The sequence below is a fragment of the Castanea sativa genome, chromosome 6 (assembly GCF_040712315.1).
Source record: "Castanea sativa cultivar Marrone di Chiusa Pesio chromosome 6, ASM4071231v1".
In the NCBI taxonomy this organism is placed as follows: domain Eukaryota; kingdom Viridiplantae; phylum Streptophyta; class Magnoliopsida; order Fagales; family Fagaceae; genus Castanea; species Castanea sativa.
The window spans coordinates 8,814,572-8,886,660 of NC_134018.1; the positions used below are offsets into that span (position 1 = coordinate 8,814,572).

General features: G+C 36.5%; 3 protein-coding genes, 1 long non-coding RNA gene and 2 pseudogenes across 4 annotated transcripts; 4 read left to right on the forward strand and 2 right to left on the reverse strand.

Moving 5' to 3' along the window:
- The first annotated feature begins 7,604 nt into the window (after window positions 1–7,604).
- Window positions 7,605–28,671, forward strand: LOC142637840 (G-type lectin S-receptor-like serine/threonine-protein kinase LECRK1; annotated as a pseudogene).
- On the forward strand, window positions 16,780–21,872 carry LOC142637842 (uncharacterized). Its single transcript, XR_012844911.1, has 3 exons — window positions 16,780–16,843; window positions 17,104–17,170; window positions 21,706–21,872. It is a non-coding gene; the product is annotated as an uncharacterized LOC142637842 (long non-coding RNA).
- LOC142637841 (uncharacterized) lies at window positions 22,498–23,951 on the forward strand. The gene is made up of 4 exons (XM_075811796.1): window positions 22,498–22,635; window positions 23,091–23,183; window positions 23,282–23,383; window positions 23,611–23,951. Exons 1-4 carry the CDS (start codon window positions 22,510–22,512, stop codon window positions 23,653–23,655), a joined length of 366 nt encoding a protein of 121 aa, XP_075667911.1. The 5' UTR covers window positions 22,498–22,509; the 3' UTR covers window positions 23,656–23,951.
- Window positions 28,672–29,300: 629 nt separating the features above from the next.
- Window positions 29,301–32,866, forward strand: LOC142639389 (G-type lectin S-receptor-like serine/threonine-protein kinase LECRK2; annotated as a pseudogene).
- Window positions 32,867–39,433: 6,567 nt separating this feature from the next.
- On the reverse strand, window positions 39,434–41,978 carry LOC142641770 (G-type lectin S-receptor-like serine/threonine-protein kinase LECRK3). Its single transcript, XM_075816250.1, has one exon. The coding sequence runs from the start codon at window positions 41,976–41,978 to the stop codon at window positions 39,588–39,590; it is 2,391 nt and encodes a 796-aa protein (XP_075672365.1). The 3' UTR covers window positions 39,434–39,587.
- Window positions 41,979–45,291: 3,313 nt separating this feature from the next.
- On the reverse strand, window positions 45,292–47,881 carry LOC142641307 (G-type lectin S-receptor-like serine/threonine-protein kinase LECRK1). Its single transcript, XM_075815712.1, has one exon. The coding sequence runs from the start codon at window positions 47,770–47,772 to the stop codon at window positions 45,397–45,399; it is 2,376 nt and encodes a 791-aa protein (XP_075671827.1). The 5' UTR covers window positions 47,773–47,881; the 3' UTR covers window positions 45,292–45,396.
- Between the last annotated feature and the right edge of the window lie 24,208 nt (window positions 47,882–72,089).

Sequence of the window (72,089 nt, forward strand, 5' to 3'; positions counted from 1 at the left end):
CTGTGGAGAATTTCAACTTTGTTCCCATCATGTGCCAAAGGGTCTTCCACAAATAGCTCATGAATTTAACATCCCTATCTGACATAATTGTTTTAGGTAACCCATACAACTTAACAATCTCATCAAAGAAAATCTTGGCTACCTTGGATGCATCAAATGTCTTAGAGCATGGAAGAAAGTGAGCCATCTTAGAAAACCGGTCTACCACTACAAGAATGGAATCAAACTTCCTAAGGGTACAGGGGAGACCTAGTATAAAGTCCATGCTAATATCCTCCCAAGGACGGTGTGGAACTGGTAGAGGAGTGTAAAGGCCAGTATTTTACTTGCAATGCTTAGCTAGTTGACACTGACAACATTGACCAATTATCTTGGCAACATCCCTCTTAAGACTTGGCCAATAGAATTGTTTCTCTACCTCTTTGATTGTCTTATCACGTCCAAAATGTCCTGAAAGTCCTCCCGCGTGCACTTCCCAAACCAAAAAGTCTCTAACTAATGTACAGGGAATACAAAGCTTATTAGCTTTAAACAAGTAGCCATCTCGAAGGATAAAATCATCAACAAACTGAAGATGCTCAGTCCTAAGTGTAGTGTACACTTCTCCAAAATCTGGGCAAGATTCATACTCCTCTTGCAACTTCTCAAACCCTATGACTTTTGTGCTCATCACAGAAACTAAGGTGACTCGACGACTCAAAGCGTTAGCTACCTTATTCTCAACACCATATTTATGTCTCAAAACAAAAGAGAATCTTTGCAAATACTCAACCCAAGGGACATGTTGAGCATTTAATTTCTTTTGGGAATTGATGTGGCGGAGAGCATCATGATCAGAATAAATGACAAACTCATGGGGTGTCAAATAATGGCTCCAATATCTTAAAGCTTGTACCACAACATAGAGTTCTTTGTCATATGTTGAATACTTCTTCTTAGCCTCATTTAATTTCTCACTAAAGTAAGCTATAGGGTGACAATCTTGCCTAAGAACTCCTCCTATGCCTACACCAGATGCATCACATTCCACTTCAAAGACCTTATCAAAGTCTGGTAGGCGCATCACCTGTGCTTCTATCATCTTCTTCTTGATTTCTTAAAATGCTTTACCAGCATCATTTGACCATTGGAAGTCGCCTTGCTACATACAATCAATGATTGGTGCTATGATTTTACTAAATCCACGTATGAAGCGGCGATAGAATGTTGCAAGCCCATGAAAACTACGAACCTCATGAATGCTCTTGGGCTTGGGCCAATTCACTATCGCCTTGACTTTTTGTGGGTCAGCAGAACCTCCTTTAGATGAGACCACAAAACCTAAGAAAATGACACTATCAGTGAAGAAAGAGCATTTCTTGAGGTTGGCATACAAGTTTTCTTTCCTCAAAGTGGAACACACTTGTTTAAGATGATCCAAATGTTGCTCCTTTGATTTACTATAAATGAGGACGTCATCAAAGTACACTACCACAAATTTTCCCATGAAAGGCCTTAGTACTTGTGTCATCATTCTCATAAAAGTACTAGGAGCATTTGATAAACCAAAGGGCATTAAAAGCCACTCATATAGACCATCGTTTGTCTTAAAAGCAGACTTCCATTCATCACCTGGGCGAATCCTAATTTGGTGGTATCCACTTTTCAAATCAATCTTCAAAAAGATTGTGGCTTCTAACATTATATCAAACATATCATCTAACCTAGGGATAGGAAAACAATACTTCACAGTAATCTTATTGATTGCGCGACTATCCATGCACATTCTCCAGGATCCATCTTTCTTTGGTATCAAAAGTGCAGGGACTACACATAGGCTTAAGCTTTCACACACAAATCCTTTGTGCAAGAGCTCATCCACTTGTCTAGCCATTTCATCATATTGAGGAAGGCTCATTCTATAGTGGGGTAAATTTGGAAGTGCTGCTCCTGGGACAAGATCTATGGCGTGTTGAATATCACACATAAGAGGCAACTAATTTGGGAGCTCCTTAGGGAAAACATCTTGGAACTCTTGAAGCACTGACTGTACTTCTTTTCTTGGTTCTTCAAAGCTATCTAGTGCAGTGTCCTTAACAACCAAAGCAAAGATGATGGGGTCTTGATTGACAGCTCTTTCAAGTTTCTTTGGACTGATGAGGTTCATACTTTGCTTTTTGGGCTCTTCTTTAGCCTTACGTGCACTAACAAACTTAGTTTTGACTGAGTTAAGCTCAATCCTTTGTCCATTGTGCATGAAGGAACAAGAGTTCGATCACCCATAAAGAGTGACATCTAAATCATAGAGCCATGGTCGTCCCAAAATTATGTGTCCTACATCCATTGGAATCACATCATATGAAATCTGAGCCTTGTAGGAGAGGATATGAATAAGAACAAGACACCTTTCCTTGATGGTGATAGATGAATCATCTAGTCAAGAAACCTTTATAGGGTTTAGGATGGGCAAATAACATCAAACCTAAGAAAGAGACAAGTTTAGAATAAACTGCATTAATGCAACTTCCACTGTCAATGATAGGCTTGCAATTTGTTGTCCCACACCTAACAAAGGTTTGGAAGAAAGAATTTATTTTCCAATCATCACTATCTTTGGACTATGCTAGAGTACACCTAATAACACTCATTATAGGAGTATCAAGACTACCCTTACTGAGATGATCAAAAGATGGTAGGGCTCTAATGCAAGCTAATTGGGTGGAATCATCTTCTCCTATTTCTACGATGTCTTCAATGTTAGGCTCATAAACTACTTTTTCTACCTCTTCCTCTCCATCCAATTCTTCAATCAACAAAGTCTTATTAGGATGTTGGGTAGCCATATGACGAAAGCCTTGACACTTAAAACACTGGATTCTAGAATTGGGCCTAAATGTCTCTCTAACCACACTCATCCCTTTGTCTTCTAGGCGCAAAGGTCTATTGATGGGATTGGGTCTATTCTGAGGACCTTGTTGGTATTTACCTTGAGGATTGTCTTCTATGTGCAAGGGCCTATTGTTGGGATAAGGCCTATTTCTACCTTGGGGACCTTCAAAATTGTTGTGAGGCAACATGCGATTGTCAAATCTCCTTCCACCTTGGGGCCTAGGGATCAGCTCTAAATCTTGCACCAAGTTATAAGCATCATCAAGAGTTGAGATCTATCGGGCCACCAATTCTCTTTGAAGATCATAATTGAGACCTTTCCTAAATCTACTCAAGGTAATTGGCTCATCTTTAGTTGCATTGCTACGTATCCTGTACTCTTCAAATTGTTCTACATACTTGGTAGCAGACCTATTGTCTTGTCTCAAATCATGCCAATGATCCAACAAGTTGCCTAGATGAGAGACTGGGAAGTACTTTTCATTATGCTTTGCCTTCATTTCTTCCCAAAGAGTTATGGGTGGTTGGCGGGTCTTACAGAGGTGGTTGACAACACTATCCCAATGGAGTTTTGCTCTTCCTACAAGTTTCATTTTGGCAAACCTAACCTTTTTGTCCTCAAATAATTCATACCATTCAAAAAAATGCTCCATCTCTCTCACCCAATCATTGTAGACCTGAGGGTTCCTAACACCATTGAAGGTAGGGGCATCTACTTTGATATGTTTTGCTGAGTTTTCTTCATTGTCCCTATGGTCTTGCCTAGGATGAGGGCCATGTCTATTATTATTTCTTCCATTATGAGCATTATCCTCGTCATACCTAGCCTCTAGGTGGCTTAGACAGGCAGTAAGCTCTGCAATGGCTTGTCTTAAGTCATCTTAGGGAGGAGGATCCATGTTCAGACAGGATTGGGGACTAGAGTGAGATTTAGAACTAGACTCTGATTTGGAATTAGGCTATTCTTTAGAATTAGTTACTAGACGACCACTACGCAAATGCATGCAAGGAGATCAACAAACTAATTCTAGCAAGTGAATAGTAAGGATAATACTCAAGTTAAAATAAATGTGAAGAGAAGTCATGAATTCTACAAGGTGTTGCAGTCAAGTAGTACTAACTTTAACAAGAATTAAATTAAAAGGACCTAATTGTGACAATGTGATTATGCTGGTTCAACTACTAATTCTAAGAATTAATTACTTTAAAGGTTTTTTTTGTGTTTTAATTTTTTTTTTTTTGGCTAAAATAAAAAGCTGAAAGAAAATAAACCAGCAGCTAAAATAACAAAGTCATGTGAAAGTTTAAGCAAAACAAGGGGTAAAGGCAGTAGCATGTTATGAAGGTAAAGTTGAGGCACATAGTAGACATATTGATATTAAATTTGAATTTGCATTTCAATCCATTAAGATAGGAAAGTCCACACCGGGCTGACTTAACAACCTGGCCTCACTGGACAATGGGTCAACTACTAACAATGGGAAGTTGGGCTTGTGGTTCCTCACGTGGCATTAGGACCTTCATGAGTCTTCTGCTTTGACCTGACTTTTTTTTTTTTTTGAAATACAAGAAAGAAAGACTACACTATAAAACTAAAAACTACTAGTGTCAAACAGTAACACATAACATTGAAACTAAAGAAAACTAGAAACGGGGGAAAACGAAAAGAGAAGAAATGGCGGAGCAAGCCAGAGACATCGGAGAAGAGGCACTCGCAAGAATCATCGACGAAAAGGTGGTGTCGCTCATCGGTGTTCACTGTCGGTGGTGCGCGATGGTGGAGATTGGAGGTGGTGAGTCAGATTGTGGGAGCGATGGTGACGGCGTGTCGACGGCGGCTGTTGGTGATGATTTTGACGGCAGGTTGTGCGATGGCATCATTCTGTTGGTGGGATCGGCGGTTGGCTTTCAACTTTCTTCTGTCTCTGTCGCTGATCTGGTGGATTGAAGTTGTGAATCTGAATTTTTTTTTTTTTTTGGGTGGAATTTATGCTCTTTGTTTCTGATTTGGTGGTAGTCCTTAAAGTCGGGCACGGATTGGGGTCACAAGTTTTAGGGGAGTAGTGGGCTTTTCTGTTGGTTTTGGGATGAAGAATTCATGTGGCCAAAGTGGGTATATGGTTCAGGCTGGTTCTGGCTCTGGTTTGCAGATCTCATGAGGTAAGAAATTTGGTTGCGTTGGTTTGCAAATATCGGGGGGTAAGTATTTGAGTAATGACATATCTGGCAGTTGAGTTGTTTTCTGATGGTGGTGAGTGTGGCTATGGGTTGTTAGTCGTGATTTTGGGTTGTTGAAAGAGGTGATCGGTCAGGCTCTGATACCAAGTTGATGCCAGACAACCTAGGCTTCTCACCTAGATTAGTCCAACTGTAGAATCTTAGGCTTCCCACCTAAGGTGTTTGGAATCACCACCAAACAAATCAATGCAATCTCTACAAATAATCTCAATAATAATAATAATAGTTTGTAAAATAGAAAATGAGCCATCTGGAGCTTTATATACAGCTTGCAGGAATCATAATGATAAAGATAAACTCCTAAACAATCTCAAATACTAATACGATAATCCTAACAATCTCAAATACTAATCCAGTACTAAAGATAAACCCAAATAAAAATAACATAATTGATAAAGATAATCTCCACAGATGTACTATCATGTGGTGTCCGTACCACACTTGCTAGCTTGGGTTGGATCCAAAGAACAATCATGAGCCACTGTGAAGAGGCTGGAGGTGCAAGGACAGGTGCACAATAATAGCCAGACTTTTTTTAATATATATTTTGATTATTATGTTGAAATCCGGTGATTTAAGTTTGAGGATTGGGTTTTCTGGTGGTTTTTTTTTTTGGCTTTTAATTATATTATAAATTCGGTTTTTCTTTTTGGCTTTTTTTTTTTTAATTTTTTCATAGGTGGTGTAGTTACCTAGGGTTAGTTGGGTTGAGTTTACTTAAATAATCATGTGTAATGCACATGCCATTTTTTACACATATCAGTTTATTAGAGCAATTTGTATTTTGTAGCCTTAGGCTTTTGTAGCTAAATTTTATCAGTTTTTAAACTACTCATGACTAGGCCCAATTTACATTTTGGCCCATGATATACCCTATAAATTACTTTATGCACCAATCTATATATCTATATATATAATAAAAGGTGAAGCTGAAAAAAATTCAAATTAAAATTTCAAATTAGAGTTCTAATTTTGCACCATGTGTCCTAAATTATTTATTCTTAAAGAGTTTTATTTCTTAATTTTAGAATCTAATGTGAGACTACATCATAAATATTCATCAAAATAAGTTATCAAGTATAAAAACTACAGAGTCTAGAATAAATGAATCGTTAAAAAAAAAGTGTTTCACAATAATAAATAATAATAAAAATATGGACAATTTACATTTTATACCAATAATATATATCCTTGCAAATTTTTTTAAATAGTTAGCAACTATATATATTATGCATCTTATCGTATATCTTTAAGTGTATTCATGCATATGCATGGGGTTATAAGCTAGTGTATACTAAAGCACAATCAAATTGTACAATCAAGTTCTAGAATGTATCCAATTCAATTTTAGTCCATATCCAAAAACCATAATTCGAAAAATTATTTCAATAAAATATCTAGTTAATTTGGAGAAAAGAAACCTTTCAAAATAATCAAATGAATTAACAATATTTTAATATCGAAGAAATTCCATTTCTTCTCTTTAAATCAACATAGCTAAAATAGTTAAATAAAACTTGTGAGGAAAGACAAAGAAATATACAAAAAATAAATGATGCCCACTCAAAAACTCTTGCAATTCCTCAAGAACACTCCAATATAATTAATCAATTACTAAGATATCAAAACAAAAAAAAAAAACAAACAAATTTCTAAGATGTTTACCTCAAGAATATCAAGAATCTTCAAACTTCCTCTCACTTGGGGGTTTGAGACAGAAGCAACTAATGAGTCTATGGGTGACTAGAATTTCTAACATAGTGTATAACCTTATTTAGCACCCCCTTCCTTCTTCTCTTGTTTTTGGAATTGTGTTTCACAAGTTGTTACCCTTATTTATGTTGGGCTTTGTGGATCCTAGTTATGTTTGATCCAGATTATGACCTGATTTGAAATAATATTGTGCGCTGGATAGAAAAACTATAGTTTTGCAAATTAGGTTTTTATGTTGTTTTTTAGAGTGAAAATTGTACTGCTGCATCTTATATTTTTCCTTGAGAATAATGAAATTTTTACAACTCCATGCACGTAGGTAAATTGTTGAACCATGTAAATATTGTCTTGTACGATTGTTTTTCTTTGTTGCATATTTTTCTTTATGTTTCAATTTCACATATCTGAGAATTTCGTAAATATTCCCTTTCAATTTGGTAATCAAATTAATAAGAACTTTTGTATGTGAGAAATGACCAAAGATAACTTTAGAAAATTGTTGTATTTTAATGCTTGGACCCATATAATTCAATTGATGATTTGTTGTTATGGCCGTCATTAGTAGCAAAAGTAGCCGGTAGTTGCTTCTTTTTTTCTTTTTTGAGCAAAGTAGCAAGTAGGTACTCATAGAATAAGAGTTGTATTGCACAACTATATAAACAAGTCATTTAATATACAAATATATGATGGAGGATTGTGAAAATTTTCATTTTTGTATTAGGTAATAAGTCACTTGTATTTGGACAGTATTCCATATTTCTCTCTCTCTACCCTCCTACTGCCTCATGGCTTCCATACCAGTTCTGCTCTTACTGCTTGTTTTCCTACTTCCCCTTCATGCAAGCCCTCAATCAAACCAATCCAACTCCAATATGATACTTATAGGTTCCTCCCTTAGCCCCAATGAAAACCATACTTCATGGGGCTCACCTTCTGGCTTTTTTACATTTGGTTTCTACCCTTAAGAAAATGACTTTGCAATTAGAATATGGCTGGTTAATCAAACTGAGAAGACCATCATCTGGACTGCAAATCGAGGTGACCCACCTATTTCTTCTGAAAACTCACTTAGTGTAAAAAACACTTGTGAATGTTTAGACCCCCAAATACAAATTTTCCAAAGCAAGCTTATATTCAAACAATATATGTGCAGAATATGAAATATAAGCAATACACAAATTATCAAACTACTCTAAACCATGAATTAATCACAACGAGCAAAGATTAAAAGCTAAGAGTAAGGAAAAGAGAGATGCAAACACAATATAACACCGGTACGTGTTATCGAAGAGAAAACCGAAGAACTCGGCGAAAAACCTCTCCGCCGCCCTCCAAGCGGTATATGATCCACTAGAAAATCAGTTGGGATACACGAATAGCAATAGACCTTCCAAGCCTAATCTACCCAATGCATCTAAGCCCTCCAAGCTTCTTGCTCCAACAAGTTTACGTCGAACCGTGTCTTCTCTAGCTTTCCAAATCCCACAATTAGCCCATTGCATCAACCAATATGAAATGGTTCTCTCTTGAACTGCTTCCCAAACACCAAGAACCTTCTCACTATTCTGAATTTGGTGAGGTAAGGATTTGGTTTATAATCCTCTCATGGATATGAAAATGGAGAGGGTGAGAGTAGAGGAATTTGGAGAATCAAATGTATAAGATTATGGTAAATTAATCTTGTTTTTCTCTAGGGTTTTTTTTTCTCAAAATTCTCTCTGGAAGCTCTCTACATTTCGTGGGTATAAAGGTATCTATAGTAGGGTATGAGATGGAATGTGAAAAGTCACTTTTCAACAAAACATGGTGTACTGGCGAGTCTCTCGCGACTAGAATGAGTCACGAGTTCCAGTCGCCAGTTACCAGACTAGGCCAAACTGTACTTTTTATCCTATAGTCACTACAAGAAAACTGGCCTATTGCGGCGGGTACTAAAAACGCCGCTATAAGTCGCCTATTGCGGCACGTTTTTGGCCCGCCACAATATACCAGAACTATTGCGAACTATTGCGGCGGGCCATATATTGCGGCGAACTACAGCGGTGGGCCAATGACCCGCCGTAATAGGGGACCTATAGTGGCCTTCAACTTAGATATAGCGGCGGGCCAATGACCCGCCGCAATAGGCCTTAAATTGCCCCAACCTAGCCCTAAATTTTCCCTCGGGTTTTTTTTCCCTTTTCATTTTTAACGCCTTATGGTTTTTACCCACACACACACACACACTCTCTCTCTCTCTCTCTCTCTGAAGAAATCTCTTCACTCTCATCTCTACCACTACCCACAGCCACAACCGCCGCCACCACAGCCACCACCACCCAACCCCCAAACACCAAATCACAAGCAAAAACAAACCATTGTAAACCCACAGTCACCACTAGCCAACCCAACCCACAATCACCACTAGCCACCATCACCCACCCACCTTCCACCACCGTAAACCCCAACCCAAAATCAACCCACCACTAGCCACCACCACTACAAAACAAGGACCAAATCACAAAACCCAACCATCACAAATCACCAATTAAAAAACAAAAACCCAGCCACCAAATCCCCAAATCACAAAACAACCACCACCAAATTCAGCCACCACAAAATTTCACCCACCACCAAATTCGATCCACCACCAAACTGTGACCCACGACTCAAACCCATCATGACCAAGTGACCCACAGTGACCGCCGAAGCACTGTGACTCGCACCCATGGGAAATCGGTGAGATAGAGAGAGGGACGAGCAAGAGAAGGCATGTCTCGATCTGACGGTTCGCCGCTTCGAGCGAATCGGCGATGTCAACCATCGTGAACTTAGCGGAGGAGGCGAAGCTTGCGAGAGAAGGCGTCGTGAAGGCTCGCAGCCAAGCTGTTCTCAGTATTTACAAGTCTCTCGTTGCTGGTTTATATATGCCCATGGATTTATTAAATCGATTTGATGCTTGATCACACTGTTTTGTTTTTATTATTGAAATGTTGCGAAATTTTCTTGTATATATATATGAAGAATACATTGATGAAATTTGAATGGGATGCGATGGTGATATGAGTGTAGGTGGCTCGGCAGCTAATTCTGGCGGGGCATGATGTGCACATGGTGATTGGTGCTCCTTATTTTGTTTTCACCTCTGAGATTCAGTCCCCTCGCCTCTTCATTCGCAAGGTCACTTAACCACTTTCTGTTTGTTTCCCTAGAAAATTCTCTATATATATGAAGTTTCTGTTCTAGATTTCTTACTAGGCATTAAACTGTGTAATGCTGGTGAAGTTTTAACGAAAAATGATTTTCTCTATTTTTTATTTTTGTGGTTTGATTATGAAATTTGATAATATGGAATTGCCTCTTATATCATTTAAGGAAAAAAATTTTTGATTTAAAACCTGTTATAAATATATATCAGAACAATTACGTGTAAAAATTGTGAAGATTCAAATGCTTATGTGGTAGATTTTTTTGAGATTGACTAAAAGTCAAATGTCTTTGGTTTTATATTTATTGATTATAGATTATATATGAGAGGAGTGGCCACACTTTATAATAGTTACATGTTGGTGTTTGGAAATTCAGTTGGTGTTTGGAAATTCAGGTGATGTTAGATTGTGGAGCAGTTCAAGCAAATGCTTAGCTTTGAGGATTGTCAGTTCCATCTTCTTCTTCTTCTTCTTCTTCAATTATATGAATTTTCTTTTTACTTTTAACCGAAGCGGAAACGAAAAATTGCTGTTTGGTTGCTGAGAAAAAGAAAATTTAACATTGAATATATATATATATATATATATATATATATATATATATATATATATATATATTCTCCTAAAGTGGATATATAAGATTTTGATTGGTTATTGATTGAGAATGATGGAATAAGAAAGAAATGAAAAAAAAAAGTAATTTTATTTGGATATTGTATTCTGTAATTTATATAAACAACTATAAGTAATGGACTCATTGCTTCAAGACTTGAAATTTATATGTGTTTGTGATATTTTCTGGTGTTTCTAATGGAGATTGTTCACATGATGTTTTAGAAAATGTGTATTGGGCACTGGAATTTGAATAATGTGATCTATAGGTTTGATGTTTTTAGAATATGATTCTTTTACGCAGAAAACTTTGTCCATAGTTTAACTCTGCCAAGGACCTTAAATTTCCATAACAGATGACGGCCAGAAAAACTCTGTTTCCTCCATAACTCTGGTATCGCTAATTTTGGCCAATGAGCTCTAGCTCAACTAACCCCTCCTCCCCCATGCAAGTGTTAGGTAGAGGGAGAGGTAGTTGGTTCAAGGCCCATTGTGTGTGTGTGTAACTTTTCTCTCTATTTATATATTAAAAAAAAAATCACTAACTTTGAACTTATAGTGGAAATATTTCAGATTTTTCCTATTAGCATAGCTGATTGATGCCTGCAAGGCCATGCTGTGAATTTCTTTCTCATTTGCGTTTAATGGTACTACCATTTTCATTTTATATTGATTGAAAAGTTTCATGTCAATGCAGGTCACGCACAGCTGTTGCTCCATTGGAAAGGTTGAAGATATTGCTACAGGTTGGTTTGTATTCAATTAATATTTTTCCCTTCTCTCAATCACAATTGAATACTTCATACTTGTTAATATATGCAGAGACACCCCAACTAGTATATCAAAATTCATGACATGTTAATTACAGGTCCATTCGGGAGAGTATAAAAGCAAAACAAAACCAAAAAGAAAACAAAGAAACAGAGACCGAACGAAAGAGGCCAAGAGGATGAATAAAAAGGTTTTTGTCTTCCTCCTTAACCATTATTCTTGACTTCTTGAACAGCAAGTGTTAAAAGGTTTTTCTGTTTGAATAAAAATATTGTTTAATTTTTTTTATTTAAATTTTTTTTGGCTGTTCGATAATATCACCAGAGTCTGGAATCTTGTAGGTGTAATGTGTCTATTGTGGTTATTGTATTAAAAAGCTTGTTCATCATGCAGTATCCTTGGGCAATGTGCAATTATCATGTTTGATGTTACTGCTTGGCTGACATACAAGAATGTTCCAACATGGCACAGGGATCTTTGCAGGTATGTTTAAAAATACCAACTTTTCACCTGTTAGTTGTAAGTTTGGAATTTTATGAGTTTTAATTAAATTTCAGTTTTTATATTGCCTGCATTTTTTGTCTATTGTATCAAAAATGCTTAAATCCTTGTAATTTGTATTCAAAGGGCTATTATTATTTTGTGTTGGTGATTGTACCTCTTTTTTCTTCATTCTTGTTTTGGCCTTTTTTGGGGGTTTACAATTTATATCTCTGAAAATGTGTAGCTCAATGTTTGTCCTTTACAGCCCTAATGGCTGCGAACTTCATTTGTTTTTTGCTTTTCTTGTTGGGTTATTTACTTTTTCTCTAGTGGTTGTCAATGTGACTATTAGATTATGTAGTATAAGTGTCGCTGTGGCTTATGCTCTTATTTAACAAAAGTTAGTTGTAGTGCCATTAGATTCCCATGACTAGGACAATATGCTTCCTTTTTTAAAACAGATATGCCATTATTTCTGTAAGTTGTTAATGGTTTCACTTGGAGAATCTAAGCACAGTTTTTTGTTATTTTTAATTTTGGATTAAATTTATTATTATTTGTGTTAGTTTTGAGTAAAGATCTTCAAAGTTCAAAGTGATTGAAATTTATTGTTTTTGTTCAGGTCCATGAACTAGATGAATTATCCATTTGTTAGTGTTATTGAGAAAAACAATACCAAAAAATCATCCACTTCGTCTTCTCCTGCTGCTGTTATCTCCTCTTCACATCATCACTTCGGCAGAGAGGTGAGTTTCTTTTTCTCTATCTTTCTTTTTTTTATAAATCATGGTTTAGGATCAACATGGTAGGTTTGATTCTTATGGGTATGCAGGAAAAGTACTGTAGGGTTTTTTTTTTTTTTTTTGATGAATAGGTTATTGCAGGAAGCCTTTTGATTAAAGAACATCATTTCCTATATTAATACCTTTTTTGTTGCACCGCCTTTATTTCCAACTATTCCTCAACACACAGAGATACAAATATAAATATTTGGCGTGTACTACTTTGCCATCAATTTAAGTAACAAAACCCCCATTATTTTAAGTAAACAAATCCCTCAATTTCTTTCTCTTTCTCTCTCAGTTTCAGAGCTCAATCTCTTTCTTTCACCTTCTGATTCTTCTCTCTCTCTCTCTCTCACATTTTGATGCTTCTTGGTTTTCGCTTATGGAATAAGTGGAAAAACTGAATGAGATTTGGTGCAAAAAAATGTTGTTACAGAGGCCACTAGATATGCAACCAGTAAACTAGCATGGCATCAGAGTTGGGCTTGGAAAAAAAAAATTAAAATTTTATATGCATGTTTTCTCTTGCCCCCTTCCCCATTTTAAAAAAAAAAAAGTCCTATTTTCTGTATAGCAATAATTATTTTAAATTTTATAAATTCATAACTCAAGTTTTATAAATTTTATAAATTCAAGTTTCCTAGTTTTTCTCTTTTCTATTTTTTTGGTTCTCTATTTTGAATGATTGGCTATGACTATATATTTGATGATATCTCACTTTAGTGAGTTGGTTTTACTCTTAGCCTGTTTTACATTCTTGCAGGTTCGTCATCTTGACACATCTGAAAAGAGTGAGCTTCACAAGTTACAACAATTGAAAGATGAACAAGGTTAGGCTTATTCTCATTAGTAACTTGTCGGTTAGCATTTACATGCAATAGGCTGTTAGGCCCATCAATTGTTTAGTATTTATTTAGATAATTTTTTGTTATGCACGTATTTGTGCCTTTTGCTGCTAATTGAGCTAGATGAATCTAAAAGATTGCAAAACTTATATGTGTCTTTCTCCTAATGTGTATAGGAGAATTGTCTAGCAATGATGAGAAAAAATATAAAGCACTGAAGCGGGCAACTGAAAGGGACATTTCTCAAAGTTGAGGTCATCATCTGTTGCACATGTGTTGGTGCTAGAGATCCTCGATTGGCAAATCTTAGGTTCCATCAAGTTGAAATGCATCTAACATGTGGAAGTTTGTCCAGGATTCACTAGTTTAAAAGCTTACTCTTTTAACTTTTTGTTTTTTGTTTTGCTGCTATTGGTATACTGCATTTGGATCATTCCTAGTGGTTTTATTTTTTTCGATTTTTCTATTCACTGATTTTTTTGGAATGTTTTTCTAAAAAGTTATCTTCTTTTTATATGATCTGTCTACAATGTTGAACTTTTAACTTGCTATTCCACTGAGAAATTACCAACAGTTTTGACAATCAAATGAAATTGATAAAATTATATGCATGTTTGGCATTACTTTAGGAAGAGAGTTCTAATTATAGAGTTTTAGTAGTTTGTAATATAGAATTTTAACTGAGAAGCTCTTTAGCTTTTTTGGCTTTTGAGTGTTTGACAAATTGCATTAAACAATGCTTTAAGGTGGTAGATTTGTAAAGCTTGATTAGTGAATTATAGAGTTTTTTCCCTAAAAGCTTCAAATTTTAGCTTCCTAATCACGAAGGTTGATGTAGTTGAGCTTTAAACTAGTTTTCTATTAGAGAGAGTTTGGGAATTGGGATAAGCGTAGGTCTTAGTTTTTTTTCTGAAATACATTGAAAATGCTACTGCTATTAGTTGTATGCATAATTTATAGGCTTTTAATATATTTCATTCTTCTTTATTTAGGTTTTTTTTTTTTTTTTTAAAATGCTGAATAAGCTTGAATTCTTAATTATTTTATTCTTTACTAATAATTTGAGTTTGAAATTTATGGAGTGGAGTGTATATGAAGCTAACCAAACCATGATATGACTTACAGTTAAAGAGCTTAAAAATCCCTTCATGAACAGGATGTTCAAACCCAAAATTCTTTTTTTCTTTTTTATAGTATGTTGGAACTCCGAGAAATGTCAATGGCGCCCTCTCAGGTGTTTTTGTTGTAGTCTAACTAGGCCTTCTTCGACGACCGAAAAAGATAAAAACCCAAAGTCTGGGGCTGCACCTAAAACAAATAGAAGTTTTCTCTTCTCTTGAATTGCTGCACAGCCTCCTCCACATAGCCCCTATCAAGTAATTTGCTCACTCTCACATTTTGCTACTCTACACCTCACATAACAAAGCTGCTTCTAATATATATACTAGATTAAGAGGAAACCAAAGTTAGCAATATTGAGAAATTGTTCACACCATGTAGAGAAAATAGGTGTGTTATTAGAGCATTAGCATCCAGGTTTGTAAAACTCCGGAAATTCTATTTTACCCAAACAACAAAAAACATGCTATATCCGGGTTGCTACACCTAAAACAATTTATAATCTTGCTAAACTCTTACTTGTAGAGTTTATTGTAGCAACTTCTACTTCTTTTTTTATTGGTCTCTCTCTCTGCATTGGCTTGGAGATCGGTATTTGTGGTGTAAATTTTCTTAGTTCATGCAAAATTTTGGCTTGTCAACCTTAAAAATCACCTAGATCTGTCTGTGTAAAGTTATGTATATATGCTCCATTTTCTATTTTAACTAAAGTAACTGTGTAAATTACACGGTTGCATTGTATTTGCATTTTTTATTCATTCTTTGCATTTCTTGAGAAGGAAGGAAAAGAATGGAGGATGGCTGTAAAGTATGAAGAGAGAAACATAATTAAAATATATATATATATATATTTTAAGAATAAAAAATTTGATACGGTTTTATTGAAAAATAATATATATATATATATATATAAATAAAGTAGGTTCTTAGGTTAAATTACACACAAATATTTGAGGATGAGCTAAAGTCAGGCTTTCTTGGCAATGTTTAATGTTAAGGACATGCATATTTAATGCTAGCGTGAATAACAATTCAACTTGTCAAACATTAAATACTTGCCATGCTTTACTCATTCATATGAGTACTATTCTATTTGCCTATAGTACCTTTTCAAGTAGAATTCCATAATAAAAAATAAAAAAGACAAAAAAATCTACAATCCAAGTTGACTGAGAGTTTCCTAGCCATATAAGACAAATTCATCTTTTAATAAGTTGGGTTAATATTCCTATATGATGCCAAATCAATGTGCAATTGATGCACTCTATTCAAGCCCATTTTCTAAAAAGTTTTTAAGCATGTATGACTGCAATGGCAAAGGAAGAAAAAGGAACCCATATAGCCGTATCAATTGAGCTGATTTTTAGGTGGGTGTATTTCAGATTGGGCTGGTGGAAGTGAAGGTCCGAATCTGATTTTTAGGTGGCTGGTTAGTAAATTTATATTGGGCCTCACTTGGGTTGCTTATGTGATTGAGGGTTTTGATTCAGATTGGGCTTAGGCTACAAAATCTAATGGCTTTTGAGAAATTTTTGGGGTGTGAAGAGTGTTTGGACTAGGATTTAAATGAGGGCTAGTGCCTAGTGTAATGGATTAAGCCTAAGGGATTTTGAGTTGGACCTCAAGGTCTAAAGAACCGGGTTTCCTCATTGGGTCGAGCAAACTCGACCCATACTCCTATTTCTTTAACCAATCTCACCCATGCACCCACCCTATTCTAAAACATCTCCCCCTCTCTATTTGAAAAATTAAAACTCTCTCTCTAAGCCAAGCCCAAATGGTGTTCTCTCCCCTCTTTTCGATGTGGGAGTGTGTATTTGGCAGATGGGTATGTATTTTTTGTGCCATCTGCAAACAAAACTTCATCAAAATGATTGTTTGACGTAAAATAACTAATTTTAAATGTTAAAATGAGATTGACTTATCTTGTTAATTTTTTGTAAACAAAATTCTCAAGAATAAACCAAACTTTTATGTTTTAATATTGCTAAGGATCTTGTGAAATTCCTAATATGCATTTTATTATATATTATCTTTTGGATGCTATTAATGAGATTATAAGTAATTTCATTCAATGAGATTATGCTGTAATTTCATACCAAGTTCTTTTTTTTATTTTTTTATTTATCATTTTGGTGCAAATATACTAGCTGCTACGGGTGCTAGGGCTGCCACTTCCATCACAACAAATCCAGTGTGGGCTATTAAGACTAGACTCCAGGTAAGTTAGGTGTGGTTCTGTTTGTAATTTTTTGTCTTCTTTCAATAAAATTATATATATATATATATATATATATATTATTCTATTTGCACTCAAGAGTTTGTAGTTGAAGCTGTTTTATATTTCATCTTGCACAACACGAACTTGTGTGTTGTTTCTAGATATGCTTCCTTTGTGACTCACTCTTAACTGAATTGCTTTGAAGTGAGTCTTGTTTGAAAATTAACTTAGGTTTATATATATTCTTTTCTTGTTGGCAGATTGCAAAAAGAAGAGGCACTATAAGTTCGTGTGATCAAAGCAAGTGAAGTTGGTGAAAGACTTAAGGTATTCTCTCTCTCTCTCTCTCTCTCTCTCTCTCTCTCTCTCTCTCTGTTTGTGGTGGGTTGTTGAATTGGGGCAAGCAGGTGGCTTGCATGGAGTAATAAGGTGGTTTTAGTTGATATTGGGAGTCTTGTTGTTTTGTGTAATATTGGATGATTGTTGTTGAGTTGTTCTTATTTGATTAATTCATTTTAAGGGCTTCTCTCTATCTTTTTCACACATGTGGAACACTAAAATGGAATTGCATATTTAAAGAGATGTCCATTCCTAAAGAATATTGCTAGTAATGATGTTATAGTTACCAAATGTATTGATAACTTCTCTATGCATTTAAATTCATTGTTTGATTAGAAACATAGCTAAAAGTGAATGATTAAAGATGATTTGTTTCTCAAATTAAGGTGAAATTGTGTAAATGGAATGTGTGTTAACTCTTGGTTTGTGTTTTCATGAAATCACATTATAGGTATTTCTTGTAAACCACGTTATAGCAATGGATAAGAGTTGGATGAAACTTACCAATAGAAGGTCGCGAGAATATTTAGATGGAGTCCAACAGTTTCTGAATTTTGCATCTAACCATGCAAACCCAGATGGAACGATTTCATGTCCGTGTAAAAAATGCGTGCATACAAATTCGTTGCCTATAGATGTTGTACACATTCACTTAGTGTCAAATGGGATTTGTAGGGGTTATATCCCTTGGATTTTTAATGGGGAATCATCGTCTGCAAAGGCTTCTACTGAAACTCCTAATAGTCATGTCCAAGAAAACCCGATAGGGTATGCCGATCTTCATGACATGTTGCATAACATGTTCCCCATACAAGATATGGCATCTGCGCCAACGGAAGAAGTCCCTAGTGTGCACCAACCCACAGAAGGTCCTGCAGAAGGTCCTAATGAAGATGCACTTCAGTTTATGAAATTGCTTGAAGATGCTAATCAACCTTGTTATAAAGGTTGTAAGCATTTTAGCAAATTGTCAGTCATTGTGCATTTGTACCACTTGAAGTGTCTTAATGATTGGACCAACAAATCATTTACCATGTTGCTGCAATTTTTGCTTGACTTTCTTCCTTCAAATGCTAAGTTGCCAAAAGATTGTTATGAGGCTAAGAAGATTATTAAGGATCTGGGCTTGAGCTATTAGAAGATTCATGCTTGTCCTAAAGATTGTATTTTATATTGGAAGGACAATGCGAATCTTAAAGCTTGTCCAAACTGTAACCTTTCAAGATGGGAAAGTAATGAGTCTAAAGGTCAACAAAGTACTAATGCTTCCTCCAAAAGAAGAAAAAAGAAAGCTGCAAAGATCCTACGGTGGTTCCCCTTAAAACCGAGATTGAAGCGACTATTTGTCTCCTGAAACAACCAATCATATGAAGTGGCATGCCAATGGTCATGTGAATGACAGGTTAATGAGGCATCCTGCTGATTCTGAAACTTGGAAATCATTTGACTCTAAGTACATAGAGTTCTCATCCGAGCCTCGTAATGTAAGGCTTGGATTAGCAGCTGATGGATTCAATCCGTATGAAAATATGAGTACTACTCATAGTACATGGCCTGTCATTTTGATCCCATACAATCTCCATCCATGGATATGCATGAAAAGGTCTTTTTTCATGCTATCCTTATTGATTCCCGGTCCAACCTCACCCGGGAACGATATAGATGTGTACTTACAACCCCTAGTAGAAGAACTGAAGGAGTTATGGGATGTTGGAGTAGAAAAGTTTGATGTGTCTTCCAAAAAATCATTCCAAATGCATGCTGCATTATTGTGAACCATAAATGATTTTCCTGCATATGGTGATATCTCGGGTTGGAGTACCAAAGGGAGACTTGCATGTCCCTCTTGTAACTATGATAATCAGTCTCGTTGGTTAAGATATGGAAGGAAATTTAGTTACATTGGACACAGGCGATTCTTGGATAGAGATCATAAATTTCGTAAGCAAAAAAAATCATTTGATGGACATGATGATATGAGACCAGCTCCTATTACAGTACTCGGAGGGGAAATCATGTTACAAATGGATGTTGTAGCCGAACATGTGTTTGGGAAGAAAAAAGTTAATTTGACCAATAAAAGAAAAAGAGGGGAGGAGGCCTTAACTGTGTGGAAGAAGAGAAGTATATTTTTCACCTTGCCTTATTAGGAGGACCATGTGTTGCGTCACAATCTTGACGTGATGTATATTGAAAAGAATGTAGTGGATAATATAATTGGCACATTGTTGAATTTGGATGGCAGGACAAAGGATAACTTGAAGGCACGCCAAGACTTAAAGGATATGGGTATAAGAAGTGGACTTCACTTGGAAAAGGTTGGGAATGATCAGACACGTATGCCACATGCTTGCTACCATATGAATGCTACTGAAAAGGATGGGTTTTTGCAAGTTTTGAAAGATGTAAGAGTGCCAGATGGATATTCTTCAAACATCTCACGTTGCGTTAAACTGAAAGAACGCAAGATTAGTGGGATGAAGAGCCATGATAATCACATCTTAATGCAGCAGCTTTTTCCGATAGCAATACGTGGATCTTTGCCCCCTGAAGTGAGTAGGAGTTTAATTGACTTATCTTGTTTCTTTAGGGAGATATGTTCCAAAGTACTAAATGTGGAGGAACTTGAGACTTTTGAGAAGAGAATTGCAGTGACATTGTGTGAGTTGGAAAGGATATTCCCTCCCTCTTTCTTTATAGTGATGGTACATCTAGTCATGCATTTGGCTAGCGAAGCCAAAGTTGCTGGCCCAGTTCATTACCGTTGGATGTATCCCATAAAGAGGTAACACATATATTAACTTGATCTATTTGGTTTTGTTTAACTTACCAATTTCCCACTGTTGATCTTGGGTTTTCCAATAGGTACTTGTCAAGACTTAAGTCTTATGTGCATAATAAAACTTATCCAGAAGGCTCCATTGCAAAAGGGTATATAGCAGAGGAATGCTTAACATTCTGCTCACGCTATTTTAAATCTGTTGAAACTGCATTCAATCGGCCTGTAAGGAATGTTGAGGAATCCATGGGTGCAGTGGTGAGCATTACACTAGATTCAAATTCATGGATCCAGGCACATCGTTATGTGCTATTCAATTGTGAAGAAATCACTCTATTTCACGAGCAAGTGATATGTCCTTACGTGGTTATTAACGGCATTCCAATACAATACTCTAGATTAACACTAACATGTTTGTCTACACAGTGTACAGATAGCGGAGATCAAGGCCGGTTTTCCTTTTCATGTGACTAATGATGTTATTCAAAAGCAGCACATAGAGGAATTCTGACCTTGGTTTAGGGAATATGTAAGTAAAGCATATATATATATATATATATATATATATATATATATATTGTTGTATTTTTGGTTGTAACACTTTAGATATCATACTTATAATAAAAGTCTTCCTCTATAATAGGTGATGTCAATGGATGCCTCTAAGTCTCTGATAAAGTTAGATGGTTTGCTCGATATCCAAATAATGAAGCAAAACGGTTCAAACGTTATGTCATAAATGGTTTGAAGTTTCGCACTAAAGATTTTGAGACAACTAGGAAAACTCAAAATAATGGAGTTTGTGTTGTTACGGAAGGTGGTGCTACTTATTATGGTGTACTAATCGATATTATTGAGTTGAACTACTCTGACAAGTATCGATATGTATTATTTAAATGTCAATGGGCTGACGTTATTAGTGGGAGAGGATTCAAAAAAGATGACTTTGGCTTTCCTCTTGTCAATTTTTCAAGATTGATACACAAGGGCGATCGATTGATTGATGAACCTTATGTATTAGCATCTCAAACTTTGCAAGTGTTTTACGTGGAGGATGTGAGACATAAAGACTGGATGGTGGTGGTCCAAACAAAACCTAGGGAGGTGTTTGATGTTGGTATTAAAGCTATAGATGATGAGGAAGAAGTGGATACATATATGGAGAATGTCCCTTATAATGTAACTACTGATGATGCATGTGATGATGCAAATGACAACCATGCTTGGGCTCGAGTTGATGAAGAAGGAACCATTTATGATACACCGTTGATTAGTGAGGATAAATTGCTTGAAGAAGACTTTATTGATGATGAAGAGCTTAGTGATGATATTTATGAGTCCAATGATGATGGGTCTAGTGATGATGAGTCTAGTCGTGATGACTCTAGTTAATACTATTGGGTATGAGTCTATGAAACCTTATCTTATTTTGGATATTTTAATGGTGTAATTGTTTGCTTTAGTTTCCCTTCTATGTTCTCTAATGTGATTGTTAGAAGCTGAAATTTGTGGTCTTGTGTTAGCAATTTGAAAGGTTCAAGATATTATGGTCAATTGGATGCCTATTAATGTCTTCTAACATGTATACTATACTATATGCTGCTGAAATAATAGTGATATTTGGGGCTTTCATTGAAAATATTGTATTTGTGTTGTTTAAGGGTAGTCTTATATAGATTTGCTCTATGAGAAGTTTTACTTGTACTATTACTTGTCATTGTGCTTATATACTTGTTTATTTCAGACTTTGACACTTGAAATGGGAAGGCGAAAGACAAATCTACGCATGCGTTCTAAGAGTTTAACATTGGAAAGAGCTGCTTCACAAGATGTGGATGAAGTGGGGGACCAAGAAACGCATGAAGCTTCTATACAAGGTATGAGCTTTTTACTCAATAGTTTACCATTCATACACAAGGTATGGGCATGTAAGTTGTGAACCCTTATATTAAATTTTATGAAACAAATGGGCTTTTGCATGGTTCAATTTTTTAATTGAACCAAAGTTTTTAATTGGTCATAAGCAAAGTAATGACCACTTGTTTAATTGAATACTTAGACTCATCCTATTAGATGGTTTTCATGCTTTGTTGTTTGACATTGGTTGATATTGTCTCCTTCAAAATTTAGATGTGCAACCAGCTGTACGTGTCACTCGCGGGCCAAGCAAGTACTTGGATGTTTGGGATCTTCCTGCTGACGAAGAAATTGAGTTGTCACTAAATAGTTTGCATCAGCTGATTGATGATGGGGCGAGGACTTTCACTGGTTTCTTGGGTACAATTGCACGGAAACCACACATGTGCCCGATTAGATATCTTAATTGGCGTGTTGTAGAGGTATTAAAGAAGTTATAATACTTGTAATTATGATATTTTGTACTAAGTTTTGCATAAGTAATTTAGCATGAACACATTTGTAATTTGATAACTCAACTATTTGATTATAGCGTAAATACAGTGTCCTTGTTAATCCTATTGCATATGCGGCTTTGAAGACATTTACCTTGCAAAAAATTGAGAAGGCTTGGAGGGATCATAAGTCTAGGATGAAGAAACAACATTATATACCTCATTCAAGAAACAAAACACGGGTAAAGAACAACCCACCCAAGGGATGCATACCACAAGATTGGGATATACTTGTCGATTATTGGTATACTGATGATGCAGTGGTATGTTTGTTTTCTCTCTCTTTTCCATCATGGATCATACCAAAAGGAGAATGATTATTGAGAAATTAAGAGAATACATATTGGATTGCTTTCAGATAGTATTTGTTAGTTTTATGTGGGTTTTTTGTGAAACTGGTATATATGAGAAGTTGTGTTTCATATTTCATATTTGTTTAATTTGGTAGAAGTCTTGGAAATGGTAAATGCTAGTTTGTCTTAAGGTTCAAAAACAAAGGCAAGTGTGTGGTGTTTAATGTTTTGATGTCCATTATATTGATGCAAGTGAAGCTTTTATTATCAAATTGTTACTCTTTATCATCATGTAGTTTCTCTCATTCTTTTACTTTTGTTTCCAATAGATACCAAATGATATTTCATAGGTTTGGCTTTAGCTAAAGGTGGCTTTAGATCCTTAAAGCATACTGTATATAAACATGTAATTTTGTTGAATGTAGATAGAGTCAGAGAAGAATAAGGACCGTCGTTCTAAACAGGATGAGTTACATACTGCTGGCTCTTGTAGCTATGCTGTGCATGCTGCAAAAAAGGTAATAAGTATTATAACGCTTTTTAAATGATTTTGACTTCTCCTAAAGTTTGTGGAACTTTGTTTCATCATTACATAAATATGTTGTTCATAATGTAGGCAAAAATGGATGGACAACTTGTAGAGCGTGCAGTATTATATCAAATACTACATACTCGTAAAGATGGAACTGTAGTTAATCCTGTAGTGAAAGCAAAAATGGTGAGTAATTTCTCCATTGTAGATGGGGGTAACGAAATAGGAATTCAAGAAACAATATTGTATATAGAAACAATACTACCACTTGTGTAACTTTTTTGAAATCCCATGTCCCATCCTATATATATATATATGTGTGTGTGTGTGTGTGTGTGTGTGTGTATGTTGTGGGGTCATTTTAACAATATGATTTCTAACTTTTTTTTGTTTTGTTCAAACCCACATATCAGGACAAAATGAAGGAATTGTTGGAGATGTCTTCGAATCAATTGTAGTCATCTGACACGAGTGGTAGTATTGCATGGTCACCAGATGATGTCTTTGCCAAAGTGATGGGTAAGGAGCGTAAAGGTCGTATTCGTGGGGTGGGATTTGGTCCAAGCCCAAGTGGTCGAAGTAGCAAGAGTGCTCTCACGGACATTGAAATACACTCAAGTCAAGCAAGGGACAATGAAGTTGCACAACTGAAGGCTTCCTTGGCTACTATGGAGGAGAAACTAGTGGGTTTTGATGAAATAAAGCAAAGACTTAGTCAATTCGAAGAAATGGGGCAAAGAATGGAGCAAAGAATGGCTCGAATGCTTCAACAAATACAACAAATTTCTCCTCAATGCAATCAGGTATATTAACAAAGACTTAGTCAATGTTTTGAAGACATTTTTATTTTAGAAAGAATAAAAATGCATTTTTTTAGAAAGAGTACAAAATTGAACTTGAAAGTTTAGTTGTAAGATAAATATTAAAAAAAAAAATTTAAGCAACACCTGTTGAAAATGCAATATTGACTAGCAGGATAACATTTTCTTGTCATTTTATTCCATTTATACGCATTTATTGAGTAACCATACTTTGTATGAAGAATACAAATATTTGCTCTTGAGAAAACAACTATGGTTGGAAGGCAATTTGGAGGGCAAAATTTCCTACAATGATAATCATCATAGTTTTAATTTGGTCCCAAAAATAAATTCTAGACTCCATCATTGTCTGTGTATTCATTCATCTCATGTACTGTGTAACCATTATATTAAAACTTTGAACTTAGCTTAATGTAGGTCCAAACACATTATTTTATCCAGATTAGACATCAAATATATGCAAAGGCCATCATGCCTTATGGCAGAGGTCACTAGTTTAAATCTACCCTTTACCCTCCCCTGAGCCTAAATATATAAAAGTAATTTCTAAAACTTTTACATGGGCAATTCAGTGAGAGCCCAAACATTTGCTCGGAACCTTTTTGTGAGTTGGTTGCAGGTAGAAACGTATTATGGATCCACAAAGTCACAACATTTTTTTTTTCTCAATGCCATATCATATATATACACAAGTTTAGGATGTAATAGAGAGATGTAATAGACATTTTTTGCCTTGGTAATATTTTCTTGTCATTCTATTCTATTTATACGCACTAATTGAGTAACCATACTTTGTATGTAGGATGTTCCTTCGGCCGAACATTCTCCAACTCTGCCAAAATCGTCAGCCGCATCCTATCAACCAACCAGCTTATAAGTTTTATCTTGGTGTTCGAGAACTTTTTGTGAACAAAGAACTATGGAAGAACAACCGCATTCTTTGCAAGTGTTGGAAGATATTTTTTAAACACTTTGGAACTTTGATTATAGTATTAGCTTAATTTGAACGGTTGTTTTACTCAAAAGACCACATCTTTTTTTGTTAATTTTATGATGGTGGTTATAGACAATGTTATGTATTTGATAATATATTTCTATGCTAATATTACGTTAGTTTGGAGATATTTGTGGTGTTGTTAATTAATTACATTTGTGGTATTGTGTTAGTAGAGCTAAAACTACTATAGGTTCTTTGTAACAGGTCTGAACAATATATTTGATGCAAAACAGGTTCTTTGTAACAGGTTGAACAACAATATATTTGATGTAAACAATGGTTTTGAAGCCCACTGGAAAAAAAAAAAAAAGAACCTATAGCAGCGGTCAAAAAGCGTCGCAATAGGTTCACATTTTATGTATTAAATGAAACCCTATAGCGGCGCTTATAGCCCGCCGCTATAGGTTAAACATATAGCGGCGGTCTCACCTGTCGCTAAAAGTCCCATACTCCGTTTTACTTGCCAGCTTATAGCGGCGCTTTGTGCTCGCCGCTAAAGGTGAACACAATAGCGGCGGGCACGACCCGCCGCTAAAAGTCATATGACATGAATTGGAACATTGTATAGCGGCGGTTTTATGCCCGCCGCAATAGACTAAAACCGCCGCTAAAAAGCGTATCTACAGCAGCGGGTTTTTGTACCGTCGCAATAGAGATACAGCGTCGCGACAAGGCTGGCGGGTAGAACCGCCGCAATAGCCCCCACCGCAATAGGTGAAATGTATCTATAGCAGTGGTTTTGGCCAGCCGCAATAGGCCAATTTTCTTGTAGTGAGTGATCCAGCTGTCCAACTCTTCATCTTTCTACATGCTTCACACTTGTGCTCCATTTTGGTGAGTCACCACTCACGAGTCAGTCGTGAGTCAATCATGAGTCACCTTCTTGTTGCACACTCTTAATCAAATCTTCACACTCTCTCACACACAATCCTTACATTATTTCCACCTAAATACATGGTTTCTAAATACTGAATTACAAGCAAATTTGGCATAGAATAAAGCCAACACATAGTTGAAAAATTCAACTTTTCATCTTCCAATGCTACACTAGACTTAACTATAGTTGGTAAGCTGCTGCTTCAAACTGGGAAAGGCAGAGAAAAATTCATTGCTAATGTGTCTGAACCTGCAACTACAGCTGCTATGCATGATTCTGGCAATTTTGTGCTCTACGGAAATGATTCCCATACTATCTGAGAAAGCTTTGATTTTTCAATTGACAACATACTAGGAGGTCAGAGTCTCTTTGATGGCGATGAATTGGTTTCAAGTGTGTCTATATCAGACCACTCGAGTGGACATTATTTACTTTCTATGCAGATGGATGAAAACCTTGTTGCGTACCCTATAAATAGCTTGGATGACAGGAATGATGCATATTGGGCCTCTGGTACTTATAATGAAGGTCCTGGTGTACAACTCAAACTCACTCGTTTAGGTGTTCTATTCCTTCACTATGGTTTATTGGAAAAGAAACTCATTTTGGCAAAAAGCTCATATCCGAACAAGAATGGAACTACTACTATCCACCGTTTAACACTTGATGAAGATGGGATCTTCAGATTGTATTTACACCAATTTAAGAGTGACAATAGCTCAGTGTGAAGTCAGAGGTTTCTGTGGATTCAACAGTTACTGCTCAAGCAGGGACAGCAAAGCTGAATGTAAATGTTATCCTGGATTCAATTTCATCAACGATAGCAATAAGTTCCTGGGCTGCCACAAGAAATTCAATGAAGATGATTGCATACGCGCTGCGCAGTAAAGATCCAGCTGTACTATACAATGTCACTTCTTTACAGAATTTGTGGTGGAGTGATTTCCCTTATTCAGTTATGCCAATGGATAAGGAAGATTGTGGCACATCTTGCCTGGAAGACTGTAATTGTGGAGCAGTATTGTATACGGGTGATTATTGCAGCAAATATAAGCTTCCGCTTAGATATGGTAGAATAGATGCAAGCAAATCAACTACAGCTTTCTTCAAGGTGATTAGTAAAAGTACAAATATTTCAGACCATCCCCATCAAGCTGGGGAGTCATTATTGGAAGCAAGAGAAGTCCGATTTTGATTCTTTCTATAATTTTGGGCTCAGTTTCATGCTTGTGTCTTGTTTTGGCAACCTCTAGCTTCTTTGTGTACAGGCACAAACTTCACAGGTACACAAACTGTTAGAAAACAGGAACTTGGGATTAGCTAAAGAGTTTACTCTTCAGTCTTTTTCTTACAACGAGCTTGAGAGTGCTATGGATGGCTTCAAGGAAGAGTTAGGTAGGGGCTCATTTGGAACAGTTTATGTAAAAATCTGAGAGAAATCTAAATAGAATTGAGAGGATTTCATTAATTGAAAGAGAAATTACAGGAATGGAATGAATAAATCAAATACATAGACTACCTTGTTTATATACACAGTAAACGTATAACTAACTTCTAAAAAGGCGCCAAAAGCAGTTATTTGAAAACTCTAGAAAATGTACATGTGTCAATCTTGAGCAGCAAACTCCTAGATTCACGGAACTAACTTCTTCAATGCTCTTGGATGAAGAACTCATGATGTGGCATTGCTTCAATCAATTCCAGAACTTCTGTGCCAATCAAGGCGTGCTCTAATGCAAGCTTCGTGGCCTGATCAATGCACTTCTCATCAGTAAGTGCTGCACTGCCTGCTACCCTCGTGGCTTGGTTAGTGCTTCTTGCAGCAGCAACTGCTGCACTGCCTACTACTCTTGTGGCTTGGTTAGTGCATCTCCTATCAGCAGCTGCTGCATCACCTGCTACCTCTGTGGCTTGGTTTATGCAGCTCTGCTCTGGAATGTTGCTTGCAGTTTTAACAGTTTATAAAGGGGATATATCTAAGGGTGGCAAAACAATTGCTGTTAAGAGACTTGAGAAAGCCATGGAAGAAGGGGAGCAGGAATTTCGGGCTGAAATTACTGCAATTGGTCGAACTCATCATAGAAACTTGGTTCAAGTGATTGGTTTTTGTATTGAGGGCCCCAGGAAGCTTCTAGTTTATAACTATATGAAGAATGGCTCACTTACAGATCTTATCTTTAAGGCTGAGAGGCCACTGACTTGGAAAGAAAGAATAAGAATTGCACTAGATGTAGCAAGAGGGCTTCTCTATCTGCATGAAGAGAGTGAAATCCATATCATCCACTGCAATATAAAGCCTCAAAACATATTCATTGATGATAATTGGACTGCAAAGATTTCTGATTTTGGGTTTGCAAAACTTCTATTGCCAAATCAATCAAAAGCCACAATGGGTGCAGAAGGGACAATTGGATATTTAGCGCCTAAATGGGAAAAGAATTCCTTGATATCATTAAAAGCTGATATATACAGCTTTGGAGTTGTGCTTTTGGAGATTGTTTGTTGTAGAAAAAGTATAGAAGTAAACGTTTCAACCGCAGATGAGATATTGCTTTCCAATTGGGTATATAATTGATTTTTTGCGGGAGAGTTGGACCAGCTTGTGGAAGATGAAAATGTAGACTACAGGACATTGGAAAGAATGGTGAAGGTGGGCTTCTAGTGTATTCAAGAAGATCCAGCTTTGCGCCCCTCAATAAAGAATGTAATCTTGATGTTGGAGGGGACCATAGATATTCCAGTCCGCTCATCGCCAGTTCTTTCCCTTGTTGTTTCATGATATGTATGGTGTAATCTAGTTGATGTATCCTAGGGACGTATTCAAGATATCTTTGTTTTTGTGACACTGACAATAATTGGTTTACATTACATTATTCATGTAAGATTTACATTACATAGATTTGCATAAAAATATACAATATTATACACATTTGTTTATTCTACCATATATATATCTTACATGAATAGTACAATGTAAACTAATAATTTTCCTTCGTAACCCTATGTGGTTTTTTTTTAATTTTAATTTTAATTTTTTAATTTTATTTTTTTTTAATGTATGGAGCCATTTTATCTTGAACAAAACAGTCAAGTTGACGTATCTATCAACATTGTTGTAACTAATAGGGGGGGTGTGACCTGTTAATTGGCTCCTTTATCTTTTTGTATTCTACGTACTTCTATATCTTTCTTTAGGAAAAAAACAAAAAACAAAACAAAAGTGAAGTGAAGTGAAGTGATAAAATAAATTGTCTTTCATGTGTGACTGTTTCATTCTAAAGGAAGACTTCAATCCAAGCCAGCATAGAAATTTTTTACAGCATCCATTCTAAAGGAAGACTTCACGACTTTTTTGTGTCTCTCTATTTAAGTCTCACCTACTAGTTAAAAGACAAAAATACTAGTATAATGTTTCTTTCAGTCCCTCCCATGGCTTCCACATTTATCATTTTTATTGTCCTGTCCATAACCTTTGCAGGTGGAAGAGCTCAACCAAAGCAATCTAGCCTAATAAACTTGGGCACTTCACTTACCTACCCTACTTCATGGCTTTCTCCTTCGAGCCAATTTGCATTTGGATTCTATCAGCAAGGCAGAGGCTTTGCGGTTGGAATTTGGTTCGTCGGTAAAGACAACACAACAATTGTGTGGACAGCAAATCGTGACGATCCACAGGTCACCTCGAAGTCAATGCTGGATTTTATCAGGGATGGTAAAATTCTGTTAAGAACAGAGCAAGGACAGAAACAACTCATTTTTACTAGTACAAATAGACCCTGTTTCATACGCTGCCATGCTTGATACTGGAAATTTTGTTCTCTATGACAAGGATTCCAAGATCATCTGGCAGAGTTTTGATTATCCTACTGATACCATTTTAGGAGGTCTGACTCTATTCACTGGAGGGCAACTGTTCTCTAGTTTAACTCAAAGTGATCACTCAACCGGACAGTTGCATCTCAAGATGCAGCCTGATGGAAACCTCGTTTTATACCTAGTAACCAGTGAAGACACTCCAGCAGATGCCTATTGGTACACCAGTACTTTTGGGAATGGTTTCTGTTAGAAATCAACACTAACTCTCTTGTCTCTAGAAATTTCTAAAGTTCCACTCAATTTGCTTCTCTTCGAAATTCTCTAAAAACTTCTAGAACTTCTCACACAATATCTCTCTCTAGAAACTTCTCTCTAATTCCAGAAATTTCTCTCTTGTTCTCTTTCCGGAATTCTCTCCAAGGTAGTTCTCATATTTTCTCTAGAAGCTTCCTTGAATTAGAGAATTATAGTCACATGTTTATAGAATAGTCTAGAAGGTTGGAGAATGGCATTAATCTAATGCCAATAAAAAGAAGATGCTAGAAGCTTCAAGTTGGTTCCCTAACCAACATACACCTAGTATAAATAGATGTAGAGGTGTGTGAAGTAAAGTGTAAGGTGAAGAAGTGGAGTGAGAGACTCCTAGGGAAGGTGAAGTAGTAGTGTGAGAGACTCCTAGAGGTGTGAAGTGAGTGAGGGTCATAAAGCACTAAGTGAGAGGTGTGAAATTGTATGTAAGGTCAAGTGTGAGGTGAAGTAGATAGGTGTCTAGAGAGTTGGTATGTGTCTTGTAAAAGCATTAGTGCTTGTAAAGTGTTGTAATTCAAAATGTCAAGTTCTTAATAAAAGCTCTCTTGTTCAGTCATTTGTTCAGCAATCTAGTGTCAAAACTTTCGCTAACTCAACAGTTTCAAGTTTAACCTTTATCTTAATGATGCAGGCCGTTTAATGATCATGAATGACACCAATCTAGAATCCTTCCATACCATTTATCCAGATTCAAACTCATAATCATCCGGCATCAACTTCAACAACAACAATGACAATACCATTTATCGTGAAACTCTTGATGTTGATGGAGTTTTTCGATTGTATTCTCACACCTACCATGAGAATGGCAACTACCATGTATCTCGTTTGTGGTCAGCATTAAGCAGTTCATGCGTGACAAACGGTTTTTGTGGCTTCAATAGCTTTTGTACGCAAGAAAACAACCAAAGCGACTGTCGTTGCCTTCCTGGGCATGATTTTGTAGACCCTAATCAAAGGTCTCTCGGCTGTCAGAGAAACTTCTCAGAAGCAGGGTGTAGAGGTGGGAAAGAAAATGTAGCCTCTTATAACATCAGCACTATGAAGCATATAACTTGGGGAGACACTCCTTATTTTGCTGCATCAACGTCAAGGGAAGAATGCAGTTGGTCATGTTTGGAAGACTGCAATTGTGGGGCGGCACCCTTCAGCAGTAATTATTGCCAGAAACAAAAGCTTCCAGTGAGATATGTTAGAAGAGACAAAGGAGGGTACACCGCGTTCTTGAAGATTGGGCATAAGGGATTCTTGAAGGGGGGTCTATTCCAAAAAATCCACCCGCTAAGATCACAAGGAAAATAGCGATGGTACAAATTGTTCTTGTAACTTTTAGGTTTTACTGTTTTGTCATGTGTTGCTCTCGCAATCTTTAACCGTATTGTTTTCAAAATTTGAGTTTTAACTTACAGAAGGCTGTTAAAGAATGGAAATTTGGGCTTTCCCGATGAGGTAACTGAAGAAATTCTTGATATTATGAATCCCAGACAGAAGCAAGATTAACACAGAGAAAGTAAGAAGAAAGATCAGTGAAGAAAACGAGAGAGAGAGTGAGAAAGAGAGAGAAAATTTCTATGAATGAGAAAAATATATTTCTTAACCTTACAACTGATCAACAGCACACTATTTATACATTCACTCTACCACTCTAAACTGAACAATAATTAGATCCAAACCATGCAGATCAAGCCCGTAAATCATGGAAACAGACACAGCTAAATAACGAACTTTCACGCCAACACTAACTGAAACTTGAATTGAGTGAACGACATCGTTTTGCAGCGCGTCCTGTACTTTGGCTCTGTGTTATTCAAAACGGTGCGTTGCGTTAAATGAAACGATGCGTTTCACAACACTAATCTAGCTTCACCGTTTTGTTTGTCCTGTGCTATCGTTTTGATCATCCCTGAACTCCAGCTTCTTCAAATTGCTTGTGTCTTCAACAGTAACCTTAAGGTTGTTTACGACGTACATCGAGCTCAAAAGAGCAACAAATGGTTTTAAGGAGGAGTTGGGTAGAGGTTCTTTTGGAGCGGTTTACAAAGGTGCTCTAAACAAAGGTAAAAAACTTGTTGCAGTGAAAAGACTAGAGAAATTAGTTGAAGAAGGTGAAAGAGAGTTCCGCGCAGAGATGCGAGCAATTGGAAGAACCCATCATAGAAACTTGGTTTGATTGCTGGGTTTTTGTGCTGGGGAGTCTAAAAAGGCTTCTAGTTCATGAATATATGAGCAATGGCTCCCTTGCTGATCTTCTGTTTAAGGCCATATGGCGTCCAGATTGGCATGAGAGATTAAGAATCGCATTGGATGTTGCAAGAGGTATTCTCTATCTACATGAAGAGTGTGAGGCGCCTATCATTCATTGTGATATAAAACCTCAGAATATTTTGATGGATGATTGTTGGACTGCTAAAATCTCTGACTTTGGGCTAGCGAAGTTCTTAATGCCAGATCAAACAAGGACCTTCATAGGGGCTATAGTGACAAGAGGGTATGTGGCACCAGAATGGCATAAGAACATTCCTATATCGGTGAAGGCAGATGTTTACAGTTATGGAACAGTGCTCTTAGAAATTGTATGTTGCAGAAAGAATATAGATGTTAACGCGTCCACAGCAGAGGAGATTGTCCTTTCTTCCTGGGTCTATAAGTGCTTCGCTGCTAGACAGTTAAATAAGCTTGTGATTGGTGAAGAAGTAGATAAGATGAGCTTCGAGAAAATGGTTAAGTTGGGACTGTGGTGCATTCAAGACGAACCAGCTCTTCGTCCCCCTATGAAGAGTGTTGTCTTGATGTTAGAAGGTATTACTGAAATTCCGGTTCCACCAAGTCCAACTACTCCCTCTGTGTAAACAATTTCCCGTGTGGTTGAATTTTTCATTTCTCATTTGTACAAATAGGTGACAACACACGATGCATGAGCATGTTGTAGTTTCATTTCTAAATAAGTTTAGCAAGTTTGAAATATATTATATAAGTTTGTGTTTTCATGTAGTTAATGTTTGGGGAATTACTTGTAACAAGATGTAAATATTGTGCATCATGGATGCTTGTCTTTGACAAGTTAAAATAGAAGCTCCCCATAAGATGACAGATATTACAGTCTCGTTTTGTAACATATGTTGCTCTACAATGCAAGGTAAATACCGAGATGCGTGGTTCCTGTTGTTAGCAATAGCAGACAGCCACAATATCTTATACAAGTTCCATGCCAACTGTAACTCAAATAATAATAAAGAAAAACCATAGTTTTATGATTTGTATTCACTCCTACTAGTACCCAAATTAAATTCAATGAGGAAGGCTTAATTTCTGTATACATATAAAAAGGGTCTTGATTTGCCGAGGATGTGCTCATAGACAAGGCTGTTCCCTTTATTATTCCCCTTCAACTGCTTGATATTGAGAAGTTAGTAAAAATCCCACTTGGTGGGAAAGTCAATACTTTTCTTTCAAATATTACAACTTATTATGTTGATATTGCTTCTTCATATGTTGATTCTGGAGAGACAGGTATTGTTTTAGGGCTTCGGGTGTCACAACAAATTTGAGCATGAGATTGCAAAATTTTCAAATTACTTGATTGGTTCTAGTTGCAATTACAGATGATGGGGCGCATCTGTTCAGGTATACAGCCAGGCTTTTTATTTAACTTCTGCCATAATTGCAGTAAATGATAGATAAATTGCTAAATTATGGTAGATATGGTATTTCTTCTACTGGTTTGCCTTTGTCATAACCTCGTACTACTTGCAGTCTGTTTCATCCAAGCTTGAAATAAGGGCTTTTGCCTAAAGACTTGTAACTCATCTAACACTTCCTAGTGTTTCAAACGGAAACATCTAGAGTTCAGCAATTTATCTACAATTTACTGCAAATTGCTTGAAGGAACCTCAAGATAAACAAGTCATAGAAATGGAGATCCCATCCCACTTCAATCATACTAACTTCAAAAAAGATCAGTTAATTGGTAATGCGCTTTGTCTTTTAATTGTTGATGATATAATTTTATTATTCTTACTGTCTGAGTCTGCATTCCATGATCTGATGTGTCTTATTAATTGAAAACATTAAATACTTATGCACTTAATTCTTTTACTTTTACTCCACGGAATTGGATGCTTTTGAATTGGAATTAGCATCTGCAGTTGAAGATGCCTTTCCAAGAAAATCAGGGATGGGATAATAAAGCTTGACTCCTTATTGCAATCATTTTCTAATCAAATCCCAGTATACGGATTGCTGTTTTAAATGTAACTTTTGTGGACAATCCTGTGTTGTGTTATTCTTCAATTGAATTTGAGATTAATGGTCTAGTCACAGGCGCAACAAAGGATGCATTAGTAGTTTCAAACTATAAGCAGCAGTCCAGCTAAGAAGATTCAGATCTCATTACAAGAAACTGTTTTTAATTCTGTATCATAATTTACTTTGATGTAAGTTCTTTCACTGTCAATTCTTTTTTTTTCTTTTTTCTTTTTTTTTTTTCTACTTTATTGTTCTAAGTATATCTGAAAGGATCTCTTAATTTTGTTTTTTGTAATAGTGCCAATATCGTATTTTGAAAATATCAAGCCATATTTTTTTGCATTTCCAAGATCGGACATATTACTTAGACTGCCTTCTGGCTTTTTTTCAGTTATTTGTCTTATGCTGGATTGAAAATGTTGCCTGACTAACTCACATTGGGCATATCTGAGTTGGAACCTTGTATTTTTTTTAATGCAATTGAAATTGGACACCTAAACTAATGCTTCATTTTGTGGTCGGCAGATTATATGCACTGGATTGTTGAAAAAAAATACCGGATAAGTCAATTTTCAACAATGCTGGATGGAGATACATTATTCCTCAACTGTACAAGTAGTATTGTGCTATTTTTTGGTTCAGGAGATAATGACTTCAGGCTCGATTTTTATTATTTTTTATTATTATTATTATTATTATTTTTTTGTATTTAGCTTTATTTTTGAAATATTTTAGTTAGTTTTCATGTTTGCAAAATTATTCAGCAAACTAGCATTTCAAGTCCTAGAGACTCGAGTTCCATCTTAGAACTCAAATTGCATGTGGTGGCAATCTAATGTGGAAAAAAATCCACATGGGTTACGGGTTGAGTGCCAACGACGTGGACCGCGTGGTGGCAATTTTTCGGTTTGGTTGGTTTTTGTGTGTGTGTGTGTGTGTTTTTGGGTGAATTTTTGTGTTCGTTGATGGTGATGGTTGATTGGCCAGTTAGTTGCTAGTTGAGAGAGAGTATAAAAAAAATTTAAATAAAGTAGAAAAAAAATAAAATTTAGAATGTTGAGTGTGTTGTAAAATAAGTTGGTATAATAAATAAAATAGTTTTTAAAATGGTAAAATGAGATATTTTTTAGAAACTGAATGCTAATACTCTAATGGGTATTAAATAGTGGGCAACTGGGCATAACCACCTCCCTTTTGTCCATGATTCTGTGTTCAACTAAAATTTATATTGAAGAATAACTGTCCTTGAAGAGTAATAATTTAAAATCGCAAGTTATATTTTTTTAATTAAGGTGTTAATTGCCTTAGGAACGGGATATGGCCCTTCGTCATAATATTAGGCTTTTGTTAGGCATGATAGAAATTAAACAAATTAAAAATTCTATAAAAATTATGATAGAAATTATAAAATTTAAGTTTTCCATACCAATACTTTTCAAATTTACCCATATTGATAGAAATTACAAAATGAAAATGCTTTCTTTAGTAGCCAAACCAAAATATAAAATGTTAGACAATAAATATAGGGAAAAGGGAATACAAGTTCAATATGGCTTCTCGGACATCATGCAAATTCAATATTGTAATTTGTAATTGTAGAGATGAAATTTTGGTTTGGATCTCACCTAGGCCCGGCTCTAATCTAGGGAGTTCCACTTACTACTCTTTACTGTTGGGCTTTATTGGGCCCTGAGATTAACCAGAGGCTTTTGAGCCTTCACCAGGAGCACGTGTGGTGAAAACTCAAGCTCCCAATGGAGCCTCAAGTGGTGACGCTTCGAGCCCTCAGTAAGTCAAGGAAAACTAAGGGGCTGGGAATTGGGTTTGGGCTTTTATTGGACAATTAGTCCAATGCGAGTGTAGGGGTTAATTTGTTGACCTTTTGAGTTTGGGCTTTTTATTCAAAAATTGGCCGTAATCTCAACAGATTCATATTTTTATTTTTATTATTTGTGATAATTTGAAAGTTATAATGCAGGAAGAGAATGATTTGAATCTTGAATGTTTTTATTAAAAATATTTAAAAATGTCAATTAAATTACAAACTCCTAGTCACATTTTTATTTTTAAAGTAACTAAGTTTGAAAATGAAAATTTGTTCTTATGTGTAATATTATATTATTGGCCTAAGCAAAAGATTTATAAATAATTTTCATTTATTTTTTTGGCCTGAGTGAAAAACTTTCAAATCCTTGTCTAGCGTCTAAAAACGTAAGCACATAACAGTGGAAGAAAGTTGCAATAGAACAAAATTTCTTGAAGTGACTCCACTTATGTTACATTAAATTTGTCAAAGTGTACATGTTATCTCATGAACTGCACTTTAAAAACTCAATCTTAACCTAGGCAATTTAAATCTATAACGCAATTACAAGTAGCTAGGAAAAAAAAAAAAACTTGGTCATACTTTTTTTTTTTTTTTGAATCCTACAACATCAATCAAATTTGTTAGTGCAGGTGGAAAATCAAATGTAGTAGACTATTACCAGTTTGTAGCTAGCAGCCTAGGAGGGAGTTGGTTTTCACTTGGATGTGTCTTAAGTCTTAACCCGGTTCCCGTGCAAATCGCAAGCTGAAACGGATGGCCCAAAGTTCAATCACCATGAGAATTTCTTAAAACTCCACCTGCACCCTGGGTCTCTGATGGGCAAGTGTAAATAATGCTATAGACATGATAAGTTTGTACTGATTTTCTGTACGTAGCGGGATGTCTCTTTCATCCGGCCATTTAGACAACTGTCTAAAGCCTCATATCACATGGAAGAAGATCCCATATTAATGGGTTCAGTATCTGCTGACTTCTTCTCACGAAGCTATTACTTGGGCCATCTTAAGACCAGTTTTGGGGCACTTGTTGTGTGTGAAATTATCTTCTTTTGTTTTGGGCTTTGGGCTGTTTCCCATTTACAGACCTAGAAATGGACTAGTAGCCGCCAGTCACTTCTTTTGGCAGGTGTCCAGTTCGGCTAGTCATTCAAAATTTTGTTCACTTTTGGGCTTTCTACCTATCTTCAATTTCCCAACAAGTGACCTGACACTGACCAAAATGACAATAACCTGAAAAAGATCGCCAAACTCACTCCACTTCAATTCTTTCAATCTGACACTACCAGTAAAATTATTCCTCAAGATTTCTGCTGAGCCGGAAGTAGTTATCTCCTGAACCAACAAATAACACAGTACTGCTTGTACAGTTGAGGAACAATGTACGTATCTCCATTTAGCAGTGTTCAAAATGGACTGATAGTTATTTTGTTAACAATCCAATGTCCAATCTCAATTGCATTACAGAAAATTCAAGGTTGCAACTCAGATATGCCCAATGTGAGTTAGTGCTCAGGCAACAGTTTCAATCCAGCATAAGACACTTTTGGAGATACTCAAACAAAGCCAGAAGCCAGTCTAAGTAATATGTCCCATCTTGACAATGTAAAAAATGCATCACACAGTTGTATAGCTTGACATTTTCAAAATTCCATACATGCGCTATTACAAAAGTAAAAGAGATCTTTTCAACTGTACTTAAATAATGAAGTTAGAAGTAGAAAGCAAGAGTTAGACAGTGAAACAACATACATCAAAGTAAACTATGATACAAAATTAAAGACAGTTTCTTGTAATGTGATCTGATTCATCTTAGCTGGACTGCTGCAGGAAGTAGAGCCCCTCCATCCTTTATCGTTATAGTTTGAAACTACAAATGCATCCTTTGCAGTGCCTGTGACTAGACCTTTAATCTCAAATTCAATGGAAGAATTACACGGCACAGGATTGGCCACACAAGTGGCATTTAAAACAGCAATGCTGTATACTGGGATGTATATTTGAAGTGATTCCAAGACTCAAGCTTTATAATAACTTCTCTAATTTTATTGGAAATAGCATCTTCAACTGCAGATGCTATTCACCCTTCAAAGCATCCACTTCCCAGAGTAAAAGTAAAAGAATCAAGTGCATAAGTAGTTAATATTTTCAAATACTAAGATGCATTAGACCATGGAATGCAGACTCAGACAAATAGAATAAAGATTGATATGCCATCAAAAAAATAAAATATGATGTATATTATCCTATAACTGATCTGTTTTGAAGTTAGTATGATTCAAGTGAGAAAGGATCTTGACATGTCCTTAAAACTTAAAGTAAGCTCTCTTTTTTTTTGGGGGGGGGGGGGGGGGGGGGGGGTGGTTGGTTGGCAGCCTGAAAATGTAAGCTCTTTCTTAAATACAACTATAAATGCCAGTAACACTATGAAACTAATTTAGGGAGGAGATTTTTAACCAATAGAGGTTGATAATTTATATATTTTATAGTTACATATGTAACAGGGTAGGAATTCACATGACATTCACAATTTAGCACAGAGAGATTGATATTTCCTTCTTAGTTCTTCGGAGCTGCTATTACCCCCACTTCCATAACTTCAACATTCACAGAAATAGCACTGCTTAATGAGAAAGTGAAGTTCTAGTTAAAAGTCCCTGAACACTTTTTGCTAGGAAAAATGTATTTTTGTAAGTTTCATTTCACGTCAACCACTAAATAGATTTGTTTTAATAATTCACATTTACATATCATGTTATTTCCTTTAATCTTTGAAATCATCTGCTCGTTCACATTTAAGAATTTTATTTCACCTTTACATATGTTGCTACCTGATTGTTACAGATGCTTGTTTGAGATTAACTTCTGTTATATGACTTAGCGTTAATTTGTTCTAAATCAAGCTATTTATTTTTGTGACGGTAAGGCTTCAATGAACAGACAAGATGGCATATTAAGATTATTTGCAGATTATTGATCATCTCTTTCATCACCTGTTTTTGGTAACTTTTACATCTACCACAACCATATTTCCAAAATTTGGAGACAAAACACTCAAATTACAGCATATACTCTGAGAGCAACAGATAGAAATATAAGGGTTATGTTGAAGACATTGGTTGGTTGAACTTTTTGGAGATTTTTTCATTAAATTTTAAGATACATTTGGCATGGAATTTGTTTAAGATATTGTGGCTGCTGGCTATTGCTAACAACAAGAGCCAATGGTATCTGCCTCGCATTGTAGAGTAGCATATGTTAGAAATGGAGACTGTTAAATCTTTTATCTTCTGGGGTGAGTATTTTAACTTGCCAAAGACAAGCATTCATGATGCAATATTCGCGTCTTGTTTCAAGTAATTCTCTAAACATTTATTACATGAGAATTTCACATAAGTAATACATTTGTTTCAAAATGAAAATATGACACGCCCATGCATCATGTGTCACCACTTATTTGTACAAATGAGAAACAAAAATTTAAACTTTAGGCGAAATCGATTACATGTAGGGAGTAGTTGGACATGGGGGAACTGGTACTTCAGTAATACCTTCTAGCATCAAGACAACACACTTCATAGAGGGACGAAGAGCTGGTTCTTCTTGAATACACCACAGTCCCACCTTCACCACTTTCTCCAAGCTCATCACATCTACCTCTTCACCAATCACAAGCTTACATAAATCTCTAGCAGCAAAGCACTTATAGGCCCAAGAAGAAAGGACAATCTCCTCTGCAGTGGATGCATTAACATCTATGTTCTTTCTGCAAGATACAATTTCCAAGAGCACAATCCCATAACTGTAAACATCTGCCTTCACTGATATAGGGATGTTCTTATGCCATTCTGGTGCCACATACCCTCTTGTTCCTCTGACCCCTGTGAAGGTCCTTGTCTGATCTGGCATTAAGAACTTGGCCAGCCCAAAGTCAGAGATTTTAGCATTCCAACAATCATCCATCAAAATGTTTTTAGGCTTTATATCACAATGAATGATAGGGGCCTCACACTCTTCATGTAGATAGAGAACTCCTCTTGCAACATCCAATGCAATTCTCAATCTCTCAGTCCAATGTGGACGCAATATGACCCCAAACAGTAGGTCAGCAAGGGAACCATTGCTCATGTATTCATAAACCAGAAGCCTTTTAGAGTCCTCAGTACAGAAACCCAGCAACCGAACCAAGTTCCTGTGATGGGTTCTTCCAATTGCTCGCATCTCCGCACGGAACTCTCTTTCACCTTCTTCAACTAATTTTTCTAGTCGCTTCACCGCAACAAGTTTTTTACCTTTGCCTAGCGCACCTTTGTAAACTGCTCCAAAAGAACCTTTACCCAACTCCTCCTTAAAACCCTTTGTTACTCTTTTGAGCTCGTTGTACGTGAACAATCTCAAGGTTACCTCCTCAGGCAGGCCCAACTTACCATTATGTAACAGCCTTTTGTACCTTAAAACTCGCATTTTGAAAATGAATCTGCCAAAGATTGCAAGAGCAACACATGACAAAACAGTAAAACTTATAATTTCAAGAACTATTTGTACCATCTCTGTTTTTCTTTTGATCATGAGGGGTGGATTCAAGAGCGCCATGTGCCCGACTTTAAAGAACGCCACGTGCTCAACTGCAGTATCTCTTCTAACTTCTCTCAGTGGAAACTGTTGTTTCTGGCAAGAATTATTATTCTTGAAGAGTGCCGCCCCACAATTGCAGTCTTCCAAACATGAGCTGCTGCATTCTTCCATTGACATATTTGCATCAAAATACGGAATGTCTCCCCACGTCATATTCTCCATAGAACTGATGTAATAAAAGGCTGCATTTTCTTTCGCACCTCTACACCCTGCTCTTGAAAAGTTTCTCTCACAACCAAGAGTCCTTCTATTGGGGTCTACAAAATCGTGCCCAGGAAGGCAAAGACAGTCACTTTGGTTGTTATCTTGCGTACAAAAGCTATTGAAGCCACAAAAACCGTTTACCATACATGAACTGCTTAATGCTGACCATAAACGAGATACATGGTAGTTGCCATTCTCATAGTAAGTGTGAGAATACAATCGGAAAATTCCATCAACATCAAGAGTTGCACGATATATGGTATTGTTGTTGTTGTTGGGGTTGATGCCTCCATATAAAGTGGAATTCCCGGAACGGACGGCTGCTCCAGTGGATTCATCGATGACCATTAAACTGCCGTTAAAATCAAGATAAAGTTGAAATGTGTAGGCACCCCCAGGAGGACCATATGTTTCAGTAGTCCAATAGGCATCTGACGGGTTGTCTTCACTGGTTGCTGGGTATAAAGCAAGGTTTCCATCCGTCTGCATCCTGAGATCAAACTGTCCGGTTGAGTGGTCACTCTTATTTAAACTGGAGGACAGTTGACGTCCAGTATACAGAGTCTGACCTCCTAAAATGGTATCGGTAGGATTATCAAAACTCTGCCATATGATATTGTTATCCGTGTCATACAGCAGGAAATTACCAGAATCAAGCATGGCTGCATAGGAAACGGATTCTTTTGCACTACTAGCAATGAACTGTTCCTGTCCTTGCTCTGTTCGTAACACAAGCTTACCATCCCGGTTAAAATACAACATTGCATTCGGGGTGACCAGTGGATCATCGCGATTTGCTGTCCACACAACTGTTTTATTGTCTTGACTAACCAACCATATTCCCACCGCAAAGCCATTGCCTTGCTGATAGAACCCAAATGCAAATCGGTTAGAAGGAGAAATCCATGAGCCAGGGTAGGTGAGTGAAGCACTCCTGCTTATTGAGCTATCTTGCTTTGGTTGAGCCATTCCACATACAACGGCTATGGACAGGACTAAGAAAACAATGGATATGGAAGCCATGGGAAGGGTCCGAAGGGATGAAAGAAGCATAATACTAGTAGGTAAGATTTAACGAGAGACACAAGCAAGCTACTTAATAAAGCGGTGAAAATTTTTGGAAAAATTGCTCCTCTATATTCAAAGAGGGAAAATATCCTTTCACACTATGAGGTAAGCTCCGTTAAAATTTTGTAACCCAGACCCACAGTTGAATTCCACCCAACACCGATTATCAAGATAAAATCACCAACTGAGGGACGCTATCACACCACCAAACCCACGGGCCACAGCTGATATACCATGGGCAGGGGTGGTGAACTGACAGAGGAGGACAAGGGGTGTGTCTGGAGGCAGTGAAGAAACGGGAGCATTGGGAGTGGAAATTGGGGAGGGGCGTATTAGGGTTTTGCAACTTGAGATATCTTTGAGAAGAGAAGAAGATGAAGATGATGAGAGATGTGGTAACAGAATTAGAAACGGAGGTTCTCTGCAATTTGCTTCTCTATGATTTCTTTTTTATTTTTATTTTTAATTTTATTGTGGGTTTTAATTTTCTTGCAAAGAGTTTTGAATGGTTTGTCTGAATTTTGAAGAAGTCTGTGATAGAGTAACAGTAGAGATGGGTTTGCTGTTTTCCTTTGAATACTGGTGTTTCTTAAAACTGGGTTTGTTTTCTTATTTTGCAGCTGCGATTTCTTATCTTCTCACGGTGGGGTTGTGGGGCTTGATTTCTTGTCTTTTTTTTTTTTTTTTTTAAATTTTGCTTGATCTAGCTAGAGTTGTTGTATATACAGATGGTCTATTTTTTTTGTTTTACTCTTTATTGTATTCGACTCATAATCTGTAGAGTTTATCTTGTTCCATTAAAGTATTTGAGCCAAATTTCTAAAATTTTACAAATGCCACCTTTTGACCTTCTTTTCTTTGATTTTGTTATGTTTTTTATGTTTTAACGGATAAAGTGATGGGTGGGTTACGTCATTTTAATGGATAAAGTGATGGGTGGGTTACGTCATTTTAATGGAGCTTACGTAAAATGTCAAATTTTAAACTATAGTTAGACAATTTAAATCCAGTCAAATCTCGTGTGATTATTCTGTTATTTGCCCTAAACTTTATGACTTACCAAATCAACAAGTTTGTTAGTCTGTCATAGGAGTGGCAATTCGTGTTCGCATGTCGGGTTTGTGTCGTGTCAACTCATACGTATCCGACTATACGGGTTAGCACTAACCCAACATGTTTATTAAACAGGTTAAGATTCCTCAACCCTAACACGACCCATTTATTAAACGGGTCAGTCATGTCGACTTGTTTATCTGAATTTATCAAAATGAAAAAAAAAAAAAAAACATTTATGAAAAAACAAGGAAATAAATATTTTAAATATAAAATTCAGAATTAATGAGTAATTATATCATAAATAATCATTCAAAACTAAAGCATATTTCAATGTCATAAATAATCAATCACAATACGTCAAAAAAAATAAACTAAAACAACTAATAAGTTTATATACCTATAGTTTGAATGATATATTGGTAAAATTTCATTTAATTAAACGGGTCAGACGGGTCAAACGAGTTTCATAGGTTGAACCCTAACCCAACCCATTTATCAAACGGGTTTGTCGTGTCAACCCGAATATGACACGAACCCATTAAGCCTCAACCCATAACCTGCTAATTTCGTGTCGTGTCGTGTCGGGTTCGCGAGTCGTGTCCAATTTTACCACCCCTAGTCTGCCGTTAAAACACAAACAGAATACATATGTACCTCACGTGAACTTTAAATCACCAAATATGCAAGGGCTGAACCACATGAGAGGGAGAGAAACTAAGAGAGACCTAAGCCGATGTAGTTGAGAGAAAGAGAATGGGGAGGTGATTAGGCCAGAGCCACTATCGCCAGCCGCTGCGCTATCTACAGCCACCATTGTTTCCTCCGTCATCTCACAGCTAGTATGGGTTGATAAGTTTTTTTTCCTGCTCTTTTATTTTTCCAATCATCCATGTGCGAGTCTCTACGTGAATTTCATAGATTGGTTTAATTTTTGGGTTTACCCAATGTATGAAACCTGTGATGGATTGGGTAGAGTTGGTTGTGATAAAATTATCAAAACTAGTTTTAAAGTGCTTTTGAGAATGCTATACAACTGTTTGATGAAATGCCTGAGAGGGATATATGGCCAGTGCTGTAATCGGATTTGGCTGTTTGGTTAAACATGTTAAAATTTAGAGAAAGAAAATATCAAAGAAATGATTTGTTAGAAAATGTAATTCACTCATTCTCAAAGACGAGATTACAGCTTTCATACAAAAAAACAAAGCATGACCAACTCTACCCAATCCACCAGAAGTTCATACATTGGGTAACCAACCAAACTACGAAATTCAAGCAGAGATTCGCACATAAATGATGAAAAAAAAAACAAAAAAAAAACCTAACTAACTAACATACCAACCCATACCAGCACTAAGATGATGGCGGAAACAATGGTGGTTGTCAACGTCATGGTGGCTTTGGCCTGATCACCTTCCCAATGTTCCCATTCTCTCTCTCAACTACGCCGTAGGTCTCTCTCAGTTTCTCTCCCTCTCATGTGGTTTAGCTCTGGGATATATGGTGATTTAGTGTGTGTTTGGCAAAAATTAAAAAGCCAATTTATTTTACTATTCAGCTTATTTTTTGTACTATACTGCACTTTTTGGTATTATTTATGAGTCTCACTGTACTATTTCAATTAACTTTTACCTTTATTTATCGTACTTTCAACAAAAAGTTTTTAATTTCAACAAAAAGTTTTTAATTTCAGCAAAATAAGTGAATCCCAAATTGATCTTTAAAGTTCACGTCAGATGTAGGTGTATTCTGTTTGTGTTTTAGCAGGAGACTAATGGAATTGTTGATTTGGTAGGTGAGTAAATTTAATGGAGTAAATTGGTGAAAATAAAAATTGAGGAGAGATCATGCCCATTATCATAAAGTGCATTATCATAAAGTTCAAGGGTTGTATGAGAATTTTTCCCTTTTAAAGATACTCACATTTTACACATGAACGTAAAAAAAATTGAATTTAAGGTATAAAAGCTCATATTCAAAATGGATTAATTTCATGGTACGGAAAAATCTCTCATGTGCCAGGCGCATGAGATACCAGCTCTCATGGTACATTGTCTAAAGTATACTTATTTTTGGCTAAAGAATGATAACAAAGTACACAAAATACAGAAAGGTAACGGAACCAATTAGGAGGTTAGATCGCTCATCTTAGCTACAATCATGTTGGTTCCATATGGTAAAATCTTTGATAGTTGAATAAGAGATTTGAGTTCAATCCCCATCTACACTAACAATTGGTATGAGAAAAAAAAATCATAAAAACAAACAAGGGTATGCATACCTCCTAAATGTATGTATACATACACATGAATACATCCCCCAGTCTACATCTACTAGAGTACATATATCATGAAACAGCAATGTAAAAAATTGGAGAAGGGGGAATTGGAATATCAATTTTCCCCTCCAACATCAATATTATATTTTTGATTGAAGGGCGCAAAGCTGGATCTTCTTGAACACACCACAAGCCCACCTTCACTGTTCTTTCCAATTTCCTGAAGTCCACATTTTCATCTTCCACAAGCTTTCCCAACTCTCCAGCAGCAAAGCAGTTATATACCCAATCAGTAAGAATAATCTCATCTGCAGTTGAAACATTTACTTCTATACTTCTTCTACAACAGACAATCTCCAAAAGCACAACACCAAAGCTGTATATATCAGTTTTTACTGATATATTCACGGAATTCTTTTCCCATTCAGGCGCTAAATATGCACTTCTTCCTTTCGCATCTGTAATGGCTCTTGATTGATTTGGAATTAGTAGTTTTGCAAACCCAAAATCTGAAATCTTCGCCGTCCAATTATCATCCATGAGTATGTTTTGAGGCTTTATGTTGCAATGGATGATACAAACTTCGCCCTCTTCATGCAGATAGAGAAGTCCTCTGGCCACATCTAGTGCAATTCTTATTCTTTCTTTCCAAATCGGGGGCCTCTCAGCCTTGAAAATAAGATCTGCAAGAGAGCCATTGTTCATGTACTCATAAACTAAAAGCTTCCTGGATCCCTCAACACAAAAACCAAGTACTCGAACCAAGTTTTTATGATGAGTTCGTGCAATTGCAGTAATTTCAGCCTGAAATTCTCGTTCCCCTTCTTCAACAGCTTCCTCGAGTCTCTTAACAGCAATAGTTTTGCCTCCACTAGATATAATCCCTTTGTAAACTACTCCATATGAACCCCTACCTAACTCTTCCTTGAAGCCATCTGTAGCACTCTCAAGCTCGTTGTAAGAAAATAACCGCAGAGTAAACTCTTCAGCTAATCCCAAGTTCACGTTTTCTGAGAGTTTTCTGTACCTGACCAATTTCTGCCTGTACACGAAGAAGCTAGAGGTTGCCAAAACAAGACACAAGAATGAAACTGTACCCAAAACTACAGAAAGAATCAAAATCAGACTTCTCTTGCTTCCAATAAAGAGTTCCGGGATTTGAGTGGAATGGATCGCCTTGAGCTTGAAGAAAGTTGTAGTTGATTTGTTTGCATTTATTCTACCATATCTAAGCGGAAGCTTATATTTTCTGCAATTGAAATCTGTATATGATACTGCTGCACAATTGCAATCTTCCAGGCAAAACTGGCCACAATTTTCCTTTTTCATTGGCTTAACTGAATATGGGTAATTACCCCCCAACACAATATTCTCTAAGGAAGTGACACTGTATAGCATCGCTGGATCTTTACTGAGTCTACAATCATCTTCGCTGAAGTTGTGGTAGCAGCCCAGGAACTTGTTGCTGGTGTTGATGAAATCAAATCCAGGATAGCAGTTACAGTCAGCTTTGCTACCCATGCCCGAGCAGTAACTGTTGAGTCCACAGAAACCCTTGACGGCACATTGATCAGAAGGAGCGTTCCACTCCATCAGCATACTCGAGCTATTGTCGCTCTTAAAGTGGTGTAAATACAATCGAAAGATCCCATCTGCATCAAGTGTTGCACGGTAGATTGTAGTTCCGTTCTTGTCAGGATATGAGCTATTTGCCAAAATGTGTATCTGCGACTTATTTAGCTGGACGAATAGAACGCCTAAATGAGAGAGATTGAAGCACTCTCTCTCGAGAGGGGACCAATATGGATAATCAGTAGCAGAGGCCCAATATGCATCCATAGGGTTATTCGAGCTGTTTACAGGGTAGGCAACGAGGTTTCCATCCTTCTGCATTTTAAATGAATAATGTCCACTCGAGTGGTCTGATATAGACATACTCGAAACCAAGTGATTGCCACCACAGAGATTCTGACCACCTAATATGGTGTCAGTTGGAAAATCAAAGCTATCCCAGATTACATAGGAATCATTCCTGTAGAGCACAAAATTACCAGAATCGAGCATAGCAGCTGAAGTTGCAGGTCGGTCATCCTGATTCACATCAATAATCGAAAGTTCTCTGCCTTGCTCTGTTCTAAGCAGCAGTTTACCATCAATAGTTAAGTTCAGGGTAGCATTGGAGGAGACAGGTGGGTCATCTCGATTTGCAGTCCAGATGATTGTCTTCTCGGTTTGATTAACCAGCCATATTCCGATTGCAAAGCCATCATCTTGTGGATAGAAACCAAATGCAAAAAGACCAGAAGGTGAGAGCCAAGAAGTACGGTTTGCATTGGGAGAAAGTGAAGAACCTAGAAGTATCAAATTGGACTGGTTTTGTTGAGCGTTTGCATGAACGGGAAGTAGGAAAAGCAGCAGTAAGGGCGGAATTGGTATGGAAGCCATGAGACGGTGAGATGAGAGGGATCACTTGAGAGTGTACACTAAAGGAGTAGTGTTTATTATGAACACTATTTGCGTGTTAAGGGCTAAGGATACGTGGATTAAAGTGTGTAACAACATTTTTCTCTAAAGAGAATGATGTACATTACATATATATAATATAATATAATTGTCTTATATATGAACAATTTTCTTTGTGGGAGTTTTTTTTTTTTTTTTCTTTTTTTTTCTTGTTAATGTTGTGGTGTTAGAAACAATTGGTGATGTGAACGTTTATTTTAGGTGGAAATACCATTTTAAAGCCCGAATCAATTTCGTTATTAGATTTTGATAATAGTTAATTTGGTGCTTCATATTTTTAACAATCTGTCAATTTGTTTATTGAAAATGTTTTACTTTTTATTCTTAAACTAGTCAATTGTGCCTGTTCTGCTCACTTGGACAGGGTCAATGGTCTGTATTTATTGGTGTGGTCAAAATTAGGTGGACCATTTCTCAATAGCCTTATTAGAAGACTCAGAGGGTCAATGTCCATTCTTTTGGGAAACTGATAGTCCATGGAGAGCTCACCAATTCTATCTTTCAAATTACTACCAGAATCATTTATACGCAATTATACAAGTTGTTAACTTATTATGAGGAAATGTGGGTCAATAACTTATTCAATGAATTTGTTATCCAATTCACAAGAATAATTTAAACTCTATTTGACAAAAAGAAAAATGTTTGTCCAAGTAAAAGGTGTCAATCATAATTACATTTTACTGTAAATAAATAAGACTCTCTCAGAACATCGTCCAAGAGGGACATTAACATTGAATACTACCTAGCTTGCTTGAGTTCACATTTCCTCTGCTTCCTACCTCTGGGCTCTGAGCCATTGTGAATCAAGAAACCTTTTTGAAATCAAAACTAAGTTATGCCTGTTGTTGTGCCAAAACAATTGGATATGAAATAATGAGAATATGCTGCATGATTATTAAAAATGATTGAGAGATATTTATAAAGATGAAAAACAAATCAATTTTTTTTTAATGATTGAGAGATTTATTAAACAAACAAACAAATCAAGAATCAGTACACAGCAAAAAGTAGATAAGCCACATTACCAGAAACTAAGCTGAGACTAGAGGTAGGAAACCCAGACAAATTTTCACCCAAAAAAAAAAAAAAAGAAACCCAGACAAACTAAAACAGAACCAGCTATTCCCCAATTCCACATAGCTTGAATGTGGGCTAATTAAGCTCTTGCCTTTTTTAGAATTCAAGACATCTGGGCAAAAGTATCACTACCCAATTGGGACTGTTTAGAATTCTACTAACTGTTTAGAATTCTTCCAAATGAACTTCCAAATGAAGCGTACCATGATTTTTGAGAGAAGTTTATAGGGTGCCTTTGTTTTAGAATCCATTTCACTCTCCCTTGTGTGTGTTTGTTTCTTTAAAAAAAAAAAAAAAAAATTATCATAATTCCGTCGAAGAAGCTAATCTAGGGGCGTGCCTGAAATGCTTAATCATGCACATTCATCATTCAAATGCGCTATGGGAGGGATGCTTGGAGTTCAGAAAAATCAGTGGCAAATATTTCAGCAAATTAAGGCTTAACTATGATTATTTTTTTTAAAGAGTTTGTAAAATATCTTGTACCTCTAGCATTACTCTTTTATAAAAGAGATTAAAATCTATAAAGATGTGGTATATTTATAAGGATGTGTAAAATTCAAGTTTTACATCCTCTAATCTCTACATGCCACATAATTTTATCACATATTTAAGAATAAGCATAATCACACCTAATCAATTCTAATATCCATCTATAAATCCAACAAAATTAGGAGTTTATTAAAATTTTCTTAAATGTGGTAGGATGTATTGAACTTTAAGTAAAAAACTGATTTGATAATCTCTTATTAGATGATGTAAAATATGAAATTTATACCTCATCCTTACCAAATTTGGACTCTTTATAAAAACCAAATAGGTAATTTATAGTGATCACTTTTATTATGTCCTCCATCTTCATTTTCCATATATAAAAGTTATTTAGCAATTTGGTTGTCAAAGACATCTTTTCGATTAAAGCTCTTTATTACAAAAGCTATACAATTAAAACTGTAATTCCTACCATAATACCAAATGGAGACACTACTAAAAGAGTACTTTAAGAGCATTAGAGTATTACATCAGCCTCAATAGATTTTTATCCAAATTTAGTTTTAAAACACTACTTTTGTTAGTTTAAGTGTTTAACCAATCTATTAGTCACATACAACTATATCAGTCTTAATACTCTATCACTATTTCATTTAAAAATTATTTTTTCTCACTCTTCAAATGTGATGCCCCAATTTGATTGATTGTATGATGTGTGTGGATATGTGATGAGTCCCACATCGGGTATTTACTCGGTAGATCTGGGCTTTATTAACAACTGCAAGGAGCCTCAATAGTGATTAGTCCTTTGGAGGTATAGCGCAGATGTGGCTAGCGTTTTTTCTTGGGTCGTTACCTATGGTATCAGAGCCAACCCGGTAACCCCGTGTGGGCTCGGAGACACTACTCCACAAAGTGGGCCCTAACGAGGACGTTAGGGATTTAAGTGGGGGAGATTGTAATGCCCCAATTTGATTGATTGTGTGATGTGTGTGGAAATGTGATGAGTCCCACATCGGGTATTTACTGGGTAGATCTGGGCTTTATTAACAACTGCAAAGAGCCTCAATAGTGACTAGTCCTTTTGAGGTATAGCGCAGATGTGGCTAGCGTTTTTCCTTGGGTCGTTACATAAAATATTTTTTCACGCACAATCCTTCCCCAATTTTCTGTCTGAATCTCCTCCCTTCAACGCCAAACAATCCACCTTCTTTTCTGCCACCGTGTCTAGCAAAGTAACATCCTCCACCGACACAATGTTTTTAGGAACACCATCATTGAAAGAGAGAAGATTAGCTTATTGGGAGACAAAGAGATGCACCCCACCAGTACCACCAAATTGCATCACCACCAAAAACACCAAATCGCACCGCCACCAAATTGCACAATCACCACCAACTTTGTCGCCCTCCAAAAACTCAGAACATACATGTTGATTGTTATATGAGAGAGAGAGAGAGAGAAAGAGAGCTATGAGAAAATGAATATATATTGATATGGGTATTCTTGGGATATGATTTAAGGCGTATCTTACCGTGAAGCCGACAGTACCTATGGACCCATCAGCTTCATAGTTATGAACAAAGGTCCAAAAGTATATGACTTCAAGAGCGATGACACAAAAAGCGACGGGACTAAAAGCGATGACCCCACCATGATAACCAACGGATTCCTCCATGAGCCGATGGGAATCCATGGACGAAGCAAGAAGCCGACAGGTCCAAGAGGCTAACGGACATAACATATCTTGACAGAAGAGTGAGATTAGAGGGTTGAGACTTGAGAGAGTATATTAAAGAGAATACTGTCCTAATAGGCTAATAATAGTGATAATATAAAAAAAATATTGGCGTTTCCTTGAATTTAATGGGTTTAGATATTGAGTCTCAAGAAATTAACTCTACAAATTTCTTCTCAAAAAAAAAAAAAAAAAAAAAAAAAAAAAAAAAAAAAAAAAAAAAAAAAACCTCTGCAAATTGAATAGCTGAAGTGAATGGAAAGTAAAATTGATGATGCCGAAAAAATCACCAGTAAGCTGTAAGCACTCCTAAATCAAAGCAACACCTACAAAAAGAAAAGAAAAGACCTCACAGAGAACACCGGTGTGGTGCCGGCCAAAAACTCTCCGAAGGTCAAGTTAGAGTCTGTTTTGCACAACCCTAAAGTGCCAGAGTCGAGTTAATTATGCGTACCTTGATGCGAGGGTTTCTTGGGTATTTATGTTGGTGTAGGGTTATCACTCCTGCCTTGGTCAGGAAATCATTTCCTTTTAGGATAATATTTCTTTCGATTATACATTCTTTCTCGAGTTCTTTTCCATATAGGAGTCTTTTTATTATGGTCAAACGTGTAACGCAAGAACTTCCTGTGTTTACATTTGTGTGGAGATAAAGCAAAGTCATATCAAACATATCGCGTGATGCATGTTGATTCCAACTAGGAATCTATGACACCTAATCAGTACCCAACGGATACCTAATGCTGACACCGTCCAATACGTGTCCTTGCAATATCGATCCGTTGACCTACCTCATGTCAACACCACTCCGTCGTGCTTTATGAAGAGAGAGAGATCCGTCTCATACTTTTATCCTCTTCAGTTACCCCCTCACTCCTTGAATCCGTTGCTACAGACTAGGCGAACTCATGGAGTGGCAGTCTTCATTATGGCAACCTATTGAGACTTGATGGGCTAGGCTTATTTATGACAAAGGACACGTGGCCTTTATTTATGACAAAAGACACGTGGCCTTCATTGATAAGCTGTTTCCCCGAAGCAAGGTGTCCCTTCATATTGTGTGCCCTTCGTTCTATAAAAGCCTGCCTTTTCTTCCTTCATTTTCACCTTCTTATAAAAAATTTGCAATCAGAGCGCCACCATCATTTATATTGTGCATTTGTATCGTCCTGCTAATACATCTGTCATATCGTATTGCTCGACCTTGATCCAGTATGTGCTCTGAACTTTCTTCTTTTTTATGCACTTTTGGTAGATCCGTTAGTGTCTTAGGTTTTCCCGTCATATGTAGGTAATGTCTAGTGTGTCGAATAATCAATCATTTATCCGCGACGGGGCAGGCTACAATGAGGGGTTCACGTCAGGTCAAAGAGATCCTGACACTTCAAGTGAAGAAAGGAATCCGTCTGCTACCTCTCCTTCCCTAAATGACGAAGGTTTGGAGTCGGATAGTTCAGAGTCTTCAAGCGATAACTTAGATGGCGTCAATCCCCCCATTCAATCTGTAATCGGTCCGGACGGTCTTAGGGAATTCGTCATGCTACCCTTATGAACAGTCAATGATTTTAGGTCTACAGTCACAGAATCCCATTTCAAAACAATTAGGGCCAAGTACCAAATTCCTAACAACGTCCGTCTCTGTCTCCCCCACAAGTTTGAAAAATGTTACTTAGGGGGGTCGACGGTGTTGGGATCTATGAGCAAGCAATGAAGGCAGGGCTCAGATTTCCTTTAAGTTCTCTCCATCGTCGTCTGCTTCAATATCTTGGTCTATCCGTCACACAAATCTCCCCAAATGCCTGGAGGGTTTTTATAGGCGTGGAGGTTTTGTACGGGGCCATGTCAAACGGTGCACGAAGGTTGACGGCAGAAGAATTCTTTCACTGTTACCGTCCCACAGAGATTATAAAGTCAAAGGGTATGTATAGTTTTGTAGCTAGGAGCCCGTTGTTAAGGCTTGTTTGTGATACACCCGACTCAAATAGAGACTAGAAGAGTAGGTATTTTTTCTTGGAAGGGGACGAATGGATATGTCGTCCAGCAGACAACACATATATGCCCGTCGACACAACATGGGGCATAATGCCTCCGTTGGGTATGCAATTGCTTTTAGTTCCCATGTGTTCAAACATTTGATTTTTGTAAGTTATTCTAACCGTCTTTTTTAAAGCTCGAGACCGTCCACAAGTTACTTTAGAGGAGTGGAGCTTCCGAGAGAGGATTTTCAACAAGACGAAGCTTGAAGAGAAGACGTGGGCTCAATTACTCACCCTCGACACACTCCATTGGTATTGTGAAGGCCCCGAACCCACTTCTGTCGCCCGTCATTACGACAGTAGAGTTCACAAACGTAAGCCCGTCATGAACACTTTTCGTCTCTTTTACTCGTTCTTTTCTAACGCTACACATCTGTCTTTGATTTGCAAAAATGGACGCTGCCAAAAGGAGAGCCTTCATCAAGCAACAAGCAGCAAAGAAGAAACAAAAGGTCGATCAACAAGCTAAGAGGATGGCTCCATCCGTTCCGTCAAAACAGAACCAACCGGAGAAGCTGGACCGTCTACCAAAGAAGCAAAAGACCACCCCAAAGCCCGTCGTAGCGCTAGAGGCCGAGACCAAGAAGACGGTCACTCCCGTTAGGCATGGAAAGGGTAAAGGTTTAATGAAGGGTCCAGCCCATACTGATGAGAAACCACCCGTCCTCCTTAAAGAAGACTCAAAATATGCCTTGGAGAACCTCTCGTCCATCATGACCACTAATGATTATGAGGACCTTGGCAACCATGCTACAGAGGCGATGGGAGAGACGGGCCTCTTCACTATTGCTCAGGTATTTTAAACCCATCCTCAAGCTTGAAACCGTCCTTTCTTATCCATCGTTTTCATAGTGTTTATTTGTACTTTGCTTTCAGGCCATGCTAATGATGAAGGGGCTGATGGGCCGCTGTCTAAATTATGAGACAACTTTGGATCGTCTTAGGAAAAAGAATAAGATGATGGAGGACGAGCATGATCTAAAGACCTGGAAGATCAACATGGAGAGAAAACTCAAATGCTTGGAGCAGGTTAGAGGAGAGTTGGAGAAGCAGACGGAGCAGCTGACGCAAGTTCTAAAAGACAAGGAAAAGGAGGTGACGGACGCCAAGACTCAGCTTCGTGATGCAAAAGAAATGGCGATTCGGGAGTATCGTGACTCCGACCTTCTTTTGGCAAAGCTTGGGAGCTCCTTTGCTAACGGATTCGATGATGCCCTTTGTCAGGTCAAGGCCTCGTATCCCGATCTGGACGTGTCCCATGTCTCCATAGACGCTCAAGGGCAAACACTAGCTCAATCCGTCCATTCAGAGAGTACAGAAGATGTGTTTGCCGTCACTGCTCCTGCTGACAAAGGCCAGACTCTTCCTCAAGATCAACCGAACGACAACCAGAAAGTTGAAAGCTCTTCCCCCAAGCATCAGCAGCAGTAATTTGTGTTGAACCGTCGTAACTTATCCGTCGTAATTTGTGTAATTTCCAATTTTTTTTTTTTTGAAATGTCAAGGACAAAACTTTAACCATCGTAATTTATTTGTGGACATATTTCTTATAAGATTTAACTAGTTTATTTGTTTGCTTTTTCCGTCGTTTATTTTTAATTTATTGCTCATATAATAGCCCAATCATGTCGCAAGGGTTCGTCCAATTGTGAATTGTATGCGATTACGACATCTTTTATCTATGATGTCAGTCTGTCTCACAATTTGACTTGTATGATTCATCCTTTAGAGGTTGATTCGTCCATTTTGTGGACACATTTATCCTTTTGGATGATCTGTCCAGTATGTGGATAGTACACTTTTTATCTGTATTGGATTACCCGTCCACCATGTGGAATTATATTTTCATCCTTGTAGGATGATCCGTCCACTATGTGGACCTGATAAATTTTTATCCACTTTGGATGATTCGTCCATTTTGTGGACTTGGTAGATTTTCGTCCACTATGTGGACTTGATAAATTTTCATCCATGTTGGATGATTCGTCCATTTTGTGGACTTAGTAGATTTTCGTCCACTATGTGGACTTGATAAATTTTCATCCATTTTGAATGATCCGTCCATTTTGTGGACTTAATAGATTTTTGTCCACTATGTGGACCTGATAAATTTTCATCCATTTTGGATGATCTGTCCACTTTGTGGACTTAGTAGAATTCCGTCCACTATGTGGACCTAATAAATTTTCATCCACTTTGGATTATCCGTCCATTTTGTGGACTTAGTAGATTTTGAGCAAAACAAATTCCATACGTTCTGAATAAAAATTCCCTTTATTATAATTTGGCTGGTAGACTATTGTTCATAGAAAATAAAAACGTGGATTTTAGTAAGTAGAAACTATGAATATCTAAAAAATAAACTGGAAATGAAGAGGGAAATGTTGCTGTTTTCTTTGCCCTTTGTCTACTGGTAGTATTTTTTCAGGTGCTCTGTGTTCCATGGATGGCTCAGCTTTCTTCCGTCTAGCGTCTCCAAGTAGTACGTTCCCTTCCTATGCCATGAAATGATTCGGTATGGTCCTTCCCAGTTAGGGCCTAACTTTCCTTGGGAGGCATCTTTTGTAGCGCTGAGTACTTTTCTTAAGACCAGATCTCCCACCTGAAAATCCTTGTGCCTAACCTTGGAGTTGTAATGCTTTACCATCATGTCTTGGTATCGCACTAATCTCTGTGCAGCTGCTGCCTTGAGTTCGTCCAAAAGGTCGAGCTGTAAACACAAAGCTTCGTCATTCCTGTTCTCATCATAGCTTTCCACACGGTAGCTTGTTAATCCTACTTCGGCCTGTATGAGAGCCTCACTACCATATGTCAATCGAAACGATGTTCGCCTGTTGGTGTTTTTGCCGTTGTCCTGTATGTCCATAAAACACTTGGTAATTCGTCCGGCCATATGCCCTTTGCCCCCTCGAGTCAGGTCTTGATAATTTTAAGCAATGACCGGTTCGTGACTTCAACCTATCTGTTGGCCTGCGGGTGGGCGGGCGATGAGTAGTGATTCTTGATCCTAAGTTGAAAACAGAAGTCTCTGAATGTGTCATTGTCGAATTGTTTCCCGTTGTCGGAAACCAGCACCCTCAGAATACCATATCTGTAAATAATACTTCTCCATACAAAATTACGGATATTCTTTTCCGTGATAGTGGCCAGAGCTTCTGTTTCCACCCATTTGGTGAAGTAGTCAATACCAACCACTAAGAACTTTAGCTGCCTTATCACTGTCGGGAAAGGACCCATGATGTCTAACCCCCATTGCGCAAAGGGCCACGGAGCCGCCATAGGGGTAAGTTCTTCCGTTGGTTGCCTTATAAAATTTTCAAATCGTTGGCACTTGTCGCAGGCTCTAACATATGTGTGGGCATCCTTCTGCATTGTTGGCCAGTAGTATCCTGCTCGGAGTAACTTGTGCACTAAAGACCTTGAGCCAGAATGATTTTCACAAACTCCTTCATGGACCTCCCTCATCACGTAGTCTGCTTCTCCACAGTCGAGGCATCTTAAATATGGTCGTGAGAATCCTCTTTTGTATAAGACGTCTTTAATCAAGACGAACTGGGTAGCTTTGACCTTCAACTTCCTTGCGTCTTCTTTGTTATTGGGCAGCTTGCCTTCCTTGAGATATGCCATTATAGGAGCCATCCAACAACACTCACTACTTACCTCCTGCATGCTAATGTCATCTAATAATGATGAAAGCTGGACGAAGGACAATACCTGTTCGGGGATGATCATGGGTTCGGCCGAAGTCGCTTTAGGGAGTCGGTCCGCTTCTTGGTTCTCCTCCCTTGGGATTTGAATTATCTTGAATTGGAGGTTATTCATTCGACCCTTCACTTCCTCAAGATACCTTTTCATCCTTTCATTCTTGCAATCGTAGCTCCCATTAATCTGCACGGCCACGATTTGAGAATCATAGTAGACAACTAGACTCTTAGCTCCTGCCGCTATTACAAGGTCCAGTCCCGCTACCAAGGCCTCATATTCCGCTTCGTTGTTAGTAATGGTGAAGCCCAAACGGATCATGCATTCGATCTTGTCTCCTTCCGAGGTATGGAGTACAACTCCAACACCCCTAGCATGCTTATTAGAAGATCCGTCCGTATGAACTCTCCATATGGGCGTCTCTTCTGCCCCCTACTCCTTCGCAGTAGTGAATTCAGCAACAAAGTCTGCCAATATCTGTTCTTTCACTGCCGTCCATGGCTGATAGTGGATATCAAACTCACTGATCTCGATTGCCCATAGCGCCATTCGTCCAGCAACTTCGGGACTACTCATTGCCCTCCATAAGGGTTTATCTGTTAGGACATTTATAGTATGCGCTTGAAAGTACGACTTGAGCTTCCGAGCCGCGATCACAAGAGCAAATGCGAGCTTTTCTATCAGGGGGTACCTCTCTTCTGCTCCTCTTAGTGCCCGGCTTATAAAGTACACGGGCTTTTGCACTTTTCCTTCTTCTCTAATGAGAGCTGCACTGACCGCGGCTGAGGAGACGACAAGGTACAAGAACAATTCTTCCCCCGGCACAGATGGGCTAAGCAATGACGGGGTGGAGAGATACATCTTTAACTCTTCAAATGCCTTTTGGCACTCGTTTGTCAATTCGAATGATTTCTTTAGTGTGCGGAAGAACGAGAGGCATTTGTCCGTCGCTCTTAACACGAACTTGTTCAAGGCTGCTATCTTCTCGATCAAGCTTTGTACTTCCTTTACCGTCCTTAGAGGAGATAGTTCCATAATCGCCTTTACTTTCTCTGGGTTGACTTCAATACCCCTCTGGGATACCATAAATCCCAAGAATTTGCCTGCGGTTACTCTGAATGCACATTTGTTTGGATTCAGCTTCATTTTGTACGTCTGAAGAGTATTGAATGTCTCTTGGAGGTTCCTTAGGTGATCAGACACCTTTACACTTTTTACCAACATATCATCTACGTAAACCTGCACGTTTCTGCCAATTTGTTGTGCGAACATCTTGTTCATCAATCTCTGATATGTGGCTCCTACGTTCTTAAGCCCGAAAGGCATTACCTTGTAGTAAAAAAGCCCCTGACTCGTTACAAATGAGGTTTTCTCCTGATCAGTCTCATCCAATTTAATTTGGTTGTAGCCGAAGAAGGCATCCATGAAGCTCAAAAGTTCATGTCTGGCGGTGGAGTCTACTAAGGTGTCAATACGTGGGAGAGGGTAACTATCCTTAAGGCAAGCCTTATTCAGATTTGTGAAGTCAATACACATTCTCCACTTCCCACTCGCTTTTTTAACCATTACTACATTTTCTAGCCAATCAGGGTAGTACACCGCGCGTATGAAGTCTGCTTCTTGTACCTTCTGAACTTCTTCTGCTATGGCTCGATCACGTTCAAGGGCGAACACTTGTTTCTTCTGTCTGACAGGGGAGAAAGAGGGTGATACGTTCAACCTATGAACTATGACCGTTGGGTCTATCCCCAGCATATCCTCGTGACTCCATGCAAAAACATCTTGGTTTTCTTTGAGGAATAATGCGAGCGCTTGTCGGACTGTGTGGTTGGCTAGGGTGCTAATTCTCGTGGTTCGGTCGGGCTTAGAATCATCCAATTGTACTTCCTCTAATTCTTCCCCCGATTCTGCCACCGTCCTCTATTCGTCGATGCTCATTGCTTGTAGGTGGTCATCCATTTCCATCATGGTGATGTAACATTCCCGTGCAGCCACCTGATTTCCACGTAACTCTCCAACTCTGTGTTCGGTGGGGAATTTGACCATTAGATGGTACGTAGAGGTTACAGCCCTCCATGCATTGAGAGTTGGCCTTCCTAGGATGGCGTTATAAGTAGAAGAGCATTCGACCACAAGAAAAGCTACATCCTTGGTTATTTGCTATGGGTAATCCCCCACCGTCACAAATAACGTGACGACGCCAAAATGGTAGACCTTTGTCCCTCCGAAGCCAACGAGGGGTGCATTTGTTGAAACCAGTTGTTCTCTACCAATCCCCATTTGCTGGAACGCAGGGTAATAGAGGATATCCGCTGAGCTTCCGTTGTCCACCAAGACTCGATGCATATTGTAGTCCCCTGCCTGTATGCTGACAACGAGCGCGTTGTCATAGGGGTGGTGAAGGCGTTGCGCCTCTTCTTCTGAAAACCCGATGCTAGGGTTATCTCGTTGCGTCACTTTCAGTGAGGAACCTACTGACTAGACGCTTTGAACCATTCGCAAGTAGGTCTTTCTGACCTTTTTGGTCAACCCTACAGAAGTAGTGCCCCCAACAATCATCCGTATATCCCCTACAGGTGGTCTGGGATGCTCATTCTCCCGTCAGGGATTTTGCTCCTGGAGTTGATCCGTTCTCTCCTTCCTCACAAACTTCTGCAACCTTCCTTGCCTAATAAGAGCTTCAATTTGTTGTTTTAAGTTATAACAGTCTGTCATATCGTGGCCATGATCGCCATGAAAACGGCAGTATCTGTCTCTTGGCCTTTTGTTCGGATCTCCCTTTAGTTTGCCAGGAAACGTCAGGGTTCCTTCATCTTTGATCAGCATTAGCACTTCATCAATTGGGGCTGTGAGGGGGGTGAAGTTCGTGAACCTTCCCATAGGCGGTTTAGGTCGTCGATCTTCCTGTCATTCTCTAGTTCTAGCCATTTTTCCTCCCTTGCCCGGTTGTGTATCTTCCTGCCTTTCCCTCTTTCTAGGTTTCTCCTCTCGTGCCAGCAAGGCATCCTCTGCGTTCATATACTTCGTTGCCCTGTAAAACACTTCAGACATAGTCTTTAGGTCATTCTTGTACAGAGAAAACGGGAATTTACCTTTTCGCAGCCCGTTTGTGAACGCTGCCACAAGTATCTTGTCATCTGCCTCGTCTATCGAGAAGGCTTCCTTGTTAAAGCGGGCTATGTATGATCTTAAAGTCTTGTCTTCTCATTGCCTAATGTTCATTAGACACGCAGTAGACTTCTTATGCCGATGACTCCCGATAAAGTGTGATACGAACAGTGCGCTTAATTCCTTAAAAGTGCTAATGGAATTAGGCGTCAGCCTTTTGTACCAGTCCCTTGCAGCCCCTTTCAACGTGGTGGGAAAAGCCCTACACATGATCTCATCCGGTACACCCTATATATGCATTAAGGTTTTGAAGGACTCCAAGTGATCCAATGGGTCCTTGGATCCGTCATAATTCTCCACCTGAGGCATGCGAAATTTCGAAGGAAGGGGGCATGAACTCACGAGCGCTATGAAAGGCGAATCTGTTCTATGGACTAGGTCGTCTAGGTCGCTAGAGATTCGTCCTCTAAGGGCGTTCATCATCACATCCATACGTTCCCTTACCTCCTGCATCTCAGCTGCTATGTGGGTCGGTAACGTGTTCGATATGGATAGTGGGTTGGTCTCCTGCCGCTCTGGTCTAGTTGGAGCGATGCTACCCTCAGGCCCTTCCGTGTTCCTCCCCTCCAGACTAGCACCTTCCTGGTCTTCCTCCGGTGCCCTGGGGTATGCATTCTTTTGTCGCAGTTGTTCTTCCAAATTATGATTCTGCTTGGTGAGGCACTCAACCGCCGCCGCGAGTGTTTGGACTTACCTCTCTAGAGCTGTGGCGTGCGGTTCGTCACCTTGATTGTTGGTTGTTGTCATCGATCGAGTGAGTACCATGCAACTTTTTGTCTCAGGAATAGAGAAAAGGCTAAATAATCTAGATCCTCGTTCCCATAGACGGCACCAACTGATGATGCTGAAAAAATCACCAGTAAGCTGCAAGCACTCCTAAATCGAAGCAACACCTACAAAATGAAAAGAAAAGACCTCACAGAGCACCGGTGTGGTATTGGCCAAAAACCCTCCGAAGGTCAAGTTAGAGTCTGTTTTACACAACCTTAGAGTGCCAGAGTCGAGTTAATTATGCGTACCTTGATGCGAGGGTTTCTGGGATATTTATGTTGGTGTAGGGTTATCACTCCTACCTTGGTCAGGAAATCCTTTCCTTTTAGGATAATACTTCTTTCGATTCTACATTCTTTCTCGAGTTCTTTTCCATATAGGAGTCTTTTTATTATGGTCAAACGTGTAATGCAAGAACTTCCTGTGTTCACGTTTGTGTGGAGATAAAGCAAAGCCATATCAAATATATCGCGTGATGCATGTTGATTCCAACTAGGGATCTATGACGCCTAATCAGTACCCGACAGATACCTAATGCTGACACCGTCCAATACGTGTCCTTGCAATATCAATCCGTCGACCTACCTCATGTCAACACCACTCCGTCGTCCTTTATGAAGAGAGAGAGATCCGTCTCATACTTTTATCCTCTTCAAAAATCAAAGGTCGTTAAGGTTGTATATATTGACCCTACTATTTTTTAATGTAATTGTTTTATAAACAATTCTCTCTGTGGGAGTTTGTTATTTATTTTTAAGGTTGTGACTTTAGAACAACAATCAATGGTGTGAAAGTTCATGACATGGCAAAACTTGGGATGGAAAAATTATTGTGTACTCCCGAGTATCATAAATGCGTGCTCTCTCCTCTCACATGAATGGTAGGTCTCTTTAATTAAATTTATAGTGGGACCCACCATTCATGTGAAAGGGGGAGTACGCATTTATGATACTATATGAGTACCTAATAATTTTCCCTTGGAATGTTATAATACTCCTTTATTTTAATTTTGAGTCCAAATTTGGTAAGGATGAAGTGTAAAACATGACTGTCACAGTAGTCTTTTACTTAATATTCAATACATTCTACTACACCTAATAACACTATATCAACATTTTATTTAAAACTTGAAATATGGTGTTTATTTAAATATTATCGTATGTAATCAAATGTATTTATGTTTTAGTAATACTAGTGATTGTAGTACTTCTTAAGTTTCCAAGGCAAAGTGGCAAACCCTAACGTTTCAAATCTCCCTCCCTCAACTATTGAATTATAAAAAATAAAATAAAAAGGTGTTAGTCAGGTAAGATGGGAATCTCACCAATATCAAGTAGGAAAAAAAGAAGAAGAAGAAATAGCTATCTATCCTTTATTTTTAAACTATTTAGCCAAATAGTCATTTTTTCAAAGTATTTATCAAAATATCCCTGTTTTGGAACTCGATATTGCTGATATCGAGTTCTACCTAGAATTCGACATTAATAATGCTGAGTTCTAAGTGTATTTTTAAGTAAAATTTGCGACATCAGCAATGTCAAGTTTTATAAAATATTTTTAAAAAATAAATAAAAATTAAGTGGCAAAATATACATAGAACTCGACATCAATGTCGAGTTCTACCTAGAACTTGATATCAACAATATCGAATTCTAAAAGCACCCACAAATATTTTGTTAGATACTTTGAAAAGATGGATGTCTTGCTACATACTTTAAAAATAAACGATATATAGCAATTTTTCTCCGTAAAAAGCTGATTGTTGAACAGAAAACTAATATATATTTGAGATTTTAAATTTGGGTTCGTGAATTTCTAATGTCAGTCATTGAAATTTCATTTTTTTTGGTTTAATCATGTTTGTCTGCAATAATCGTCCTATTAAAAAATTGAAGGCCTCTATCCATTCGACTGGAAGCTTTTATCCTCTAGTTTTTTTGCTTTTTGCTTCATATTTTGTCAAATGAAAAACAACTATTTTTCTAAAAAATAAGCTAATATCTCTTTATTACCGCACCTTTAGCAACTGAAAACCCACTCACTCCTAACACTCTCTCCCTAGTCACATGCGCATATATATATATATATATATATATATATATATATATATATATATATATATATATATATATATCTCATAACCATAATCATATAAAAATTGTTAAGAATATGAATTAAATTGCACATGTAAACAGTTTCAAGTCTAATAAAAATTTTCATATTTTGGAACTCGTTATAAATTATAGTTCTTGATATTTGTGTAACTCCTTAAGAATTATGTCAGTTTTTCAGTTGAGGGTGCATTTGGCATGACTTAATTTTGCCAGCTTATTTTACTATTCAACTTATTTTTTGCACTATTTATGGACCCTATTGCATTTTTTAATACTATTAATGAATTTTACTATACTATTTCAGCTAACTTTTACCTTTATCTACAATACTTTCAAGAAAAAGTTTTCAGTTTTAGCAAAATAAGTGGATCCCAAACAGGCTCTAAATGAAGATACAGATTCTAAGCCAACGAAGTTTTATCTTATGCACAATATTATATATATATATATATATATATATATATATATATATATATATATATATATATATATATCTATCTGTGTGTGTGTGTGTGTAATTGGGATTATGATTTCTTTTGAGTTATCAAATTATGAAGTATAGCAAGTTTTGGAGCTTCAGTTGAGACTGTGTATGAGAAAATTTTAGGAAATTTAGAGTAAGATCGGACTTTTACGTGTGTATGAGAGGAATTTTGGACTATGATCAGACTTCTAATAATTAGTAATTTTTGTTGTTTGCGCACATGAGGTTTGGATTTTTGTACGTTGGAAATGTTTTAAAAATATTTGAATTATAGAAGTTAGTTTAGGATTTATCTAATATAATTTTTTTTGAGGATAATTGTTGGATTGGGAGGCGTGATGGTAAGTATAAGCGTGGTGGTTGAATCCAAAAATTTTCAATGGTCCAACCGTCCAATGCATAGAGTTGCAACTTGCAATAGAAGGCAAAAAAAAAAACCTCATTTTCCTACCCCGTTGTATCAATATTTGGATATTTTCTCCTTTTTTGATTGTGAAAACGTAAGATGCCTTCCGCATGAAGAAAAGCCAAAATCAGTGATCATTTTCTCAAACTCGTATTTCTCTTTCCCGTTAATGATGAAAATTGATTAACGGAGACACATTCAAGCCGACGCTTGTCGTTGAATCCATTTTTTCAATGGTCATGTGCATAGAGTTGCAATTTTTCAAAGTAAAATGAGAAAAACTCAAACTATCTTGTTTTTATTTTCCCGTGTATCATTATCTATGGACTCAACATCATTGTCGACAATCATCCATTAATTATGCTAGGAATTTTCATGGATCTTTAATTTTTTTTTTTTTTTTTTTTTTGACTGGGAAAATGGAAAACGCTTTCAAGGTGAAGAACGCGCAAAATCAATGATCAATTGATCATTGTCAATTGTTAAAGCTATATATAATATGCTTATACGTTCCTGGATATTTTTTTCCTTTTTTTTTTACTGAGAAAATGGAAAATGATTTCTGCGTGAAGAGCAGACAAAATCAATGGTCATTGTTTCAAAGTTCAAACACCTATTTCTCATTCCCGTTAACGATAAAATTGATTAACAGAGACACATGATAGAGGCCTTGTCGTTGAATGCATTTTTTCAATGGTCATGTTTATAGGGTTGCAATTTTTCAAATACAAAGGAAAAAAGCTTCCTCATTTCCTTTTCCGATGTATCATCATCTATGGACTCAATATCCTCTATTTATTATGCTTGGAATTTTACGTTCATGGATCTTTAATTTTTTTTTTTTTTTTCTTGACTGAGAAAATGGAAAGAACTCAATGTCATCTATTTATTATGCTTGGAATTTTACTTTCATTGAATCAATGATCATTGGCCAGCTAAACGTATTTTAGGATTAAAGAGGACAACTTTAGGTGAGGCCTTTCCCTATATTAAAATATTTTTTTTTTCTTTTTAGATTGTATGTTCTTTAGTTCTTTTTCCTTATATGTTTCATCAAAATTTTTCTAATTGATCAAAATATCTCTCATATATGTTAACATTAAACTTGATAAGAAAACTTTATATACCTTTTGTTTTGAAAGCGCTCCAAAAACCAAAATCAATGCAAGAGATGGTACAACAGAGCGGTGTCGGAAGAATAACCCAAAAAAAAAACTATTTAAAATATAATATAAGAATGAAAAGCAGAGTTAAAATTGTAACCAATAATCCCTAAAAAAAATTATTTATAATATAATATAAGGTTAGAAAAACTATTTATAATATAATATAAGGTTATAGATTCCTAATCAAATTTGGTTAGCGTTATGGATTCCTAATCAAATTTGGTTATATAATTTTTTTTTAAAGGATAAATATGTTGGTAGAGTCCATTTGATATAAAATTTAAATGGCAAAAATGCACATTCGGTCCCTACATTTTGGGTCAATTCCCATTTTGGTCCCAAAATTGATTTTTTTGCTAATGTCATCCCTAAAAAAGGAAAATCGTTTTTAAAATGGTCATTTCCGTCAGGCTAGAAACGGAGAAATCCTACGTGTCTAACGGAATGCACTGTTTGCTGACGTGACGCTGACGTGGCTATTAAAATATTATTAAAAAAGATTATTTGGCATTTTAAAATGCCATGTCAGCATTTTAATTTTTTAAAACAAAGCTACGTCAAAAAATTTATATAAAAAAGAAATTAATTTTTTAAAAAAACCTTAAATCTAATTTAATTAAAAAAACAACTTGTTTCTCAAAAAAAAAAAAAAATTCAAAACATAATTTGGTGTTCTTCGTGTTCTTCCCCATCAAACCCAGGAAGAACTCAAACCCAGATTCCAAGAAAACAAACCCAGCAACCAAACAACAAACACAACCCAACACCTATCATCCCACAACAAAGGAGCTATTTCATTTCAGGCTTATTCTTCTCTCCCCTCTCTCACTTCTTTTCTTTGTTCTCTCTTCTCTCCCTCTGTTCTCTGTTCTCGCTGAGACCCAAACCCACCAACCCAGCACCCAACGTCGCTGAGGCTTGTTCTTCTCTCCCTCTTTCTCTGTTCTTTGTTCTCTCATCGTGGGTCTGCATGGATCGAAGGAGTCGTGAGCATGGATCGAATGGTGGATCGAAGCGTGGGTCTAATTGTTCATGGGTCGGAGTGTGGATCATAGGAGTCGTGGTCTGATTTGGTTGATTTGGTTTGTGGGTTTTTATTTTCTCTTTTCTTGTTGTGGATGGTGGTGATTTCTTAAGAAGTGGTGGAGGAGGAAGTGGTAATTTCTTGTTGTGGTTGATTTTTTTTTTTTTTTTTCTGCTGCTGTGGTTTGGGGTTGTGGCTGGTGGGCGACGGTGGAAGTGGTGGTCGGATTTGTGGGTTTGGCCGTGTGGTGTGCTTTTGGTTTGGGTTTTTGTTTCTGTTGTGGTGTGTTGTTATGGTTCTACCGATCTAGGTCTATGTTTGTTGTTTGGTTGCTGGGTTTGTTTTTTGGGAATCTGGGTTTGAGTTCTTCTTGGGTTTGATGAGGAAGAACACGAAGAACACCAAATTATTTTTTTTAATTTTTAATTATTTTTTTGAGAAACAAGTTGTTTTTTTAATTAAATTAGATTTAAGGTTTTTTTAAAAAAATTTAATATCTTTTTTATATAAATTTTCTGACGTGGCTTTGTTTAAAAAAATTAAAATGCTGACATGGCATTTAAAAATGCCAAATAATCTTTTTTAATAATATTTTAATAGCCACGTCAGCAAACAGTGCATTCCATTAGACACGTAGGATTTCTCCATTTCTAGCCTGACGGAAAGGACCATTTTAAAAATGATTTTCCTTTTTTAGGGATGACATTAGCAAAGAAATCAATTTTAGGACCAAAATGGGAATTGACCCAAAATGTAGGGACCAAAAGTGCATTTTCGCCAATTTAAATCACATATTGAAATAAAGAATGATATATATATATATATATATATATATATATATATATATATTTCTTGAGTCTTATTTGATATTTATAGAGTTTAAATCCTATTGACATTATAATTTCTAATCAGCGTTAATATAAAAAAACGAAAAAAAAAAAGAGAGAAAGAAGACATAATTGATAGATATAAGGAAATATGATAGATTCTTTTTTTAAATGTCATCAACGTAGAAATTATCAAACTAATGGAGATATATTCCCTTTTTTGAGATACATTTATATTAATGCAGTTGTTATATAGTTTGTTAAGATTATCTTAAAGTTTCCTGATTATGTGATAATTTAGATCTCCTTTAAGTATAGTGGTTGTATGGCACCAAACAACTAAATTTAATTTTTTTTAAAAGAAATTTAATAAATTTTCTACAATTTGATGCTATAAAATCGAAAGAATTAAATCAAATTAAAAAATGCTGTTGTGAAAAATTGTGAAGAGGTCAACCAAAAATCAGAAACTTCGGTTATATATATATATATATATATAGTGGTGCTATTTCTTACTGTCGGAGTATTTTTCACTTTGTTTTTTTATTACCTAGCAAAGCATAATTCCGTCGTGCATGAAATCCTGCACATTCATCACTCAAATGCACTATGGGAGGATATTTGGAGTTTGGAAAAATAAATGGAAAATATTGCAGCAAATTAAGGCTTAATTATGATTATCTTTAACAAGTGAAAACTATTGTGGCCACTATGGAAATTCATAACTTCATTAGGGAGCAAGCAGCAAAGATATTCAATTCCAATAATTAAGCAATGATGATACTCAGCCAAAAGTAGATAAATAAACAAAATAAAGAAAATAAGAAGAATACAAAAATGATGCTTTACTAACTCCTATGCAGTAGCGAAACTAAGATTTGAGTTGAGGAGGGGCAAAATTTATATTTTATACATGTATAAATATTTGAGACCAATTTGAAAAATTAAATACTATTCATTTGAATATTATGTGATATTTTAACGTAGTTATGTAAACAACTTCACTGAAAGAAAAAGCATATTTATTTTATTGTATTTCAAAAAGGAAACAGTGGGCTTTAACCCAGTGGCAGTTCTAAAAATATTTTTTAGGGGAGTCATTTAAAAAGTTAAATTAAACAAAATTTAATAAAAAGAAGACTTAAATATATTTAGTCGTTGACAAAAAAAAAAAAAAAATAGTTGCAAATACTTAGAATGTTACAATATCCTTTTATGAGTTTTTATATTTTGAAATTATTACATGATAATTTATTATCAACTGTTATTATATATTGTCAATGTGGGTAGATATGGACATTTCATTTTATTGAGTTTGTATAACATTTTTATTTTCATGCGATTGTCACTATCTATATGTATTGTCTTTATAAAAATAATTTAAACTAAATGGCAAAACTCATCCTACTTGCACAATATGAATTATTGACTCACACAACCACACAAATCCATACATCAATAATACACTAAGGATCTACTTAACTATCAAATGCTTGAATCTCTCTCATGAATCTCATTTCATCTCTTTTCTCTATTTGACTATCTCGATATCTCTGATTCTAAGAGTAAAGAGTGAGTGTTTGTTAGTTGTGTGTATGTGTCTAATATGTGCATTATTATTATTATTATTATTATTATTATTATTATTATGTTATAAAGTAATTTGTGTGAATTGCGATGTGTGTGAATATGTGCATGTACAGTGTAATATATAATATAACTTAATATAATTTAATAATCAGGAAATACAGAGGGTTTGATACATGTATGTGCTTTGTTATCATTTTATAATAATTTTTTACTATAAAGTTAGTGATTTGAGGAAAAAAAAATGTAAAGTTAATATGTGATCAGAGTGTGCAAGATTTAAGCCACAGTGTGCAAAAATATTTTTAATGATTGATTAAGCAGGTAAAAAAATATTATATATATAAATATTTTTTTAATAAAAAGTCAAGGGGTTCATTTGAACCAAGGGAGTCAATCTCATACCGGAGACTGTACCGGTTTGACTAGTAGAATGATACATTTCGGTACCAATTAATACCAGTGTACCGTTTTGGGTTTATTGTTATTTTTTATATTTATAAATATATATTATAATAAATATAAAATTTTACCATAAAACATTACCTCAATTCAGAACAAATTATTCATGATTTTAGACTTTAGCATCAACTAAAAGAAAAAAAAAAAAAAACACAATATAAAAAATAAAAAGCTTAATTGTTCGTTACATACTAAGAAAACGAATAATACTAATAAGTTAATGCAAATAAGTTATCAATCTGTCTTTATAAAAATTCAGAAATTACAAAACTTAAAAAAAAAAAAAAAAAAACCTTTTTTTTCTATACCGGCCGGTATTGCCCGGAATCGCTGGTATTGCCGATATTTAAACCTGTACAAAACGTTAGTGTTTCGATACCAGTATACATACCGGTACGGTACATACTGGCTGGTACGGTATCAACTACATTAATTTGAACTCCCTGAAATACATCTAGTGCTACCTATGCTTTAACCCAAGCACCTGCCCGAGAGCTAGCATAACATAATTAACCCCTATTTTTCAAAAAAAAAAAACTTTAATTAATAAACTTGAAGGTCATGAGTCACAACAGCTTGTGTTGCTTTTTTGATATTCTTAGTGTGCATTTGGCTACCAATTAAAAAGTCAGCTTATTTTTTATACTATTTATGGGCTCCACTGCACTTTTTGGTACTATTCATGGGTCCCACTATACTATTTCATCTAACTTTTATATTTATCTACAGTACTTTCAACAAAGCATTTTTAGTTTCAGTAAAATAAGAAAATTCCAAACAGACTCTTAGAGTTACTTTTTCTAAGGGTTAAAAGATTTTTAATTATTTTTTTGAGATAGAAGGTTAATTAAAAATTAAAAAAGTTGAAGGTCACCGTCACGAGACTCACAACAGCACAAATATAATATTGACAACTTTTTCTTTTGAGTAAATAGTAATACTTATTAAAACGCACACGAAAATAATAATACTAGTGTTTTAAACTGGATTTATAATACATTGTATAACTAGAATACAACTACAAAAGAGCCTAACTTTTGTAATTATAGACTGAGGTTATAAACAACATACTGGACACACACAACCAATGTGGGATAAATATCCTTTTTTTTTAGTAAACAGTATTACTTATTAGAATACACGTGAAAATAGTAATACTAATGTTTTAAATTTGGTTTATAATACATTACATAATCAAAGTATAATTACAAAAGGGTCTAACCTTTGTAGCTATAGACTGAGGTTATAAACAACAAACACTAGACACATACAACCAATGTGAAATAAACATCCCTTTTTTTTTTTTTACAAATTTAATTAATAAACTTGAAGGTCATGAGTCACGACATTTTGTCCTTCTTTTTTGATATTCTTAGAGTTACTTTTTCTAAAGGTTTTTTTTATTTTTTTATTTTATTAATATAGAAGGGTTAATTAAAATTAAAAAACTTGAAGGTCACCCCAATCTCCGCACAAGATTTTTTTTTATTTTTTTTATTTTACTTTTCTTACTTTTTTACTTTTATTCATTTTTTATATTTAATAGTTGAGATTTAAAATTGCAAAAACCATTCATACTAATTGCATTAGGTATAGTATCTATAATGAACTATTCACTTCTTAGAAAAAGGAAAAAAGTTAACGGAAAAAAGTTAACGGATGTAATAAGGACATTGATTTATAAAATATTTTTAGAAACCGTTTATGTGGAAAAAAAAACTATTGATTATTTTGACATCTTTTTATATTGTTTATAAAAGTAGTATTAAAATTTTTCTTAAATAATTTATTAACAAATGCCCTAAAAGCACCTATTAACAAAACCCTTAAAATAACAATTATTATCATAAAAATTTGAGTCATTTTATAATTGGGGCGTGGCATTTTTTTATGAAGGGGTGAGAGTGGGTGCCTTTGTCCTAAGTCCTAACCTAAGTGGCCTAGGGTCTACCCTTGGGCAGCCTTGGGATATATAATAAGAACGAATTTAAATCCATTTTAGAGCCCGAATCAATTTCGTTATTAGATTTTGATAGTAGTTAATTTGGTGCTTCATATTTTTAACAATCTGTCAATTTGTTTATTGAAAATGTTTTACTTTTTATTCTTAAACTAGTCAATTGTGCCTGTTCTGCTCACTTGGACAGGGTCAATGGTCTGTATTTATTGGTGTGGTCAAAATTAGGTGGACCATTTCTCAATAGCCTTATTAGAAGACTCAGAGTCAGGGTCAATGTCCATTCTTTTGGGAAACTGATAGTCCATGGAGAGCTCACCAATCCTATCTTTCACATTACTACCAGAATCATTTATACGCAATTATACAAGTTGTTAACTTATTATGAGGAAATGTGGGGCAATAACTTATTCAATGAATTTGTTATCCAATTCACAAGAATAATTTAAACTCTATTTGACAAAAAGAAAAATGTTTGTCCAACTAAAAGGTGTCAATCATAATTACATTTTACTGTAAATAAATAAGACTCTCTCAGAACATCTTCCAAGAGGGACATTAACATTGAATACTACCTAGCTTGCTTGAGTTCACATTTACTCTGCTTCCTACCTCTGGGCTCTGAGCCATTGTGAATCAAGAAACCTTTTTGAAATCAAAACTAAGTTATGCCTGTTGTTGTGCCAAAACAATTGGATATGAAATAATGAGAATATGCTGCATGATTATTAAAAATGATTGAGAGATATTTATAAAGATGAAAAACAAATCAATTTTTTTTTAATGATTGAGAGATTTATTAAACAAACAAACAAACAAATCAAGAATCAGTACACAGAAAACAGTAGATAAGCCACATTACCAGAAACTAAGCTGAGACTAGAGGTAGGAAACACAGACAAATTTTCACCCAAAAAAAAAAAAGAAACCCAGACAAACTAAAACAGAACCAGCTATTCCCCAATTCCACATAGCTTGAATGTGGGCTAATTAAGCTCTTGCCTTTTTTAGAATTCAAGACATCTGGGCAAAAGTATCACTACCCAATTGGGACTGTTTAGAATTCTACTAACTGTAGAGCATAGATATGCTTTACAAGTTACAACATAGGTGCGATGGACAGAATGGTGGTGGGGATGGGGGAAGAGAAATTGAGTTGCTTTCTTTAAACTACGTCATTTGATTTTATAAAAACTAGTCGCATACCCGCGAGTTGCGCGTGGTA

Excerpts from the sequence above, each read along its gene's own strand:
- LOC142637841 (XM_075811796.1), top strand. The coding sequence starts at position 22,510 with ATGAAGAAACAACATTATATACCTCATTCAAGAAACAAAACACGGGTA. Across the intron at positions 22,636-23,090 it reads GGTATACTGATGATGCAGTG|ATAGAGTCAGAGAAGAATAA; the intron begins GTATGTTTGTTT and ends TGTTGAATGTAG. Across the intron at positions 23,384-23,610 it reads CTGTAGTGAAAGCAAAAATG|GACAAAATGAAGGAATTGTT; the intron begins GTGAGTAATTTC and ends CCCACATATCAG.
- LOC142641770 (XM_075816250.1), bottom strand. The coding sequence starts at position 41,978 with ATGCTTCTTTCATCCCTTCGGACCCTTCCCATGGCTTCCATATCCATT.
- LOC142641307 (XM_075815712.1), bottom strand. The coding sequence starts at position 47,772 with ATGGCTTCCATACCAATTCCGCCCTTACTGCTGCTTTTCCTACTTCCC.